The 72,089-nt window shown below is 35.4% G+C and overlaps 1 protein-coding gene across 2 annotated transcripts; it reads right to left on the minus strand.

Moving 5' to 3' along the window:
* Positions 1–2,179: 2,179 nt before the first annotated feature.
* Positions 2,180–47,142, minus strand: LOC149533570 (Ribosomal protein L34). Of its 2 annotated transcripts, XM_089804603.1 has the most exons (4): positions 46,753–47,142; positions 46,552–46,582; positions 46,328–46,405; positions 2,180–3,601 (listed from the first exon to the last, which is right to left on the minus strand). In XM_089804603.1, the coding sequence occupies exons 1-4, from the start codon at positions 46,979–46,981 to the stop codon at positions 3,529–3,531; spliced, it is 411 nt and encodes a 136-aa protein (XP_089660729.1). In that variant the 5' UTR covers positions 46,982–47,142; the 3' UTR covers positions 2,180–3,528. The 2 variants fall into 2 exon arrangements, with proteins under 2 accessions (XP_089660729.1, XP_089660730.1); XM_089804604.1 differs by lacking the exon at positions 46,552–46,582 and having other exon boundaries at positions 46,753–47,139.
* Between the last annotated feature and the right edge of the window lie 24,947 nt (positions 47,143–72,089).

Below are 72,089 nucleotides of genomic sequence, written 5' to 3' on the forward strand. Positions count from 1 at the left end.
TCATGTGGGATAATTTTCACCTTTCCCTATACTCGACTCTAGTGAACTTCTACGTGATAGAAAGTTCTGCATTGCACTCTTCACTCGTAAATACCATAACAAAAAATAATTCAACTACAGATACTTCGAGCTCACTAATGAAGATGTTACCCTGGTCATGTGGGATGATAATTTTCACGTTTCACTATGCTCGACTCTAGTGGACTTCTACATGGTGGTTTTGCATTTCAATCTTGACCCGTAAATGCCATAACAAAGAAAACTTCAACCATGGATGAGGCTTGAGCATGACGGGTTTGAGACTCAAATGACCGTAAGAATATAGATTAACAAGTACCGGTCGAAAGCAGTTTGTAGTATCCTCTGATTGAATTTATGTCCTCTAAAAGCAATTTAACTTGAATGAATCACACGGGAACCAGCGGTGACTTCTAGAGAAAAATGAAATATGCACTAACCCAACCGCAAGAGGCTTTGATCCAAGGCCTACAAGTTATTGATATTGCTTCTATCAAGAACTCTCTAAACTGGGATGTGTTTGTAAATGAAACACAGAACATCATAAGTTTCACGGCAGCCTCTATGCAGCCGACCGAATCCGCTTGAATAAATCTTTTTTAACGATTTAATAATTAGTAAAAAATATTTTGTAAAATTTAATAATTAGTAAAAAATATTTTGTAAAAGGTTTATTATTTTTTATTTATTAAACATATTATAATAAAGGTAAATCTGTCGTCTAGTTAGCCACTGGCTAAGTTTCACTCGGATAAGATAAGATAAAATAAATTTATTAATGTCCAACAAAAGACCACAACGTGGGTCTATGGGACTGGAAGTTTACAACGAGGAAAAAGCAGACAAACGGTGTCCAAAAAAAAAAAGAACAAGCACAACAAAAGAAGAAGAAAGCAGGAAACATCACGGAAAAGATCCAATGGCATATGATGCTTTGAGATCAACCAATCAGCTAAGACACATAAGCCTCTTATACAAAGGTGAGAAGACATTTTTGGTTGGTGTACATGAAGCACATGACAATGGAGAGGCTAGAAATCCTCCGAGAGAAAGCAAATGCATATCATTTTTGTTTTACGTGACATTTAGAATTACAAGAGTATGGCAAATGGGTGGTATTCAATATTGAAGGGATCAAAGCAAAGAGCTTTTTCAACTAATAGCAGAAGGAACAAGTGGAAAAACAAAGCAGAAGGGTAAAAATGTAAATTCAAAATGAAAATTATGTGTTAAAGGTATGTCGTTCTAGTTTCTTTGAATTACAGGTAGTATTCAATATTGAAGGGATAAAAGCAAATAGCGTTTTCAACTAATAGCAAAAGAAGAAAGTGGACAAACAAACCAGAATTGTTTAAAAGGTAATTAAAAATGAAATTTATGTGTTAGGGGGTGGTGTTGTAGTGTCTTTGAATTACATTCATTAGACGATGTTGAAGGCAAACATAGCCATAAAGAAAGATGTGAATGCACTCATAAAAACAAATGTGGCAGTTGCACACAGGAAGTTAATTGGCCTATGGAGTTGAAATTTCCGTCTACATTTTATTCACCTTGTGTTGAGAAAAGATAAAACATTGAGCCCATTACAAAATAAAACGAGCGGAATCTAACTACGTTCTCAAGAGTAGATTAATGACTATTCTTAAGTATCTTTTCCCAAATACATCTAGAAACTACAAACACAAATTGAACTGTACGAAACAATCAACTATTATTATTAATAAATCTCAAATATCAATGGAAATAAGTGCAAAGCGCTCTTGAAAGCTAAAAGGCCTCAAACTACTAACCCAAAAACATCTTAATCAAGTTTTTACAAAGGAGCACAGATCACAACAAACTTAGAACACTTGCAAAATACAAGATATTCGAATCAAGAATATTGCTCAGGAGTAAATTAGAGTGACTATTCTTCAGGCATCTTTTGGCAAATACAGCTAGAAATTGCGAGTGTGAATCAACAGTAAAAAATAATTATCAACAGACAAAAATAAATGTCCAACAGTAGAAATTAGACCTTGTTGAAAAGGTTTACTTTCTACACATAATAATCCTTCTCGAAAAGGGCACAGAGTCCTCTAGTCAAAATATGTAAAACAGCTCTTGAAAGACTAGAGAACTCAAAACTGCAACAGCAAGAAATGAAGCATTACTTCAATGCTGATCCGAAATGCCCGGTGGATCCAAATTATATTATCACAGATGTGCATCAATCAAAAATAATAACTTAACTTGCAGGTTAATATGTTTATAGTTGTTTATAAGTTCAAATTCTGTCATCAGAACTCGGACAGAATTTCAAGCAAATTTGAATCCCAGTGGCAGAACCCAGGCCAACTTTGGGTTAAAATGACTTATTCAAATTCAAAGAAAAATTGTCTAATATAATTTGTTCCAGCCTCCAACCCTAAAATACTCCACTAGAAAGGTCAAAATGGATGTTTTATATTTCATTTGTGCGTTTTGTGAATGAAAAAGGAAAACTTCCAGCCTCCATTGCTGATGATGATACTGAGGCTGCTCCTGAGGGTGACATTGCTACCGATGACAGTGACACTACTTGTGCTTCCAATTGCCACAGCTAGATGATGATGATTTCATTAGTGATAACTAATTGTTAATGCTGACATTATTGTTTTCAAACTGAAATATTGATATGGTGGTGTATTTTGCTATGTTGCTATACTATTAGCAAAGCATAGTGGTGTAATTTGAACGAACTTTGAACCCAAATCTGAACTGGCAACTAAGTGTCCATATATAAAAATGGATTACCAAGCCTGAGGAGCAAAGATGCCTGTTGGATTTGAAAATATCACAAATCACAATTCATGAATCCTGCTAAGCGAAAGGTACTCACAACCAGATTGGGCTTTCAACTGTCTGCCTGCCTGATAAAAAGTACAGACAAAGCAGACCATATAGCTTCAGAACAAAATCTTGAACTTTACATCTGCAAGAGCAGTAAATGCCAAAGTTTCCTCCTTTTGAGCAGTATGTGTGTATCAATTCTCTGTGCAACTTGATTATCATTAAAACCTTGGATATCAGTTACCATTATCAAGTAGCTCAGTAGAAACTGCCAGAAAAGTAGACCATAAAGATGGACAGATCATATGGGCACGGAACCATTATATCTACTTTAAAAGAATTTTATTCTCATATTCTGAGTACCCATACTCAACCTTGTGTAGATAACTACACAAATAAACAACAGTTAGTGAAGATCTATCCAGCAAAAGTTACATTTTTCTATAATCTTCCTTTAAAACAAAGGTTCAGACTCCAGGTTGAATGCTTGTTGGTGAAACACGGCATCAAAGATAAACTAAAGCTAAAAACACTGCATGTTTGAAAGGCTTAGTAAGGTGTGAAAAGACATGGCATAATTGTCAAGCATATTTGATTAAACACAAACAAATTTTGATTCCCTTTCCAAGGGGTTGTAAGGACCAAATACACAAAAATTGCAGCAAATTTGCAATACTCGAATCACTGAAATAGTTTTTGTCAAGCTGTGATTCTTGCTCTTCCCTTTTTTAGCCTGCGTGCAATAACTCTTCGCCCCCCACTAGTTGCCTTTCTGCAAAAGAAAAAAAATTGTAGAATTATGTTACTTTTGATCTAGGTAAAGACATAATTTAGACAGGTATCAAGCTTATTTATTTAATTGATACATAGATAAAGTATCTTAATATTGCACAACAACTACAGCAGCACCCAAATATCTGTTTTTTGAAAACAACAGTTTTGATCTTTGAAAAAACAAAGATTTTAATACTTGGGAGAAAAAACAAAATAACTTGATCTACAGTCTATATGGTGTGAAAAAACTGCTAACCAAAATTAAGGTGTTATTTAGTATCTCTAATTTTATCAAACATAAAATAGATGGACGCATATTTGCGAAGTTGACAAAGAATTTCAATATTTTATGCCACTGTACGGCATGCTGAATTAAAGATTAATTGGAGCAGTGTAACCTTTAAGAAGAAATTGTCATGTCCCAATTTTAAGATAGAATTTTTAAAATAATTAAACAATAGAATATTATCAGAATAAATAATGATAATAAAATCACATATTAAAACATAAAAAATAAGAAATAATAATAAAATAATATTATTCTAATATAACTAAAACATATGATATAATCTATTATCAATAAAAAATTAAAAATATTTAAATAAGTTTTTAAAATAAATAGCTATTAAACTCTAATAAAATTACTATGAATAAATAAATAAAATTAACTACAAGAAATAATATCGTCAAAAGTGTGTTTATCTTTCTAAATAGGATTTAATGATAAATGATAATAAACTTAAGACAAAAAGTAAATGTCAGGAGATGCTTAATAAAGAGTTCCGACTCTTTCAAGAAAAGATATGAAAGAGAGGAGAGCTCATTTGAAAGAGGGGAGAGGAGAAGAGAGGAGTTTAAGAGATCTGGAATAAAAGGAAGGGGAAAGGAATGAGAAGAAAATAAGAGGGGGACTTTTTCAAAAGGTTGCAATGATCAAAAGATGTGACTGTTTGAAAGGATTGTAATTATGAATTGTTGGGACGTTTTGAAAATGTTGTAATTATGAAGGGGTGTAACTTTTTGAAAGGATTGTGATTATAAAGGGTTGTGACTTTTTGGAGGAACATAGATGACAAATAAAAAACAAGTTTTATGAATCAACATTGAATAAGAACAACAGGAGAATGGTATAAAAATTGAGAAAATACAAAAAGATAACAAAAGAGATATAATTGCATACCTCTTGGCATATATTTAATGTGAGAAGGCAGGCAGCTCTAAAAGGTAGTAAAGGCATCATAAAGGTATGTTATATATTGAAAGTTTTTTTATATTATTATTGTTAATTTCTTAAATCCGGTATTGAGGTAACTATCTAGATTTACACTAATAGATTTATTTGACGAAATAAAGCAGTGGAAAACTTAGAAAAGCAAAACACATTCATACATAGTTCATATGCTCTTCAATCAGTTCATCATTCAAAATAACTTCAGAACTTACAAGAGTTCCATTACATGGGAAAAATGGCTCTGAAACAAGTTACATGCAAAACAGCAAACCTGGCATATGCTTGCTATCACTACCTTCTCCTTTGCTGTTAACTGTTGTAAACTTTCGTCTTTCTTCCCTGCTGAAAATCAGATATCTCTTCTCTGATTTTTTCTCTCTCTCAATGTCATTCTTGAGAAAGATTATTGAATTCTATTTTAACCCTTAGCTTCCTTTTATAACAGCAGTTGGGAAAAGTTGAGTCTACTTGAAGTATACTTCCATAAATTACAGTCCTTGAGATGAACTCAACTTCTAACTTACCTTTATGAGCCTAAATTATCAAGACACCCTCTTAGCAAGGAAGGTTTTCACCACCACTCCAAGCTTGTCTCAAAAGAAAACAAACTTCCTTTTACCAAGGGAGGCTTGTCTCAAAAGAAAACAAGCTTCCCCTTTACCAAGGGTTTGGGGAGTATGTCTGCAACTTGTTCATCCATCGAAATATATTGAAGCTTAATTGCTCCTTTCAAGACCTTGTCTCTGATGAAATGACATCTGATCTCAATGTGTTTTGACCTATCATGAAACATTGGATCCTCTGAGAATTTTATGCACCTTTGATTGTCACAATTAATCACAATAGGCTCCAAATCCTGATCAAATAAACTAGTAAGCAACTTACGAAGTCAAATTGCTTCACAACTTGCCAAACTAGCTGCCATGCACTTAGCTTCAGCTGAACTGAGTGCTACTAAAGTTTGCTTCCAGCTGAACTAGGAAATCATGGTCGACCCTAAACTGAAACAACACCCTGAAGTACTCTTCCGATCTGTATCACTCCCTGCCCAATCTAAATCAGAATAGCCTTGCAACTTTACCCCATCTTCACATAAGTATTGCAAACCATACTCCACTATGCCATGCAAATATCTGAGCACATGCTTTGTTGCGATCCAATGAACCTACCTTGGCTCTACCACAATGCTAACTCAAGGTGTTTATAGCAAAACAAATGTTTGGTCGAGTGTTGATGTGAGATACATCAATGAGCCAATTAATTGCCTGTATTGTCTAGAATCTACCAATTCTGACTTTGAAGAATCAATCTTCTTCAAGTCGGTTACCATTGGAGTAGCAATTGATCTACTATACTCCATCTTGAATCTCTTAAGGATTTGCAATGTATACTTCCCTTGTCCAAGAAAGATCTCTCTCGATCTTTGTCAAACCTCAAGTCCCGAAAAGTAAAAGATCAACCCAATGTCCTTCATCTCAAATTTTGTTACCAAATCTGACTTGCACTCAGCGATCAACTTCACTGACCCTGTAAGAATTAAGTCATCCACATAAAGCACCAAGATGAGGATCTCAAATCCAACTAGTATGAAGAATAGGTTGGAATTTGCTTCGCTTTTGGTGAAGCCCATGCTGTACAAATAGCTGTTGATCCTGGAGTACCATGCCCTTGGAGCTTGTTTGAGTCTATAAAAGGCTTTCTTAAGTCTACATACATGTAACTCTCTATCATGTACCTCAAATCCCTATGGCTGCTCTATATATACTTCTTTTGAAATGTTGTCTTCACATCCATCTGGTGAATCCTCCACCCTAACTCTGAAGCAATGGATATAACAGCTTGGATAGAAGAATATTTAGCAACAGGAGAAAAAGTCTACTCGTAGTCTTCTCCCTCTTTCTAAGAGAATCTTCTACCTACAAATCTTGCTTTATACTTCTCCACACTACCATCTGCTGCATGTTTGATTTTAAACAACCATCTAGAAGTCACTACTAACTTCCCCGATAAGTCTTTGCACACATTCCCGAACATCATTCTTCATGATGGAGTTATGCTACTCCACCATGGCATCTCTCCACGCATGTTGACTAGATGCTTCCTTAAAGTTGAAAGGCTACGAGTCTATGATGTTGGTCATCAAGGCCATATGCATCAGAAACTTTTGTGGAGGCTTACTCTCCCTTAGTGTGGTTCTAGGAGCCTCAACATGTTCTCGTGCATCTCTCAAGGTCTACTCAAACCATCTGGGCTTCCTAACTAATTTAGAAGGGGTTAATTGTCCCTCTCTTGAGGTTTGGCCCTTTGTACTAGAAGTTTGCAAACTCTTCTCACCTTTTGAATCCTTCTAAAAAAAAAATTCTCTGCTACTATGGGTGGATCATGAGATTTCTTTGAGGCCAAGTTCTCTTCAAACTTGACATCCCTGCTCACAATTGTCCTCCGTTGTGTTGGTATAAAGACCCTGTAGGCTTTTGAGTCTACATTGTATCCCACAAGAATGCCTTTCTCACCTAAGGGCTCCAACTTTGTCCTCTTCTCTATAGGCACATGAATATAGACTGGACAACCAAAAATCCTAAGATGTCCTTTCTCCGGTTTGATCCCTGTGAATGCCTCCTCTGGGGTCTTGTCCACTGAAACCTTGTGAGGACTCCTGTTTTGTAAATATACAACTGTCTTGCATGCTTCTTCCCATAGAAATAATGATGAACTCTGATCATGGATCATAGCCTTTACAAAGCTGATGATAGATCTGTTCTTCCTCTTTGCAACCCCATTTTGTTGTGAATTGTAGGCAATTGTCTTTTCCCTCTTGATTCCTATGACCTTGTAGAAATCTTTGAACTCATTTGAGTTATACTCACTCCTATTGTCTGACTCTTAGTTAAGCAGGTTCGCTGATTTGCCCTCAAGACCACGTCTAGGTTCGGACCAATTCGGGGTTCTAGTTCAATTCGACCAAAATTTGGTCAAGGTTCCATTTTGCAGGGGGTGATTTGAACCCACAGGTATGAAATTCAAACCCAAGCAAATTTGATGAGCCTGGTTCAAATTTCACCAAACCCAGGCGAATTTCCAGCAACGGGAAGCTCTTAAGTGTTTTTTTCAAACATATTTGATATTTTTTTGAGTTTTGCAACCTTGAAAAGTGACTGCAAATAGGTTATGTTGGCCTTAGCTCTATTGCTGAGTCAACTAATGCAAAAGGACTAGAAGGAGAAGGAGAAGAAGGTGATAAAGAAAAAGAAAATGAATATGATGAATATTATTATTTGATACATTATGATTAGTTGAAACTTGAACTTGAAACAATGATACTTGAACTTGTTGTTAGGATTCATGGATCATAATTTAGTTTTAATGTTTTGAATCTTTGATGTTGAACTCGAAAATTGAGATATATGATGGTATGAGCTTGATTCATGATGTTATGATTACAACTTACATGTTTAAAGTTTATGCCTATGGTGTTTTTGTTGTTTAAATGATTAAATCATATGATTTTATGATACTCCATGCTTCTAGGCTCCATAAATATGCATATATATAATTTCTTATAATTTTCACATGTTTTTGTATGAACAAACCCAAACAAACCCAAAACCCTTTCCAAAATTTTGCCGTACAAGTGAACTAGTTGTTCAAACTAATATTTTGAATCGAACTCGAACCAGTAACTAAGTCTGATCTCAACACCTTGTTCTTCTTCCCTACCAAATTCTCCACTTGAGCTTTGAACTCCTTGAATAGACTAAAGGACTCATCTTTGGTCTTGATGAAGTAGATGCAAGTCTTCCTGGAGAAATCAACAATGAAGGTGAGACAAAAGGATGCACCATTCATTAATGACACCAACATAGGCCCACAAACATCAGAATGTATTAGATCCAAAATCTCTTTGGATCGAGTTTCACCATTGGGAAATGAAGCTTTGACATTTTTGCAAAGAGCACAACCTTTACATACCCCTTCTTGCTCCAAACTAAACTTTGGATGTCCAGTGACCATCTCTCCCAATATAGGTAGTGCTTTGTGATGCAAGTGCCCCATCCTCTTGTGCCACAACTCACACAAGCTCTCATTGTGCTCCAATGCTTGAATGGAGTTACCTTGTAGCCTATATAAGTTGCCTTCCCTAACTCCAATCCTCATAGATGTGTCTAGATTGGCTCCCTTTTAGCATATAAACAGTTGCCCTTTCTAGAAGGTAATCGTGTACTTTTTGTCCTCCATAACTGAGATGGAGAAGTTCTTCAAACCAGGTACATACAACACTACTCGAGCATCAATTGATCATCCTAATTCAAGTTGTAACTGTGTGATTCCTTGTCCCTTAACCGCATACAACATATCATTTCCAAGCTCCATAGTGATCCTTGATTCATACTCAGAAAGTTGACTAAACAACTCTCGCGCTTCAGTCATGTGATGAGAAGCACCATTGTCCAAGTACCAAGCACTTCTAACTATAGTAGAAAGGCTCGCTACAAGGGAAAAATCATTCTTAAACTTTATTGTAAATTCACTCAATTGATTCTCTATTGTTGTTGTTGTTGCTACTTGTTGTGTCTTCCATGTGCCTTTCTTCTTCTCTGGATATTGAGAAGCATTGATGTAGCGAGAATCTGAGGGTACCCTTGCTAGAGGTAATCTGGATCCCTGCAAATAACCACATAGCGAAAACACAACACAAATGCAAAATTTGATACCAAATCATAGTACTTGACTCATAAAACAACTGTTTACATGCAATATGACCAGCTATAAGGCCTTCCGGGTTACGGCCAAATACAAAAAAAGCAATTACAAAACAATTCTTAAAGATTCCTTAAGATCCAAATCACACTAATACCTGCTAGTGCAAATCCACACTCTTGCAAACAATCTCAAGGAAATCTCAACTTGTTCTCGCATGCCCACCAAGCAATCTCCTGGTTTACCAAGCCTCAGCTACTAGCCCTTCTCAAAATTCGCTCCTACACTTCATCCTCTTCTCCAAGCTAGATGATCTACCCTCTACCTTAAGACTCCACAAAATAACCCTACTTATACCCAACTATGCCACGGATGGACCTAGCCCATTACAAATTAAAATAAACCCTTACATAAATGCTTGCATAAGCCACAAGTCGATTGCAACACAAATTAAATACCCATACATAAATTAAACGCCAAAATTTGGCTCACTGACAACTCGAGCACCACAAGAACCAAGACCAAACCGAGTGTCAAAGAAAACCATGCCAAGTGTCAGCATAACCGAATTCCTTCACTAACCGAGCACCAGTATGTGTCAAGTCCTTCACTAATCAAGCTGCTCAAGCAACACTACTGCCGAGCTCCTAGTGCAAACCGAGCTCCTAGTATCTACCAAGTGCTCCAAGCATCACCGAACATCTTCATTAACCAAGTCACTCGGTTAACACAGCAACCAAACCAACTCAATATCGACCGAGTCCCCTTCATTCTTTGACCAAGTCCTCCAACTCCAAGGTAAAACCACACCAATATGTAGGATTGCTAGCCAACCAAAGATGAAATGCATCAAACACCCCATGTTCAAAAAGATGTTCTCAGTTGCTGGAAGAACATCTTCTGGGATTCAGCACATAAATCCTAAATTGGTTCTTCACATACATATCATCCAAGTCCTCAACTTGTACACTCTTTCCCTTGACCTTCTTCTACTTCTTCACATCCATCCTCGGTGTGCTACAAGTATGCCTTCCATGCATATCTCTAACCCTCTTAGAATCCTTTAACTCAACTCGGCTGTCAATACTCAGATTCCTCCTACCAAGCTCTTCATTTTGCAAAGGAATCAGGGAATGCTTCCTGCCACCTTTCACAATTGAAAACACATTCTTGACACAATCATACTGCCAAGGTCTACCAAGCAATACATGACAACTACTCATGTCCACAATATCACACAACACTTGATCCTTATACTGCCCAATCTGGAAATCAACAAGTCATTGCTCCCTCACTTTCAAAGCATGCTCACCTTGCAACCAGCCAATCCTATAAGGATAAGGATGTCTCATTCTCTTCAAACCAAATTTCTCAACCATCTCCTCAACAACAAGGTTGTCAGTGCTACCACCATCCACAATCACATTGTAGACTTTACCACCAAACTTGCAACGAGTCCTAAACAAATTAGTCCTCTGACAAGATTCCATTGTCCTCTGACCAATCAGCACTCGCCGAGCCAATAAATTCTCTCCTTGCTCAGGTTGGTTGTCTTGGACTCCAACCTCATTCACAACAATAGCTCTTTTGTCACTAGCCTTAGGACATTCATAAAATCTGTCCTATTTCTCCACATTTGTAGCAAGTACCCTTAAATTCACCTATACCTGTCCCTTTCTTCTGATCGACAAGTTTTGGTCCATCTTCATCACTCGATTTAGCTTTTCCCGACCTATCCTACTTCTCCTTCCCTCCGGAATTACCTTGACTTTTCCTCTTCAACTTATCTTCTACCTTCAGGGCATACTAATAAGCATCCTCAACCGAATCAATCTTCAACATACCAACCTCATCTTGGATATTGAATCTCAAACCATTAATGTACTGAGCTATCTTCTCCTTTGACAATTATCTATGCCCAAACTGAATAGTCAACTTGTAGAACTCCTTGGTATAATCTTTCACAGTCATATCTTTCTATTTCAAATTTTACATCGTCTTGAACAACTCAAGTTCATAATCAGCAGGAATGAACTTAACCTTCAACTTAGTTACCATCAATCTCCATCTAGTGATCTTCATTTCACCTTCCTCCTCTTTGTCTCTTTGCAGTGCTTTCCACCAAAGAGCAGCATGTCCTTTCAACTTTGTTTGTGCCAAATTTTCTCTAAGTGGATCCTCAATATCCTCGAACTCAAAGTAGTCTTCCAATTCACCAATCCAATCAGCCAGGTCTTCAAGAGTCAAAGTACCTGAGAAATTAGAAACCTCCATCTTTTGCTTCAACCTCAACTGAGATCCAGACCTAACAAACTGACCAGCCCTATTTCCAATAGGTCTCTCCACACGATCAATTTTGTCCTCACCACTCAATCCAACAACTTCAAAGTCTTCAGCAACCTCCTCGTAACCATCTTCAGTACCCACATAGCTGGGTGCACCACCTAAAGCACTCACAATTTCAACAATCATGTCACTCTTCATCAATGTCATCTCAGATCTGAAACTAGCTTTAACCTCCTCCATTTCAAATCTAAAATCAGTTTTAACCTTCTCCGAGGTCCTTTCTTTCACAGGGGTCCAATCTTCTTGGAGGTATCTTCCAAGATTTTCGCAAACTCTCTACAACAAATCCACAAATCCAGAAGATCAATCAACTCCACAAGATCAACCTTCACACTTCCAGTGATCACCCAAGTCCTGGTGCAAATTGCCTCAACTTTAACGCTCTGGTCTACACACTCAAGGACAACTGAGCTCTGATACCACCTAATGCAGCGAGAATTAACACAAATTAAATACCCATACATAAATTAAATGCCCAAAGTCAGCTCACTGACAACTCGAACACCACAGGAACCAAGACCAAACCAAGAGTCAAAGAAAACCATGCCGAGTGTCAGCATAACCGAGTTCCTTCACTAATTGAGCACCAGTATGTGTCAAGTCCTTCACTGACCGAGTTGCTCGAGCAACGCTATTGACAAGCTCCCAGTGCAAACCGAGCTCCCAGTTTTTACCGAGTGCTCCGAGCATTGCCGAACATCTTCATTAACCAAGTCACTCAATTAACACATCAACCAAACCTACTCAGCATCTACCTAGTCCCTTTCATTCTTTGACCGAGTCCTCCAACTCCAAGGTCAAACCACACCAACATGCAGGATTGCTAGCCAACCAAGGATGCTCCTACATCAAGCATACTGTCCTTTCTTATGGCAAATAAAGCACTTGATCTTGCTTAAGTCTTTCTTCTTTTTAGGATGATGTCCTTCATAATTGTTACCGTTTTTGGTGAAATCTTTCCCTTTTCTTTTCCTAATCTTAGCGATGAGGGTCAAGTTTTTATCACCACCCCTTGCTTGTTGGATTTGAACTCCTCTCGAGTCTCCTCTTGAATACAATCATCCCATAGCCTCTGCCAATCTAGAATGTTTTCTTGAGCACAAATTCCCTTCACAGATGGTTCCCATGGCTTGGTGAAACCATTTAGAGCTACGTTCACTAGCTCTTCGCCTAAGATCTTTTCTCCAACTGCTACAAGTTGATCATGGATTTGTGTGATCCTCATAAGGCAATTGATAACATTATCGAATTTGGTCATTTGATACTCTTGGAGCTTGTTCTTCTAAACCATCTTCTGATTCATATTATCACTTTGAAAGAGATCAACTAAGGCATCAGACATGTCCTTGGCTTTCGTCTTTTTTGTTGTATGAAGAATCAAGTTATCCTTTACAGTATCTAGAATGACCCTTTGTCCTTTAGTGTCCTTAACTTGTGCAAGATTTGTTTGTAGTGGAAGAACCTTTTCTACATTCTCCAACAAGTCTTGCCCTTTGAGAAGTAGTATGACTTTTGCCTTCAATGGCAAGAACTTTGAAACCCCATCTAGCGTATTCTCAAACCTGAGACTGTTGGCTGCCATATTTGTCCTATGCTTTTCTTTTAGAGCTTAAAGCTTTGATACCATGTTAATTTCTTAAATCCAATATCTAGGTAAACAGATCAGATCTAGATTTACGAAGTAGCGGAAAACTTAGAAAAGCAAAACACATTCATACATAATTCATATGTTCTTCAATCAATTCATCGTTCAAAATAACTTCAGAACTTACAAGAGCTCCCAGTACATGGGAAAATGGCTCTAGAACAAGTTACGAACAAAATACCAAACCTGGAATATGCTTGGTATTGCTACCTTCTTGTAAAGTTTACTTACAGATTTCCTTTTCGCTGCTGAATTATGTCTATTTCCTGCAGGTACAGTCAACGCCAATAAAGTATACAAGTGTTGTACAATATATATATAAGCTCAATGCAAAATGATGATAAATATTATTCAAGATCGGCATCTGAGATGCCTTCGATCTGCACACATTAATCAAAATTACTATGTTGCAATATCGAGCATCATATACATTATATATGATGTCGACGGGTACATGGGTGAATGGGTATGTCTCCATTTGGAGACATGTCCATTCACCAATGTGCCTGATCAGTAGAATGGTCACACCCAATGATTAGTCATAACAAGAACTAATTCCATTGAAGACTTTAACTAAGTCTATTTGCAATTCATAACAATCAGTATAAATACGATTGTTTCCAAAATTCAAATCTGAGATATTACTTCAATAATAACATGCATTGGCAGTTCTGAATGCTGTGATCTTCATTAAAATATTCAGGCGATATTCATGTACATATACATATTGATATTTTGCATATCGACATGTATATATACATGAGTATGGTCTCATAAGATCAATGCAATTTTTTGAACCAAAGCTATTTGCCTCAACACTCCCTCTTAGCTAGGGAAGACAAAATGCATATGAATATTTTCATTATAAGAAGTAATATCCGCAAGATATATATAAGAAAATCAAATCTCATGATATTCTTATCAGTTATGGTGAGAATAAATATATCAAGTCACATGATATACATCATACCAATTCATGGTATATCTATAGATATTAAGTCACATAATATCCACCATGAATTTGAACACATTGATCTTCAACAGATATCAAGTCACATGATATCCATCAACATGCTCTTTTAACTAACATGATCTTTCCTCAAATATCAAGTCGCATGATATTCATCATGATAGTAATCTAATAATAATAAAGTTGTCACCTTGTATTATCAAAACCAATATTCCATTATAAAAGATTATCTTCTTAAATAATGAACACAAGTCACATCCATCAACATGCTCTTTTAACTAACATGATCTTTCCTCGAATATCAAGTCGCATGATATTCATCATGATAGTAATCTAATAATAATAAAGTCGTCACCTTGTATTATCAGAACCAATATTCCATTATAAAAGATTATCTCCTTAAATAATGAACATAGGGTAGGCCCATGAGTCATAGAGTCACACATATGACGAAAGAGTTTACACTTTAAACATCTTTGATTAATTAAACAAATTTTACAAGGTTGAGACTCAATCTCATAAGAGTCACACATATGACGAAAGAGTTTACACTTTAAACATCTTTGATTAATTAAACAAATTTTACAAGGTTGAGACTCAATCTCATAAACTTACATTTCAATCAAGCCAAGTTTCTTTCTGAAATGATCAACTTTCACTTTAGGGAAAGCCTTGGTGAGAATGTCAGCAGTTTGATCACCTATATTAATATGTTCTAATTGAATAGCTCTTCTTTCCACCATGTCTCTCACGTAGTGGTAAGGAATCCCTATATGCTTGGATCTATCATGAAATACCGGATTCACACATAACTTAATCCAACTTTGATTATCACAATAAATCGTAGTAGGTTTCAAAGGTTCACCAAACAAGTTTGAAAGCAACTTCCAAAGCCACACTGCTTCTCGAGCTCCCATCACTGCTGCAATATACTCTGCCTCAGTAGAACTTTGAGAAACAGAAGCTTGCTTTCTGCATATCCAAAAGATCGTGGCTGATCCTAAACTGAAGCAACATCTTGATGTGTTTTTCCAATCTTTTACACTTCCGGCCCAATCAAAATCAGTATATCCATGTAATTCCACGATGGCATTCTCATATCCAAGTTCATATCCAATAGTACTTTGAAGATACCTCAATACGTGCTTCGAAGCTACAAGATGAATCTCACGAGGTTCACACATGAACTAACTTAATGCATTCACTACATAGCAGATATCAGCTTGAGTATTTAAAAGATACATCAAGGACCCAATTATTTATCTGTATAAGGTGGGATCAACTAGTCTGGATTCAGCACTTGCATTCTTTAGCTTGTGAAGATTGGTTTTTATAGGTGTAGACATGGGTCGACAGTCCCACATTCCAAATCTTTTCAAAATGTCAATAGTGTACTTCTTTTGATGTAGAAAAATATTACCAGACTTCTTACGTACTTCCAAACCAAGAAAGTAATCCTTCATTTCGAATTCAGAAGCCAAATCTTTCTTACATTGATCAATAAAGTGTTCTTCCCCTGTAATCAAAAGATCATCAATATAAAGAATTAGAATTAACATATTGCCTTTAGTTACTTTGAAGTAGAGATTTGGATCAACCATGTTCTTGGTGAATCCAAGACTTAAGAGGTATTTGTCAATCCTTTCATACCAAGCTCGAGAAGCCTACTTAAGTCCATATAGAGCCTTCTTCAATTTACACAAATAAGAAGCAACATCATGAGTTACAAATCCTTCTGGCTGTTCCAAGTACACTTCTTCCTCTATCTTTCCATTAAGAAAAGCAGTTTTTACATCCATTTGATGGATTTTCCAACCTTTGGTTGCTACAATGACTATTACAACTCTAACAGAAGTGTACCTGGCAACTGGTGCAAAAGTCTCTTCAAAATCAATTTGTTCCTTTTGAGAAAACCCTCTAGCCACAAAGCAAGCTTTATGTTTTTCAATGCTGCCATCTGCAGCATACTTGGCGTTGAAGAGCCATTTTGAAGACAACTGATTTTTCCTTAGGTCTCGGAACTATGTCCCAAACATCATTTTTCAATATAGACAGGTATTCCTCCACCATGGCGTCTTTCCAAGCTTGATGTTTAAGTGCTTCAGAAGTGCTATAAGGTTCAAGATTCAAGCTCTCACATACGAAAGCATTATATGTCAATTTTCTAGGTCTCTTGCTTTCTCGGAAGGTTCCTGAAGGGGCTGCAAATCCATCTCCTTCCTGTATTATTTTCCTTGCCCAAAGTGGCCTTTAGAGTGATCAAGACTCTCTTCTAGAGTCTCAGGAAGGATTTCAGTTTCAGTTGTAGTCTCTTCAAGAAACTCTCTCTGAATCTCGAGAGCAGAGTCTCTTCTGGAGATACATTAAATGTATCTAGTTCATCGGTGGTTTTGGCTCTTCTGAAAGCAAATGTCTTCCTCAAAAATGACATCTCTGCTTAGTTCTATTTGTTTCTGTCCAGGAATGTAGACTTTGTATCCTTTTATTGTTTCACTAAAACCAATGAGAATACCCTTTCTTCCAGAAGGTTCTAACTTAATCTTTTTCTCCTTAGGTACATGCACATTATACAGGACATCCAAATATCCTAAGGTGATTGACGTCAGGTTTCTTTCCAGAAAATGCTTCTTCAGGAGTCTTATTGTCCAAATGTGAGTGAGGACATCTATTCTAAATATAGATTGTTATGTTGGATGCTTCAGCCCAGAAAGACATACTCAAGTTTTGATCAAAAATCATGGCCCTAGCAACTTCTACAATAGTTTTGTTCTTTATTTCAGCAACCTCATTTTGTTGAGGATTGTAAGGGACTATGAACTCCCTCTTAATCCCAGTTAGTTTGCAAAACTCTTTAGATATTTCAGAAGTATACTCCTTTCCATTATCTATTCTCAGGATTTTAATGTTCTTACCGGAGTTCTCAGTGATAAGTTCTGAATTCTTTAAATTTAGAGAGAATTTCTTCAGATTCTTTGCATTTAAGGAAGTATATCCATGACTTCCTTGAGAAATCATCAACAAATATCAAATAGTACAAGTATCCTCCTATAGATGGTATAGACATAGGCTCACATAGAGCAAAATGTACTAGTTACAACACTTCTTTAGTTTTGCTCAAACTATGGGGAAATGGCTTTTTAGTGTTTTTCCCTAAGGCACAACCTTTACATGATTCATTGTGAATATGTTTTAACTTGGGCATTCCAGTTACTATCTTCTCCATTAATGTTAAGGCACGGAAGTTAATATGACCTAGTCTTTGGTGCCATATTCATTTGAATCAGAAGTGTCATGTACAAGTGCAAGGTTTGTCTTAGCACATAGCTCATATAGGAGCCCTTGTCGTACTCCTATTGTTCGAGCCCTTTTAATGGTTGAATTTTTAGGCCATGCTAGTACTTTCCCTTCCATGAAAGCAATTTTACAACCATCATCTTCAAGAGCGGATATGGATATTAAATTCCTCTTAATACCTAGCACATAGAGAACACCAGAAAGTTGAATAGAATTTCCAGATTTCAATTTTATGGTACAGGTCCCAATTCCTTTTATTGAGCGTGTAGAGTCATCACCAATTGTAACTTCTTCATCTATTTCTATTTTCATGCTTTCTAAGTTATCCTGATATCCAGTGATGTGTCTGGAAGACCCGCTGTCAACCATCCACGTATTCCTTTTAGTTGATATTTGGTTGGATAATGTAGAATAGAAAGCATATTTCTCATGTTCATTTCCTTCATTTGACTACTCAGATTTTGCAAAAGATGCTTGAGGTTTAGATCTATTGGGACAATTTATTGCATAACGTCCATATAGATCACATCTGAAGCATTGGATTTTGGACAAATCTTTTTTCTGTTTGGATTGTCCTTTTCCATGAAAATTTCTTTTCCTTTTGTTGTTTTTCTTCTTTCCTTTCTTATGAGCATTTGTATTAAGAACTTGAACATCTTCACCTATGGTTTTGTGTTTTCCCTTAATCAATAATCTCGATTCTTCTTGAAGACAATCTGATCTTAAACAATCCATTTTAGGGATTTTAGACCTAGCACTTATGCCTTGTACAAAGGATTCCCATGAGTTTGGAAGTCCTCCTAATGCTATTAAGGATAACTCTTCATTTTCAATCTCATAACCAAGTGCAGATAACTGATCTCTTAAGTCCATGATTCTCACAAAGAAAGCATTTATAGTTTCTCCTTTATTCATGCTTATACTATTTCATCTGCCTTTTAAGAGCAAGTTTTATGCCAATATTATTCATTGTAAATGCATTTTCAAGAGCTCAAAACATACAATAAGCTGTGGTATGTTTTGCCACAATAGGTACTATGTGGTCTTGAATAGTATCAACAATTATCTTCATTGCCTTCTCACTCTCCTCAATCCATTCTGATTTTTCAAGATCATCTTTAGGTTCCTCTTTGTCCTCCTTTATAAATGATTTCAGTTTGTTTTCGTTTAACATCATAACTCGAAGTTTCCTGGATTAGAAGTTATCAACACTTCCAAGGTGATGTTTGAATCTCATTATGTTTGTCATTTTGAAGGGAGAGAGAATTGTTTGTCTCAAAGTAAAAATCTGATTCAATAAACTTAGTGTGATCTTTTCTTAGCCAAGCTCTAATACCATGTAAAGTTTACTTGCAGATTTTCTTTTCACTGCTGAATTATGTCTATTTTCTGCAGGTACAATTAATGCCAATGAAGTATACAAGTGTTGTACAATATATATAAAAATTCAATGCAAAATGATGATAAATATTATTCAAGATCAACATTTGAGATGCCTTTGATCTACACATTAATCAATTACTATGTTGCAATATCGGGCGGCATATACATTATATATGATGTGGACAGGTACATGGGTGAATGGGCATGTCTCCATTTGGAGACATGTCCATTCACTGATGTGCTTGATTGGTGGAATGGTCACACCCAATGATTAGTCATAACAAGAACTAATTCCATTTAAGACTTTAACTAAGTCTATTTGCAATTGATAACAATCAGTATAAATACGATTGTTTCCAAAATTCAAATTTGAGATATTACTTCAATAATAACATGCATCGGCAGTTCTGAATGCTGCGATCTTCATTAAAATATTCAAATGATATTCATGTACATATACATATCGATATTTTGCATATTGACATGTATATATACATGAGTATGGTCTCATGAGATCAGTGCAATTTTTTGAACCAAAGCTATTTGCCTCAACACTTCTCCTTTGTTGTTAACTATTGTAAGCTTTCTTCTTTCTACCCTACTGAAAATCAGAAATCTCTTCTCTAATTTTTTATCTCTCTCAATGTCCTTGAGAATAATTATTGAATTCCATTTTCACCCTTAGCTTCCTTTTATAACAGCAGTTAGGAAAAGTAGAGTCCTACTTGAAATATACTTCTATAAAGTAGAGTGCTTGAAGTCTACTTCTATAAAGAAGAGTCCTACTTAAAGTCTACTTCCAAAAAGTAGAGTCCTACTTGAACTATTCTTTTTAGGTGACTACTTTAATTAGTTAGGTGGATAAAGTAGAGTCCTACTTGAACTCTACTTCCTCGAAGTAGATTTCTACTTCCTCGAAGTAGATTTCTACTTAAACTTAACTTCTAACTTACCTTCATGAGCTACAATTTTCAACAACTATGACATTTCAATAAATACATGTTAGAAATGGAAAAAGAAATCTGTAAATAAACAATGCCAGGAAAGAATCTAAGTGAGTAAATGCATGAAAAGATATTACCATAAAATAGGAGAGAGAAAGCTTCAAGCTCCAACACCATGAGACAAGATATTTGGAAAGGGGAAAGCAAAGAAAACCCCTTGTGACATTATGAATGAGGCATGAAAAGCCTAAGAAGGAAGAGAGAGAGAGCAAGAGAGCAATGCTCATACAATAATTGAGAAGAGGAAGAAACCTCATTGTTAAATGAGAGAGGAGGGTCATCTTAAATAGAGATGAGAGAGAGGAGTTGGAATGTAACTCCCATGTCTATGAATGCCACCATTCATATGTGTGTGAGGCCAAGTGTGAGATTCCTCTTAAGGAGGAATAATCTAAAATTAGAAATTACAATATATATTTGTCCTCACATATTCCACTAGATGACAAAATAAGATGTGGAAAAAGGACAAAAAAGAAATATATTAGGATACCTTGGCTTATATCCTAATATATTATAATAATAAATAAAGGAGGTCTAACCTTGATTTATAAATACACCAAGAAAAGATTACAACTTCTAACACCCCCCTTTAATCTTTACTTGGGGTAATTATATCAAGGGGTATTAAACTCATAATTTTTACAAAAATCTGCAACTTAATCTTCAATATGAAGTAATTTGATTGTCTTCAAGCCATTTGGTACATTTGCAGATCCAAGAGAAGTACATGAGTCCTTTGAATGTGATCAAGTGGAAGCATAGGCAAATCTTCATATGTGGAAAACGAAGAAGGTTCCTTGATGGATCACCTGAAAAAAACAACAAGACAACTATCCACAAGTAGAATGCCATCATATATGCAAATTTAAAATCCTTTTGAATAAGGATAATAAGGCTCTCATAGAAAAACAATGAGTAAAACATGTTACCACAAAACAATGGAGATAACCTGATATCAAGATAAAGTATATGCTCAAAAAATTGTCAACAAGGACAAATTGAGTAAAAAGCTTGATCAATGCTCTCATGAAAAGTATATTATACTAATGCACAAATGACCACAGACAAAGCCAACTAATGATACTTGCATCAATCTTGCATCAATCACATGGATATAGACAGTCCACTTAATGAATCATCCCACTGCAAGCTAATGGGGGCGTCCCTCCATAACATGCATGACTCATGATCTAAGCAATAATGTATGCAGATCATTATCACATTAATATATGAAAATAACATAAAGGAGAGACATGCTGATCAAAGTAGAATTATCATGATTTGTTAGGATAATCAAAAGAATGGATTATGAGGATATAACAACATATTGCCTTCAAATTGGATCAAATTATCTGAATTTGGAGGGGAAACTCCAATAATAACATCCTCTTCATTGAGGAACAACATGGAGGGAAACTCCATAAAAATATTATCCTATCAAAATGGAACAGATAGGATCAAATGGAGGGAAACTCCATATAAAATGAGTGCATACCAATATAGGATGGAGGGATACTCCATGGGCCAGATAAGGAAACTATGTATCAGTTATACTGAGGGGACCTATATAGTTATCCTTGAAAAAATTGGCTCCCTATGCAACTCAAAACAAATATCATATAAATCATGTATATCAATGGTATAAAACCATAAAGTGCCAACATGGGCATAGAATAATGCTATAAAAGCATAAAAGTGCAGCTATGGGCACATCAAAATATCAAAATGAAGGCAAATGTGTAAGATTACTCATAATCCAATTAAGTAAAATGTTTTAAAGAAGATCAACTAAATATAGATATGAGGTATAAAACTCCATTGAGGGTAAACATGAGTATTTAATTCATTTTGCAAAGGTATATATTAATTTCTGAATCATTATAGTCATAAATTATATATTTATCTGGGCATATATGTGGGCACCCATATATACTTGAATAAATATACGAAAAGAGATTGGTTAAAGAAAATAATCACCTTTCCATACTTAATATTTTGGAAAGTCACAATTTATAAAAAGTCACAATATTTACCGTGGTTCAAAAATATAATCTCAAAGTAATAAAAACATAAAGTCACGGGGCTAGAAAAGATCTCCCCATATTCCTCATACTATGCCTTCACGATGGAAAGTGATTCAAAAAGAATTTTTATGAAATAAAATATTAAGAAAGATATAACTAAAAAAAACTTAGTAATTAATGATAGAGGTCAGATCTGGCAGATAAGAATATACTAAAAAAAGTTTGAATAAAAGCTTGACAATGAATGATTACCTGCCAAAAAATAGGTTGACAAGAGGCAATGAGAAAAGCAAAAGATGCCTCTGTCAGAGCTCAAAAAGGAAAAAAGAATCTTGCATGCTAAAACAAGGTTTTGACATGCTAAAAAAAAAGGTTTTGACAGCCCATGCAAAGATTCGTGACGGACGAGATTAATCGCAACATGGAAGGAAGTGGCGAGATTAGTCGAACATCTTCATGCAAATACTAGAAACAAACAAAGACTCTATGGCCCTGTGGACAAAGGCATCCACAAGCAAACTCCAAACCCCTTGACAAAGATAAACTTGCTCTGCCATGAGGCCGGCAGCGAGTTTGGAACCTGTGACCTCCATGCACAAACCCTGGAACCACTCGAGAACCTGGATTAACGGCAGTCAACTCCGTTGCGCTTCTTGTACCTCCAAGGCGCTGACTACCAGTCAGAAGACGAAGCCAAGCCTCAGAAAACCTGAAAAATGACAGAAAGCTTCTTCGCCATGATTAAAGCCGCAACTCGCACCTCAGAATGCGAAAAGGGGCTCAAAATTTGTCAAATTTCATCGGGATTCGAACCAAAAACTTCCTCAGATGCCTAACAAACATTAATCTGCACGCAGAGCGAGCTAGATCTCTGATGGATTCCTCGGTAACGCTCGAGCTCGGGTCTTGTAGCCGTCACCTGCAGTGGAGCTCGGGTAACACGCGAGCCATTCACCTGCAGTGGGACAATTAATATCTGCTTGAGAAAGAGCGCCACATCCCTTAAGCTCCAATATTGTCATTTGACTGGCTCTAATCTCAAGCTTACTCAAGTAGGGGCATATCCCAAGGTTAAGAGACAGAAGACCGACAGGAAAGAATGAAGCTTGCTGCAGATGATCACATCCATCTAGACAAACTTTCTGGAGCAGTGGGAATGCTAGTTGAACGCTAGTCACTCCACGACAACCAGTAAGAGAAAGAGTATGTAAGGATGTGCTAGTCAGCCTCACATTTGAAAGAGACTCACAACTATCAAGAATAAGGGTGCCAAGCATTGGACAGCCATCACCCACACTGAAGACTTCGAATATTGAATTTGTCAATGACTCACACTCACTCAAGTCAACCTCAATAATAGGTTGTAAATTTCTCAAAAAAAAGTATACGACAAATCCAGCAAAGTCAAGTTTTTGAGTCTCTCTAAAGCCAAAAGCCCCTCTGGTCCAATTGACCCTCAGCAGATTCAGGAGATGGAATCACTTTTCAAAGAGTGCCATCATCTAGATGAGAAGCAAAGGCAGCTTTTGAGTAAGCAAATGGGTCTTGCCCCCTGCTAGATTAAGTTCTGATTCTAGAATCAGAGAACCTAGATGAAATCTCAGCACGAGCGACATGAAAACTCTCTACTCATGCAGGATAACGAAATGCTTCGGTTGGAGAACATGGCAATCTAAGAAGCCATGAGAATTTTAAAAAAAAAATTGCAATGACAAATGCCATCCTCATATAAAAAAGAAGGGAGGATAGGCAAGACAGATATTAAAAGAGCAGAGTTGCTAATAAGGAAAACCCTTTGGCGGCAAGCCTTCCAAAGGGGGTTAGATGAAAACTAATATAAAATAAGAAGTAACCTGCACAAATTAGAGCACACAAAAGTTAATCGGGTTTGGCGGTAAACCAACCAAACTCAAAAAAATTCAATTTCTTCCATCTTAAGAAGATTAAAGAAGAAATTAGTAAAATCTCTCTCAAGAGTCTCCTTCGAATCGTACCTTCATGCAAACACTCAAAACAAAGATTAAACTGCTCTGATACCATGTTAGAAATGGAAAAAGAAATCTGTAAATAAACAATACCAGGAAAGAATCTAAGTGAGTAAATGCATGAAAAGATATTACCATAAAATAGGAGAGAGAAAGCTTCAAGCTCCAACACCATGAGACAAGATATTTGGAAAGGGGAAAGCAAAGAAAACCCCTTGTGACATTATGAATGAGGCATGAAAAGCCTAAGAAGGAAGAGAGAGAGAGCAAGAGAGCAATGCTCATACAATAATTGAGAAGAGGAAGAAACCTCATTGTTAAATGAGAGAGGAGGGTCATCTTAAATAGAGATGAGAGAGAGGAGTTGGAATGTAACTCCCATGTCTATGAATGCCACCATTCATATGTGTGTGAGGCCAAGTGTGAGATTCCTCTTAAGGAGTAATAATCTAAAATTAGAAATTACAATATATATTTGTCCTCACATATTCCACTAGATGACAAAATAAGATGTAGTGGAAAAAAGACAAAAAAGAAATATATTAGGATACCTTGGCTTATATCCTAATATATTATAATAATAAATAAAGGAGGTCTAACCTTGGTTTATAAATACACCAAGGAAAGATTACAACTTCTAACAATACAAGATTTGCTATATATATCAAAGAACCAAAATTTGGAATCAGATCAGAATCGGCAAGGCCTACTCAAAACATGAATTACCTATAAATTGGCTGCAAATCGGCAAGGTGAAAAACCCTTGAGATTCAAAGATTTTAACGATTTAAAACTTATTTCATGCACCCTTTATTGAATATAACTTTTAAACACACTATAACATCATCAAATAGAAGCTAAAGCCTAACATACATAAACAAGGAACATAAACAATAAATCCATCACATACATTAAAAAATTGGTGATTTTTGGTGATTTTTTATCAACTTGATGATTTTCGGGGCCGATTTAGGCGATTTTTGCCTCAAATCGGTGATCCGATTTGATGATTTAGAAAAAATCGCCCAACCTTCCTTGGATAGCAAAATTGCCAAAATCACCCGAATTGCAATGATTCTCATTACTCTGATATATATATATATATATATATATATATATATATAAATGAAATTTCAAATGAATATTATAGAGATGATATTATTGTTTATTAAAATATTTAATATTTCATGAAAATATCAAGAGAGTCCCTTATGAAGGGAAGAGAGTGATCTCAAACATCGTTAGTGTCGATATTAGAGACAAGCGTAACTCCCTATTTAGCCGACGCCACCTAGATGGATGTAAGCTCTATATTGCCTGTATGTGAGAATTGTCTCCATCTGATCAATGTGACCTAGATTGATGTAATTTCTATAATACCACTATTTGAGATTGATGATCTTCATCTGACCAACATGCCTGAGATTGAGGATTCTCTATAATGTAAGTATGCAAGGTTGATGATCTCCATATGACCGACATGCCTAAAGATTTGTATGAACTATTTCTGGATTTGATTGTGTATGTTTTTTAGCATCGATGTTTTGGATCACTCTCCATGATCCATCATCAAGATGAGAGAATGTAAGAATACATATTATTATGCAAAACAAGCCACAATCAAGAGGCATAAAAGGAGGGATAAGGGAGGCCCAAAGAATGAAAAAATCAAAAAATAATAAAAAGCAATCTGATTTAATAAAAAGAATGAATAATAAAACAAAAATAAGTAATAAATAGTCAAAATATAGATGACCATTTAAGTCCAACAAATAAATATCAAATGAAATAAGGACGAAAACCACCAAGTCTGTAACTTTATACAAATGTGAAAAAAGAAACAAAAACCTAGACGAGAATGAAGGGCACAAACCAAAGATGAAAAAAATTAAGCACAACAAAAATACAACAAAAAACATTGAAAAAACTAATGAGTAATTCAATAAAAGATTGAAAAACTCATAACAAAAACCTCTAAAGCTAACACATAACCTATAAGAAAAAGTTAATAAGCAAGACCTTATTTTTGTTTTTTATATTCATTCTTTTTATTAAATCATATTGCTTTTTATTATTTTTGTATTTTTTCGTTCTTTGGGCCTCCCTTCTCCCTCCTTTTAAGCCTCCTAAGTGTGGCATGGTCTACATAATAATTTGTTTTCTCATTCTCTCATCCTGATGATGGATCACGGAGTGTAATCCAAAACGTCGATGTTAAAAAACATACACAATCAAATCCAAAAATAATTCATACGTTTCAATGGATTGTTGAAATCTAATAATGTTGATGACCAAGATTGATGAATCTCTATAAAGTCAATATGTGAGATTGATAATCTCCATTTGATTGACATGCCAAAGATCAACATAATGTTGAAATGTTGGTATGAGAGAATGATCTCCATCCAACCAACATCACCATGATTAATATAATCTCCTTGTGCCCAAATATTCTAATGAGTCAACATATGCATATGTAATAAGGCCTTGGATAGGGTATGTCTCTTCCAAGAAGAAACCTTAAGGGTTGCATTACAAAGAAGACTGTGGAATAACCAAAGGTTAGGAAACCTGATTTGGAGGTCCTTAAGGTTTGGGTTAAATTTGGGGTAGAATGTTATATTTAAACCTATTATTGTTTTGATTCTGACATTTTTTTGCAAGTTTTACTCATCTCAAGTTAACCCTAGTAGAAGGGGTATTACAGAAATAAAGACATGGCATGTATGTAAGGTATAAGAATCTAAACAAATTGAACCAGCACAATACCCTCTCCAAAGATAAGATGGGGCCTGAAGGAAGATAATTTTACAAGAGCTTGGGACTAGTACTCAATGTTTCCACAGATACATAAGCTCTTGAATAAGCTTGCTCAAGATCATGGAATTGCAATGTCTCCAAGTATAAGAGCATAACTATCACCAAAATGTATCACCTCTGGACCTATTAACTGGCCTTTGGGTAAATCCAAATGTGAGAGCAAACATGGTTGTAGATTGGTTAAAGTTGGATAAATGTGGTTGTGTTCTACAACACGTGCCCATTGCAAATGGGGATCCCCTCTTTTTGCTTTGACAGTTAGTAGTTAGTGTAAATTTTAGTTTTACTCTGGCAACATTTCAAGGTCTTAAAGGTTGATAATGTAGAAATTCTGGACAAGTTTGAGATGTAAGTTAGTTATAAGTACAATTCAATGAGAGCAAACATGGTTGTAGATTGGTTAAAGTTGGATAAATGTGGTTGTGTTCTACAACACGTGCCCATTGCAAATGGGGATCCCCTCTTTTTGCTTTGACAGTTAGTAGTTAGTGTAAATTTCAGTTTTACTCTGGCAGCATTTCAAGGTCTTAAAGGTTGATAATGTAGAAATTTTGGACAAGTTTGAGATGTAAGTCAGTTATAAGTACAATTCAAGATCCACGATTGAGATTCAATATCCTTTTTTAGGAAAAACTTGGGCAAACATTGGGAATTAGATAGAGTGTTGATGAAAATTAAAGAAAACAAGGACTAATTCCTTAGTCGCCCTGGTTTGGCTATATGCCCTCTAGACCAAGTTAGGGTTCGAACCAGTACCTAGTTTAGGTACAATTTGAACATTGCTTTGACCAAGGTTTAATTTTTTGCCCCCAAGTTCGAACTAGTCCCAATAATTATCAAACTTAAGTGAACTTGCATTGCCACAAATCAAACTTCCTGTGAACTGCATAGAATTGAGCCCTGTAGAAAGTGGAAAAGTGGATCTTTTTTGGCATATTTTATAATATTTTGGGTTGCTTAACCCTAAAAAGTGAATGTAAAAGGCTTATATTGGCTTCTAACACTCATTTGTGGTGTGCAGGTAGGTTATTTTGTCTTAAGCAAGAGAAAATAGGTGATTGAGCAAGAGTTTGTGCAAGGAGTTGAAAGATTGGTTTGTGAGCAATCTTTAAGTGCTTGTGCCTTATTCATACACCTTGCAAGCTTAGAATGGCAAGAAGAGGTAAGTCTTTGTTTCGTTTTCTTTTTGTTTTGTTTAAGTTTTTTATTTTTTTCATTTATCTTTTATTGCTAATAGGATCTAACCATTGTTTTCCCTAAAATTTCATTGTCAATATGTATAAAATTTCTTGCCATAGGAAAAGGAACTTCGATAGGATCTACCTCTTCATCAATAGGCAATGATGATACCCAACAAAGAATAGAACCCCATTGTGATTCTCCTTTGTGTTAGTATGTGGATATTGTACGTGCTCTTCTAGTAGGTGGTGCTTTCTGTTGGAAATGTCGGGGTTGTGATGTAGAAAGAAATCGTTTATATTTTTGTGTGGTGGGCCATTTGTGTGGATACTTTGGAAGAGGAGTAAAGAAATGTCCAAGAGAAAATGCACATGTGCCAAATTCATTACTATTAAAATACAATCAAGAGCATGAAGAAGCAAAAGAGAGAGAAGAACATAGGAAAAATATCATTGAAAAGAGCAAAGGGAATGAAATCCACTACAGATGTTGCGATAGAAGATCACCCCTTCTATAATACCTCAGTTGCCCCTAATTCTCAATATGAAGCACCCCTTACACACAAAAGAAAGGGACATCTAGAAACTGCATTTCAAGATCAAAGTAGGGAAATTGTTGACATTGATGCGACAAGATACTTGTATACAAATGGATTGTCTTTTAATCTTATTCCCTCTCCATATTTCAAGAGGATGTCAAGAAGTGCTAATGAAGCTCTTGCAAGGTTCAAACTGGTGCCGATTTTGAGAGAGTATGAACCACCTTGTTGGATCAAGTGGTCAAGTTGAGTGATGAGCAACTGAAGCCCATAAAGGATTCATGGATTGAGATAAGGGTAACAATTATTTCAGATAGGTGGAAAGATGCTAGAAATCGTCCATTTATCAATGTTTTGGTGGTATCCCTTAAAGGGGCAATATTTTTGAAAGCAATGGATTGTGAGAAGCAAGTAAAAGATGGGAAATTTATAGCTAATATTCTCGTCTGTCATTGAAGAAGTGGGAGCTAGAAGCGTTGTCCAAGTTATAACAGACAACGCAAAGAATTGTAGAACTGTTGGTTTGTTGGTTGAAGAGAGATACCATCATATTTTTTGGACACCTTGTGTTGTCCATCCACTCAATCTTATGCTACAAAAGATTGGGAAGAGTATCGAGTGGATCAAGGAGGTGTATGCAGAAGTTGACGACATCCATATGGTCATCGCAAACCACCACATCTCAAGGAATATTCACAATGTTCTCATGTTTCGAGTTGCTGAAGGCAAGTGAACTCAAACTCAAGTTAGTAATTTATTTTTTTGTAATATCCCTTGCCCAAACTGACTGATTTTAGCTCAAGGAATATTGTCAGACACTTGCATGTTGCCTTTCTCTTTTCTGATTTTTTTGTGTTTTAGATTGTTTGATATAGTTTGAATGATACTAAGAAATTTAGAATGTTCACAAATGATATTACAATGCCTCTTGCAATGAAATAATATGCAAGTGCAGTTCTTTTTGATATTTTTTAATGCATATACATGGAAACTAGATATGGAATGCATACCTACAGCCAACTAACATTTTTACAAACAATTAGCATACAACTATTATGTTGATCATATATGCTATTAAATGGCATTTCGTCAAACAAATGGTATGCAACATATCTCCTTTATTGAATTCATTCCCATGTACAATGTTGCTATGAGTTTGCCAAGACAAATGGACTTACAATAATGACTACAGCAATGCCAAATATGATTCTGAATTATCATTTACAACAGCAAAATTATATGCCTAAAATTACAATGCTAACTGCTAATAGTTGCAAGAGGAACCTGATAATAGTGATGCCGAAGGATGGAGATGAAAGTTGCTATCGGAATCAAGCATAAATACTATAGCACAGGTACTGTAGCACGGCCTGTAGCAGCCAACAATAAATGTATTCTCCAATTTAAGCACAAATAGAACTCCAAAATGAAGCTCTCCTAAATGCCAAATTCAGTAGATATTTCACCACCTCAAATGGTTGCAACACTGAAGAATTGACGCTCTTTAATGGCTAACTGAAATCAGAAAACCTTAGTTTCTTCTCCCAAGTTTATATCAAATGCAAGTGACAATAATCGGATGCCTAGCAATGAAGCTTTTGCCTCTATTTATTCTTTTCCCTCACCCTTCTAGAAGGAAATAAAATATTATTTAATTGCACTCTCTAGAAGCTTCCCCCTTTCCAAAACAATAATTAGTTGTACTTCTAGAAAATGCATTCTCTAAAAGCTTCCCCTTTTCCAATACAATAATTAGTTGTGCTTCTGGAAAATTAAATTAATTAAATATAAAATCACCTTTTAGTTTTAATTTATTTAATGACTTTAATAGAAATTAATTTAATCAATTTCTCCTTATTTCTTTACTCCACCTTCGGAGAATGTAAAGGCTATGAACTCCACTGAGATGCTAAAAAGATGAGAACATTACAATCTGTCCCTCTTGAAATTGCTTGTCCCCAAACAATCTTAACTCTGGATGCTGCAAAATTTCTTCACTCTCCCAAGTGGCATCCTCTATTGGCAGGTCCTTCCACTTCACCAAGTACTCCCTGATAGTACGTCTTCTCAAATTCCTCTCCCTGAACTCAACGATAGCCTCTGGTACTAAAACCAATTTCCCCTCATCATCCAAGGGGGGAAGCACTATAGAAGGAACAATCTGGTGTCCTAATGCCTTTTTGAGACTTGACACATGAAAAATATTATGGACTCTGCTCTGCTGGAAAATCCAACTCGTAAGCTACCTCTCCAACTCTCCCAATCACCCTAAAAGGCCCACAATAACGTAGCTTAAGTTTTTCGGCACCACTCTTCTTGAGAGTGGACTAGCAGTAAGGCTGCAGCATCAAATACACCATATCACCTACCTCAAAAGTTCACTCAGTCCTCCTTTGATCAACATATTGCTTCTGTTGATTCTGTGCCTTAGTGATATTATCCTTAAGATCCTTCACAATGTCCTGGCTCTCCTGTAATAAGTCTCGAGCACTAGGCACTCTACTATCTAATAGCAACAAATCCATGAAACTAGGTGCCTCATATTCATATAATGCCATGAATGGTGACATCTGGATAGACATGTGATAAGTGGAATTATAACAATATTCACATAGATATATCCACTTAACCCAAGCCTTATATTGCCCTGCTATGTAATTCCTGAGGTATCCCTCCACCCATTTATTCACTATCTCAGTCTAACCATCTGTCTGGGGGTGGTAGCTAGTACTCGGAGTGAGTTATGTCTTGCACAATCTGAACAACTCCTGTCAGAAGTGACTCATAACCCTGTTATCCCTGACAATGCTCCAAGGTAAACCATGCAACCTAAATACCTCTCTGAAGAATAAATCTGCCACCTATGTAGCAGTGTATGTAGTGTTGATTGGAAAGAAGTGGACAAACTTTGTAAGCCGATCGACAACATATATACAGTCTCTACCCTAGGCTCTCGGCAGTCCTGTGATGAAGTTCATGGATAAACACTCTCACTTCCTGTGAGGAATCGGAAGTGGCTTAAGTAAGCCGGCTGGATAAGAGTGCTCTTGTTTATTTTGTTGGCAAGTAGGACACTCTCTAAAATATTGCAACAGCTCATCTTTGAGCCCTTTCCAAGAAAAACGCTCACAAATTTGTCGATAGGTTTTGTAAAAACCTAGATGTCCTGCCATAGGTGAGTCATGATAAACTCTCAACACCATCCTCATCACCTTTGACGCTGGCACCAAATAAATGCGCCCTTTGTAAAAGATGATCTCATTCACAAGGGTGAAATCACTATTCTGGATCAATCCATCTATGAATCCCAATGCCCATGTATCCTTTGCATACTCTACAAAGATCAAATGTCTCCAATCCTCTAATATATCGATCATCAAGCTCAAGTGGGATCTTCGTGACAAGACATCTACTACTACATTCTGTGTCCCCTTGAAATAGGTAATATCAAATTCATATGCCTGTAATTAACTTACCCAATTCTGTTGACTGTCATTAAGATCTCGTTGCCCTAGGAAATGTTTCAAGCTATTATGGTTGGTTTTTATGTTGAATTTGCTACCCACTAAATACTGTCTGATTTTAGCCAAAGCATGCATTATGGCCAACATTTCCTTATCATAAATGTTGAAGCTCCTCTCAGGCCCCCTGAGCTTCCTACTCTCATAAGCGATTGGGGTGTTTGCCATGCATAAGCATTGCTCAAACACCTTCGCCAAATGCATCAAAGTGCAACTCAAAAGGTTTACAAAAATCTGGTAATGCTAGCACTGGACAAGAAGTCATCAACTCCTTGAATTTATCAAAACACTCTTGTGCCTCAAGAGCCCATAAAAAAGCCCCCTTTCTCATCAAGTTCGTCAAGCGTACTGTATGCTTGGAATATCCACTAGCAAACCTCCTGTAGAACCCACACAACCCCAAAAATCCTCTCAACTGTGTCAGGTTCACTGGAGTAGGCCACTCAATAATAACATGAATCTTTTTAGGATCCATGCGTACTCCCTGAGCATTGATAATGTGACCCAAATATAATAACTCTAATAATCCCAAATCACATTTGAACTCCTTTTCATACAAGGACTCCCTGCTCAGAATGCTCACAGTGTCTAAGTGTCGCACATGTTCATCCCATGTCCTACTATACACCAAGATATCATCAAAAAAGACGAACACAAATTTCCTCAACTGATGCTGAAAAACCCCATTCATTGTGGATTGAAAAGTAGCTGGAGCATTAGTTAGCCCAAATGGCATAACTACAAACTCAAAATGGCCACAATGACATCTAAATGTCGTCTTCTCTACATCCTGTTCTCTGACTTGGATCTGATGATAGCCTAATCTCAAATCAATTTTGGAGAAGAAACATACTCCATGAAACTCATCTAATAACTCTTCAATCCGTGGGATGGGGCACCCATTTTTTATAGTCTTCTTCTTCAACACCCTGTAATCTATGCACATCCTAAGAGTTTCATCCTTCTTCTTCACCAAAACCACAGAAGAAGCGAAAGGTGACTTACTTGGCCTAATGTGCCCCATAGCAAGTAGTTCTTTGATGATTTTCTCGATCTCATCCTTCAATCTCTTTGGATGCCTGTAGGATGTGATCATGATGGGTTTAGCACCCTGCTTTAACTCAATAATATGCTCAATACCTCTATCTAGAGGTCTACCTAGTGTTATTTCGTTGAAAACCTTGTAGTGCTTAATTCTCAATTTCTGTATGTCTAAGTTTCTATATGTCTAGGTGATATTCTGATTTTTGCTACCCCTGTGATGGCATTAAAGTGCAATGGGCTGCCCACTCAACCTGGTCATGTCTCAACAAGCTCTCCATGCGTCTGCAACACATCTTCCTAAACCCACTATCACGAATGGCCTTAAGTATATAGGTTTTCCCCTCTGACTGAAACTTCATCTCCATATCTCTCAAATTGAGACTGAACTCTCCTATGTCATGTAACCAAGTCATACCCAAGACCAAATCTGTATCACCTATGTTAACAACATAAAAATCTGCTTTGAAATCAAAATTGTTGATCTTTACGGGCAAACCTATAATCTTCCTCTCACATTTGAGGATGTAGCCATTAGTTACCCTCACTCTTAGACCCTCAAATTGCTCTGTCTGTACCCCACGCCTCTCAATCAATCTGGAATCAATAAAATTGTGAATAGCACCTATATCAAGCAAAGTAATAACTCGTTGGCCAGCCAATACCTCTCTCATCCTGAATGATCCCTCTTGTTGTACACTAGTGAGATGGACCTCCTTAAGTCTACCCTCAGTCTTCTTCTCATCACCTATATCATTTGTGCCTTCCTTTTCTTCAATTGATTCCTCATTTTCAAATTGTTGGTCTCAATTTTCAGAATCAAAATACTCATAATAAGCCCACATAACCCTATTTGCTTTCCCCTTTGGCCTCAAAGGATAGTCATGGTTCATGTCATAAGATCCTTTACAATAAAAACAAAGTTTTTTCTTCCTTAAACCATTCAATGTCTCTCTATCCAAAGGAGCAAATGATTTATCTTTATTTTCAGCCTGTGTTTCATTCCTCTTAGGTTTCTTGAAGAATGGTTTGTCTTTGATAGATGATGCACCCTTTGACTGAAATTTATTTACTGGGGCTACTTGTTCCATACTTCTAGCCTTCTTAATCGCTTCTTACAAATTGAATGGATCAAAGGCTTCTGCCCAACCCTTCAGCGGTTCAGATAATCCCTCTGTGAACAAAACAACCAATCTACTATTTGATATATCTGGCACCATAACGGATAGCCTCTAAAAGTCACCAATGAAATACTCTAATCCACTTGTCTGTTTCAACCGTGCCAACTCCTTGAAGTAGACTTCTGGATCCTTCTTATCAAAACTCTCTACCAACCTGTCTACGAAGTCCTGATATGAAGTCACTTGGTTATGCTGAAGGGTAACCATCCCATGGTACTACCAATCATGTGGAGCACCCTCTAAATGTAGCGTGGCATATTTTATTGCCTCCACTTCTGTCATAGGTCTCAGTGCTAAGAATGTATCAAGTTTGTGAATCCAAGCTTTCACTATCATTCTGCTACTCCCATCAAATGTAGTCAAGGAAAGCTTCCCTGTACCCCGCTCTAATTCATTATCCTCGCCACAAGGTCTCCTATTCTGTCTGACTGCACGGTAGTGTTCTCTTCTTTGGTTCACAAACCTCTCAAAAGTCATTCTCTGTCGTACCTACGGTGCCAATAATTCCCATTCATCATTAGCATCCATAAAGAAACAGGATAGCCAATCGCCAATCTAACTCCAAGCGAAGTGAAAGCCCATAGTTTACTTTACTTCCAAGCAATGTCTATAGTCCATAAGGCCATACTAGCCAAGACTAGCTGGGACCATTCGGCTATAAGCAAATTATTCTAGATCGCCTATCGAGCAGCGCGCCATGCCCGCCCGGACCATATTACGTATAGAATCACCCAGACAGATCCTAACCACCTAGGGTGCCACATGTGAGTGATCCCAGGAACCCCATATGCAATACAATATCACAGGCCTGGCCTATTATTATAGGGAGGCCCTCCAAGGCAATAACATTCCAACCCCCGGTAAGATATCTGCAAATGTCCCTTCCTCTGTTGGCTCCTCTATTGGTTCCTCTTTAACAAAGGTAGAACGTGTGGGCTTGTTTGTTGTTCTAGAAAGAGTTCTATGAGCTTTAGGTGATCCCACTACACTCCAGTTATCCCCTTGTTCCTAATTTCGTCTGTCTTGTGGGTTCATGCGCCCAACCATGGTGGTGAATGCCTGCAAAGACTGAGCCATCCGCTCTTGTCCTGTAACCATTGCTCTGAAAAATTCACTTGTAACCTGATCCTCATTCCTATTGTCTCTTGGTGGGCTATGCTCTTGCCTGTCACCCATGGTGTCTGGCTACCTGTCAAAATCTTGTTCCTTGTCAAACAAAGCTTGCCTGCAAGCGTAGAATCTATGAGAGCCAACCCCAGGTGGTTGCATGTGATTGCTAAGCCCTCAAGATGGCAGGATTTAGCTTTGATACCAATGAAATATCCCTTACCCAAACTGACTAATTTTAGCACAAGGAATATTGTCAACACTTGTATGTTGCCTTTCTCTTTTCTAATTTTTTTGTGTTTTAGATTGTTTGGTATAGTTTGAATGATACTAAGAAATTTAGAATGTTCACAAATGATATTACAATGCCTCTTATAATGAACTAATATGCAAGTGCAATTCTTTTTGGTATTTTTAATGCATATACATGGAAACTGGATATGCAATGCATACCTACAGCCAACTAAAATTTTTACAAACAATTGGCATACAACTATTATGCTAATCATATATGCTATTAGATGGCCATTTCGTCAAACAAATGGTATGCAACATATATCTCCTTTATTGAATTCATTCCCATGTACAATGTTGCTATGAGTTTGCCAAGACAAATGGGCTTACAATAATGACTACAGCAATGCCAAATCTGATTTTGAATTATCACTTACAACAGCAAAATTATATGCCTAAAATTACAATGCTAACTGCTAATAGTTGCAAGAGGAACTTGATAATAGTGATGCCCCAGGATGGAGATGATTGTTGCAATTGGAATCAAGCATAAATACTATAGCGCGGGTACTGTAGCGTGGCCTGTAGCAGCCAACAATAAATGTATTCTCCAATTTAAGCACAAATTGAACTCCAGAATGAAGCTCTCCTAAATGCCAAATTCAGTGGATATTTCACCACCTCAAATGGTTGCAACACTGAAGAATTGACGCTCTCCAATGGCTAACTGAAATCAGAAACCCTTAGTTTCTTCTCCCAAGTTTATATCAAATGCAATTTACAACAATTGGATGCCTAGCAATGAAGCTTTCACCTCTATTTATTCTTTTCCCTCACCCTTCTAGAAAAAAATAAAATATGTTGTTTTTCTAGAAATGCACTCTCTAAAAGCTTCCCCCTTTACAATAATTAATTGTTCTTCTAAAAAATTAAATTAATTAAATATAAAGTCACCTTTTAATTTTAATTTATTTAATGACTTATAAGAAATTAATGTAATCAATTTCTCCTTATTTCTCCACTTAACCTTCGGAGAATGTAAAGGTTAAGAACTCCACTGAGATGCTAAAAAGATGGAGACGTTACATTTTTTTTAAATAGTATCTTACAATTTCTATTTTTTGATTGTGTAATGTCCATTATTTTTTAAACTCTGTACCTAATAGTTTTATTTTTCTTTGCTATATTTTCTATTACAAGTTGTTTAGACACATTTTGCATCAAATGTAATCATCTTCAGACGACTTATGGAAGTGAAAGAGGCATTTTCCAATATAGTAATCAGCAACAATTGGGCTATAAGGAGGCAAAGCAACAGTGAGAGGGCATCCAAACTAAAGCTTAGGACATTGGATGACTTATGGTGGAAATGTGTGGAATATCTCATTAAACTCACTGAGCCTATTATAATCATGCCTAGGTACGCCGACATGGATAGGCCTTGACTTGGAGAGATCTATGATGGCAAAGACTCAATGCTTGAGAAGATCAAGCAAATTGTAAATGACAAAGAGCAAGATCCTCAAGAGACCTCCTTCAAACAATTGCAAGCAATTGTTGTAGAACGATGGAACAAAATGAACTCTCCTCTACATCTGTTTGCCTATGCATTGATGCCCAAATACTATAGCACCTAATATATTTATCTACCAGGAAGGCTATCACCCTATAGAGATTTAGAAATGTTTGATGGATACAAGACAGCATTTGAAACTCTTTCTTGATGATGATATGTGAGATTTGATTACGGATGAGTTCATACAGTTTGTGGATGCAAAAAATTAAGTAATGATGCTCTTCGTCATCAGTTTAGTAAGGAAGCTCATAGCTGGTGGTACCTCCATGGCCAAAGATTCCAAATGTTGCAGCCCCTTGAATCAAAGTGATGTCACAAGTAAGTTTAATTTTTTTTAAATTACTATTAGTTTAGTCTTCATAAATTGTTGGAAATTCTAAGATTCAAGATACATAATTTAGACTTTATTTTAATTGTTTACTTGGTCATGTCTTTTAAGCTGCTAGTTCATCTGAATCAGAAAGAAATTGGAGCACATATTCTTTCATCCACTCAGTGAAGTGCAATACGTTGCAATCAAAAAGAGTGGAGAGCTTGGTATTTGTGTTGTACACCTTGCATCTCCTCTCGCACAAGACTAATGAATACAAAGAAGGGGAGACGAAGAGGTAGGGTGTAAATGCAGAGTTGGTGGACTTGGATTCTTCTACATCTCGGCTTTCAATTGAAGATTTCGAAGATTTTGATGTCAATACTATTATTGCTGCTGCTGATCCCATTGGCCTAGCTCTGTTGCTGAATCAACTAATGTCGAAGAACCACGAAGGGGAGGAGGGAGGAGGAGCGGAGGAAGAAGAAGAAGAAGAAGAAGATTAAAGAAGATCAATATTAATAAATTTTAATCCATTAGTTGAACTTGAAACAATGATACTTGAACTTTCTATTATGAATCATGATTTAATTTTAATGTTTTGAACCTTTGATGTTGAACTTAAAACATATGATGATACAATCACGATTCATGATGCTATGATTACAAGTTTAATGTTTATGCCTATGGTGTTTGTTGTTTAAATGTTTAAATCATATGATTTTATGATACCATGTGACATTCTAATTTTAACTTATGCTTTTAGGCTTCATAAATATGTGTATATATATATATATATATATATATATATATATATATATATATATATATATATATATATATATATATATATATATATATATATATATATATATTTTTTTTTTTTTTTTTTTAAAAATTATTACATGGTTTTGTAGGAACAAACACAAAGCCCTTTGCAAAAATTTCCTTGAACTTGAACTTCAAATCGAACTCGAACCTGTAACTAAGATTAATTATGATTTCTACATGTTAAATGTCCAACACTCCATCAAATTTTCAAAATTAGTCTTAGGGAAGTAGCCCACGAGAGGCCAAATTTCCTACCTCTTCTTGGGGCTTAGAGCCCAAGCACACCCTGATTTCCACCCTAAAATTGGGGCTCTCAAACTCATTACAAAAGTGAAATTCAATCTGCAAATCAGTAAAATTGCTTAATGGTAAGAGGGAATCAGGTGAAGCCATGATAAAAATCCAACCTCCAACCAGCCCTTATGCAAATTTAAAACAATGTGAAATGTGGGCGAAATGTGGGCGATGCACAAGGATTCTTCAACATTTAGTGGAATTTTGGAATTGAAGTCATAGTTGGAGCCCAAGCCAGGTTTGATTTCCAACCTTCTTGGAGCTCCAAGCCCAACAGCACCCTGATTTCCAGCCGACATTTTGGGGCTCCAAACTTTGCAAACCAAGACCTCATGGATTCAAATTGTAATTGTTTGTAGCAATTGAATTCAACTAAGAAATCTGATGTGGGAATTCCGACAGTAAAGGCCAAGAGCAAGTCATAACTTTGATGCTAGATTTTCAATGTTTTCTTAGAGATCAATCCTGGCATGGAGCTCAAGCAAGGTCCGATTCCTGACCTCCTTGCAGCTTCAAGCCCAAGCAAGATCGGATGGGCTCCAAGCCCAAAACTATGTCAAATTCTGCTGAACATTTTGGGGCAAAGTCTAAGATACAAACCAAAGTTCAACTTGTTCAAGGTTAAATCAGAACAATGAATTGACAGCATTTAAATTGCCATGGCAAAATCAGAACAGGGTGAGAAGATTGATCCTTTCATCGTGTGTCTCCAGCACATAGGAAAATTTTGCAATCAATTGTTAATGCTGAGCCCAAGAATGGTCTGAATTCCACTCAAAATTTGGCTCCAAGCTCAAAGATATCAAGAATTTTGCCCAGGATTCTGAGCTCCAACTCCAAGCAATGTCAAAATTCCACCCAACTACTTCAGCTCTATTTTAAGGGCTTTCAAGAAATTCAATGGCCTCAAATAAAAAAATTTAAACCTCAATGTCAGGTAGGCCTTGTGAGAAGATTAACAAGTTGGAAACAAAAAAAAATTCAAATCTAATTGCCCAGCATTATGAAAGAAAATTTGAATTGCATTATGAGGTCGATCAAGGAAAGGGGATTGACGAATTGCAAAACTAGTTTGATTTGAAATCAAGTCAGCCAATGTAAAGTTTACAATAGACGTGCTTCTTAAAAGTGAAGCCTATAAAGGAAAAGTCAAATAATTCATTTCAAACCACTAATGCAATTCAAACACTGACTACAAAAGCAGAGAAAACATTATAAGGTGCAAAAATCAGAAAGGAAATTTGAGATTAAACAATCTTTGGCATCTAATTGAGAATCAAACTCACTGTAGATAGAAGGATTAAAGAAGAAAATGAAGGAGATCTCCTAGCTACAACCTGGAGGGTATAAATTATTGCAAACTTCAGCCATTAAACAGCCCAGGTTTTCCAGAATATCAATCAGGTTGGAGTTTGAAGCAAATAAGGCCATGATAAAATTCCAAATGGATTTTAAATGAGAATTAGAAATTGTTCAATGTTAATCCATTAAGTTGAGATTATGAATTCCTTCATCCAAATGCAACCCCAATGCTAGATTGAAATCATATTATTAGGAAAGAACATTTTAGAATACTTGCTCATATTCATTGTCATGAACTTAAGGTTTTTATCTTGTTTGGCAAGGTAACAAGCAGAAGAATGTTCCAGGCCAGGCCTCTTCATGTGCAAGGATCATTGCAACTCAAAGATAACATCGAGAAAAGAAGGCATCATGACTTCAAGACTTCAAGCGAGATGAGGACAAAAGAAGAATTGGAATTGCAAAGTTTGAGCTACAACTAAACGAATTCCGTAATTAACACAAGGGAGATCCAATGCCAACATGAAATCTCAAGTGGTGTGACAAGCAAAAGAAAAGGTTTTAGATTGAAAATCAAAATGAAATTGGAAATGCAAGTGCAAAATCAATAACCCCAAGGGCTTGAAGGAAAAATTGTGGCAATCACAAAAACAACAGGAAAGAAGGAGGCATCATCAATGTGATGATCAATGTTGTATATCCAAATTTGTTGGAAAACTCAACCAAGGGTGATGGTTGGACTGCATATATATTTGTCTCATGGAATAAGGAAAGCTAGGATGCAGGTCAAGGCCAAGGCATCAACACAGGAAATATTTCAAGTACAAGTTCAGGAACATGTCAATGGGAAGATTTCCAAGAGTTGAAGGATAGAAGAAGTGGAGTTGAAACAAAGATTGCAAGAGAATGCTGAGAAGGTATCCACTCATCTTCAACCAATCAGAGGTTTCTATATCACATGTCCAAGATCATTCAATCAAGTTATTCCAGTGGAATGTGCAGTACATTAATATTTTGCAAATTTAAATGTTCTCATTAGTTCATCCTCAAATCAATATGCCTTCAAAAGAAATGTAATTTTCTCATTAGTCAGCATTTAATACTTGTACATGGTAGTTAGGGTAAACCCTAATTAGGTTTATGTTGTTTAATTCGGATCACTGAACTTGAATCAATCTGAGTCATCCATTGTACTTGTGGCCCATACATAATGCTTGCTCATTCCATTTGTGATGGGGGAAGATTCGGTGAAATTGTTCCTAAAATGTCGCCAAAGTAGTTGCAAATTCATAGTTGAATGCACAGTGAATTTCTTGTGTTATTTTGAGTGTTCATGGTTTCCTTTTTCTCGTGTAGAATAGGATTTGCTAATGTTAAGTAGAAGTTATTCAGGTTTAGTACATGAATGGAATGGAAGAAGTTATTGTTGATTTATGGTGAAACCTTAAGTTCATATCTTTTGGTACTTGTTGATTGCAAATAATGGTGCAAGGTTAGTTTGAACTCATTGCAAGCACTTAAGTTTGGTTGGGAGTGCACCAAAATTGGGTATTTGAATGAATGTTAGAAATTTCAAATCATCTATGCACCTTTAGAAGATTGTACCTTCTCTTGTGTAGTTGTTTAAGTTGAAAAAGCAAGGGTTGCTTTAGTTTCACCACATCAATAATAATATCTTGCATCCATAGAGTTAGAGATAGAAATGGCTTAGATTCCTAAACCCAATCCTTTTCGCACTTTGTATTGTTAGGATTAGTTGAAGTTGAAGAGCTGAAATTGCCAAATCATTGGCATTTAGAAAGTTGATATCTCATTGAATGAATAGCATAATCCCCGCATGGTTACAGTAAATCACATCACATTCACTTAATTATAATTTATATCCAACACAAAGTCACTAGTTTGCATTGTGAACCTTGGAATCGCCTTGTTTGATCACACAATTGCCATGTTATTTAGCATATGAGATTTCCTTGTTCAAAAGAGGGATACTTGGTATTTTATTCAGCATGTTGGAGTGGTCACAAAACTAACAACAACAGGTTAGATTAAATTGAACTTTGATGGAGCATCAAAACATAATTTGGAACCATCAAGTGTAAGCTTCATGTAAAAGGAATGGACTGGTAATATAATGGCAATTGGAGGCAAAAACCTAAAAGAGAAGACATATAATGAAGGAGAAGCTCAAGCTGCTCTATTTGCTATCAAATTGGCACAAAAATTCATTTGGAGGGTGACTTGTTATTAATTATCAATGCAATAACAAAGGGTGATACTACTGCTTGGGATTTGAATGAATATATTAAAGTCATTACAAAAAAGTTGATGCTCCTTCAATTATTTGGAGGTGACCCACACTCCGTGAGTTAGCAATACAGTGGAAGACACCTTATAAAAGACTATTGTCATTAAATAGTTGGAGAATGATTTTCGAGATCTAAGGATCAATCTCATTGATGCCCTGTACGCAGTTGAAGAAAATATTAATTATGAGGTGTGAGGGTTGGAAAATGCAAAGAGAGATGGGACAGTGGTTTTATTTCATTGTCAGCACAGTTTTCAAACCATTCAGAGAACTTACGAGCAGTGCAGCCCTGAGGAAGTTGTAATTTTCCCTTTCTGATACAGGATTTAATAATACAAATAAGAATAATAAAATTAATACATAACATTTTCAAAGAATAGTACGAAATGCACCAATGCACTTTCAAGACAGCTACAATGCCGAAGTTCAGAGTGAAGGGTTCTGGTAAAAAGGCCATTCCAATATCTAAATTAGAGAAGGAACCTGAGCTGGGTACTATTGAAAATTATTTTGCTAAGACAATGATATTATACTCTATGCCAAATTTTGGGCCATGATGCAAAGGCTAGTATGTGTATCCCATTTATGTACATGACAGTTGACATTCAAAATCCAATGATCAAAACATAAATTGATCTTGCTACTTTCCTTGCAGAAACGATGCACCAGCAGTTAATGGTCATCAAAGCCCATCAAAACAAATTGGAACTTAAATGATATTATTTGCTTTGCATACATTTTTGAATTCACAAAGAGGACTTTGGGACGATAGGCTTCGAGTAAGAAAAAAGACTAGTAATGGTAATATGCTACTTGTCCAATTTGGACATACATTTGGGATCTAACTTGTGAAAGTGTTGATTAGTGAAAGAGAGTGGGATACTTCTACTCCCAAACTGAGGACTTGCCACAGGCCTTGTTTCCCGCACTAAGGAAGCAAGATAAACTAGTGTATATCTCAGGGGAACGGAGGTAGCATGACTTCTCTTGTTCAATGTTTCATCCAAAGTTTTAGACCTTGGCAATTTAAGCCTTAGCTCCAAATACAAACAAGACAAATGTGATCCAGAATCTTGACAAGTTGAAAGGGGAGGTAATGATGAGAAGAGTTTCAGACACCCCCCCAGAAGTTGCAGCTTTGGCATTCAATACTGCCCTCTTCAGTCAAGCTACTACTAACAAGCTTCAATCAAATCATGAAGCATTAAAGAAAGAATGAATAAAGCTTGAAGTAGAGGATAGGGATCTGAGAGCTCAGACAGAAAGTATTTACAAGAGCACCAATGCCCCTAGTATCTTCTCCTTCAGCTTCAGCTCATATTTCCATCTGACATAGAAACTCTAGTAGCAAGAAAAAAGGAGTTAAATAAACAAATAGTGAAGGGATGTAAAATGTAGATCATAGGTTAACCAAGATAAATGCAAAAGTTGACAATGCTTGGCAAAACATTTTTTAGATATTGAATAATCTAAAATAAGCAAGAGAATCTTACACACTAACTAAGGTTATGGCCCATGAAAGTTGAAACACTATAAATGTTTTTCTACCATATGCCTAAGTATAGTATGACTATGTTGTTATCTCAACTCCAGAATAGGTAGGTCTACATATCTTTCTATTTACTTACGAGAAACTAAAAGTTTGATTAATCTTGCATACCTACAAGTATACATACATATATATACACATATATGTACACATATATATGTGGGTGTGTGTGGGTACTTATTTCATGGTTGCGGGATTTATATTCAAACAGAATGAAAGAGATTTCCCACTTGGTAAGATAACTTTCTAATCCTAGCGCTTGCAATTGTGTTTGACAAATTTTAACTAGGTCACATTCTAGAAGGGACAATACAGTAATAATGAAGATTTGAACACGGGCCAATTGAAATCAATTTTGGTTCAGATGCATGTTTTGGAAGTGGTAGGTGATAACTATGGAAAAGAGGCCAAAGCAATACTAGATGCAAAGAATACTGAGCAGAATGAAAAGATTGCTTATATCCAAGATTTCCAATGGCTAGAAGATAAAACATATGGAGTATGGGAATAGTATGAAGAATAATGCAAACATGTGTTTCAAACAGTCATCAAAATTAACTAAGACCAACTCAGTTTTGCAGATGTTGTCTCCCTGCAAAAACATCAGTTCCTTACATTCTGGGGTGCAGAGTTTTGCTAATCTTGGAAATAGAATCAAGTCAGGTTGGCATTTTTCAGCATTTACAAGCGAACATCGCTTCTCCTTCTCCCCAGTCAAGTTTCCATTTCATTGGCTGAAGAATCTGACATTTGACTTTAAGCTTGTTTGCTCCCTTGTAGAAAGATACAGTCTTAATTTTTTGCATGTTTGTAATAGCAAATTTTGAATCAGAATACAGAAAAGCTTCATAATTTTCTGTTACAATTATCTCCATAATATTGAATCTAAAACCTATTGAAATAAAATGGACAAATTTCATGTGTTTCAAATCTATGGTATTTCCATCATGTATGTTCAGTTTGTTGCATCTCTTTAAGGAAAAGATTAGATTGCTTTAAATTGAGCATAAGGGTCTTGGGTGGTGTGGTGTTAGAGATCTCAGAAAGAATTGTATCAGAATCTATAACAGGGGAAATTGATGGAATCCATCAAATTCATGTAGGTATACAGGTGTAGCCGGTAGGGGAGTTTGATACCTATTTGAATTGTATACCTAAAAGTTTGCTAAAAGGTGTAACTTTCTTGTTATTCTGTGACTCTATAGCCCTAATAAGGCACTGGTCTGAAAATTTTGAATATTTTTTTCAGAGATCAATCAAAATCAAAAACAAAAATTCTGTCTGATAAGTTAACGTTATATTCTCAGAACAAGAAGAGCATTTAACCCAAGATTAAAGCAGAGAATATAATGCACCATTTTACATTTTCTTGGTTTAGCAAGTAAGGACATTTTTGTTTCACAATAGCTGGCTGAAAATCGGAAGTAATAACCTTGGTTTTGCAAAATCAGAAGTGCTGAAGGATCTAGCCCTAGGGTTGATCATTGTTCATTGGCAACTGATTTAAGGCCTTTAAACATGAGAAGTGGCTAACCTTTAGAAGGTTTTAGAGAAATCGGTTGGAAAATCCAACATCTTCAGTGGAAGATTTGGTATGTGATATACAAGACTGCAACTGCATCAACAAGTCCAAAACCATCAGGTCAAATCAATCAACGCCAAGTGGTACATAAAGATGAAGCAGTGATTGCTCAACTGCCAGGGTAGTTTTGGAATCGAAACACCGAATCCAACTATAGAAAGTAGTAGTCCCAATACCCACATCAAAGTAACAGAAGAAGTGAACAATCCCAACTTTTGATGTTTCAACTTCACATAAGAAGGTTCCACTGCAGAAGAGGATCTTTCCAAAAGCATAGAAGAGCGTTAGAAAGCCTATAGACAGGTTCCAGGAAGTTGGAAATGTTTGTACCCTATAAAGTTGGACATGTTTGTACCTAGAAGATGTTTTTCTTGCATCCAAGAAACCAAGAAAAATTGAAAATTCAGTTTAAGAAGACTTGACAGGAAGCGTAGAGCAGCATTGAAGTTATCACTCTTTCTACTTGTCTTTCTAGTCAATATAGGTGACGGACATGTAATTGGAATCTTACCACCCGGTTTTTCCTACATTAAAGGACATTTGATAGGGTATTAAGAATCTGAGCATGATATTCTGGGTGATGCCGAGTCCGTTTTTGTAAGTGTATGTGCCTTTTAACTAAATTTCAAGACCAATTAGATGGTTCAAACTAGAGCAGCATGTAGTTTGGATGATTTGTAGGTTCCTAGATAACTATTTGAAGAAATTAAACGTCACTGGAATACACATCAAAATCCTCTACCTGTTCTCAAATGTGGATATTAGTATTACCTTGCAAGGAAACCGTGATTTCTCTTCCGTCTAATGTTACTGGGTTGGTATGTCCTCTTTGGAAAAAGCTGCATTGGCCTGTTGAAAGTAAGAAATATGCAATGAAATCTCACAATTTAATCATAAATAGTTCGGATATATGCTATAAAATTTCACATTTCAGCCATAAATAAATCTAACTAGTTAAAATTAAAAAGAAAAAAGAAAACAGTAAGCAGTATTACGTTACGCAGTCGGGCGCTCCAGGTAGCAATGCTAGTCACAACACAGCAACAACGACAAAGATTTCTCAAAACTCTATGTAAAGAGAACTAGAAAGTATCACTGACTCGTGATGATTTAGTGGAATCAACCTGAAAGATTTATCAAAGTTCCGTACTTGAATCCTAATAAATCATGATAAAATGACGATAAATAACTCTTACCATCTTGTTGTTGCAAGAGAAATAGAAGTGAAGGACAGAGGCCATTGTTAGCGCCAAAAAATGCTTTAGGAAACATTTCTTTCGAAATTTTTGTTTGCAAGTTGTGCCAGAGCAGGTGTGAGGGTGCGCTGTTGAAGTTGTTGAGACATGCTTGGGAAGAAGATGAATAGGAGTGTGTGTAAGAAAGGAGGGGTCTTGAGCAACGGGAAAGGAATGTTTTGAGCGCCATGACTGTGCCTCAATTCTTAGCTCCGCTGCTGATCGCATCAATTAGCTGACAAGATATCCCCTTAGGTTTTTCAATCTGTTCTGAAACCCTCGGCTTCGCAACATAACATCAAGCGATTTGTTATTTTTATTTGCTAGCTTTTTCAATTTAAAAACATCGGGGATTGAATGACTGAATGTATGATTTTTAATACGTCCACAAGGCTATAAGTCTAAAGGACCCACATAAAACTCCTATTCAATTTGATGTGATTTCTCTAGCGTGTCTCTTTTGTTTCTGAATCTGCATAAGTAAAATGGTCCTCTTGAGGAGTCTTGGTCCTTCGAAAAGATTTTTTATGTTGTTTACTTTTAACGTTTCTTTGTGTTGGTTGTGAATGGCTTTGTATGTTGTACAATCCTTCAAATAGTGCCACTCTATTTCCACCACACACTCATTGCAAAATCTACAAATATTGTCCTCCCACTCTTCTTTAGGGACCTTCCATCTACCAGTTTCACATCTCAAACGGTGGGAACCAGATCTCAATTGAGCGATTAAGGTTTTTGTTTTTCCTTTGATCTTGGCTCCTAAATATTTTTTGTCATCATGTTCGCGTATGGAATTAAATTCTTTGACATAATAGGCTTTTTTTCTACCTAACTGGTCTGCCCACATGACAGATATGACTTTTTTGCCACTTATTGAACCATTTATCATTTTGTTTCTTCCATGTCTTCTTTTGACAAGCCAGTCATTTAACGGTCACTGGCTTGCATGGGGAGTAGGCCTAGAATTTGATGGTCACCAGCTTGCGTGGGGAGTAGGATTGGAGTGGGGAGTAGGCCTGGAATTTGATGGTCACCAGCTTGTGTGGGAAGATTTTATGATGGTTTGGTTATTCCAATGTTTTTATTTGATGTTACATGAAAAAGATTAAGTGTTACAATGGTGTAATGATTTGGTTAAAGACTTATTGCTTATATATAATTAGGCTACAGCCAAATTGTTAAGTATTGATAAATAAATTGTCAAATTAAACGATTAAGTTGTCAACATAATATTAATTATGAATCTATTGGTCCATAGACGATACTAGATGTAGAATTTCTAGAAGAAATTAAAAGAATTCAAAGATTTGAAAATAGTTTTTATTCTTAATTTGTTGGTAATCTTCATTCATGGAAATATGAATTATATTTATAATTTATTTTTTTATGGAGGTTCAGACTTACGAAGTACCCTGGCGAAGGGACAAAGCCTATGAGCTACCAACCAGTGAAGGTCACCACATTAACGATTTAAGAACCTGATACGGGCTCACTCGTGTCTGAAACCTCTTCGGCTTAGAGCCAAGGACTGAGGGGCATCCGCGCCATCAAAATCACCTAAAGCACGATCTCAGCCTCATCCCTTGTGATATTAGAGCCTTGCACTTAGTAAGACTTGATCCTTGGTGGGCTCTTTGTGAGTCATTCAACTTCACCAGTAGACCAAGGGTCCATTGACTTATATGTATAATTTGAAGTTTAAAATGTTTGAAAAAAATGAATTCAACAAAATAGTATAAATTTAAGAACATTCACTTGAATATGTTAAAATAAATATATTTTTAACTTTATTATAGAATTACTAAAATACTATAGAACCAGAAATAATAATTTCAATGATAAGTTCTAGATTGTAGGTTGTTATAAGATTAGTAAATCTAATTGATGACCTTCATTCATTGGGCATTGATCTTCAAAAAATAATATAATTCATATAGCCTATAAATATTGAAAAAATATCCCACTATCTAAGCTACAAGCATTTATGAGGACAAAATTGTATTTGCTTTCAATGATTGATGCAACTATGGTTTGACAATTGTGTCATTCTTGTAAACCTACAAATATAGATAATGCCAAAGTTCATAATAAATAACAAAAGTCATAAAGTCAAGCTCATGATTGTAGCACACTTCCAAAATTATAGATAAATATTTATAGTTAAATGAGAAAATTACACTGACCAAAACAAAAAATGAGAAAATTACAATATCTATTTAAACTATATAGAATAAAAAGTTTTTGAAATAAATAATATTGTGATTGGATAATTAAACTGAAAAGTTATTTTTCATAAATGCAATAGTACCCTGCCCACATGGTGCAAGAGCATCATGGGTTCCTTGTAATCCTACCTTCATTTTTGTTCATTCTAGTCATTTTCACTGAGTTTATGTGTTAACTTGTAGTGTTAATTGAGTTATAGTTTTAACCTACAATGTTAACTGAGTTGCAGTATTAACTTGCAACATTAATCAAGTTGTAGTGTTAACCGAGTTCCTATGTTAATTGAGTGCTCCTTCATGTGTCGAGTGAACCTAATAGTTGTTGATACTCATAAGTGGTTGTTGATGCTCGATCATGTCTTGGTTTTGGCTTTGCCCAAGTTGTCTGTGTTCAGTTTCTAGTGTGAGTCGACCTTGGCATTTTAACTTGGTTGTATGTATTTAATTTTTTGTTGTAAGCCGACTTAGGGCATTAAATGTGCATTTAATGCATGGGTTTATTTAATTTGTAGCATACTAGGACGACTTGTGCCTTAGTTGGGTATAAGTAGGGGGACTTGTATAGTCTTAAGTAAGATCATCCAGCGTGGAGAAGAGGATGTGGTAGAGGAGCGAACTTTGAGAAGAGCTAGTAGCTCAAGCTTGGGAAACAAGGAGATTGCTTGGTGGGCTTGTGAGCACAAGTTTAGATCTTCCTTGGATGTTTCTATTAGAGTGTGGTTTTGGACTAGCTAAGTTTGGGTTTGAGTTTGGATCTTGCAGAACTATTTTTATAATTGCTTTTGTATTTGGCCATAACCCCAAAGGCCTTATAGTCAGGCACATTGCATGTAATAGTTATTTTATAAATAAAGAGTTACATTTGGTATCAGATTTTGTATCTTGTGTTGTGTTTCCATTGTGTGGTTATTTGTTGAGGGCTATGATATCTCCTTTAGGGACTCTCATGCCTTGTACTACATCAAATGGTATCAGAGTGAAGGTTTTTCTGAGCATGTAGACAAATCATTGAAGGTAAGGTAATTTGCACCAGGACCTTGGATTGGGAGAAGTAGATCTAAGAAGATCTTGATCTGATGGTGATTGTATTGAGGATTGTTTACTTCAAGAGTCTTGGTTTGTGCTTCTTAGTGTGGGGTGGTGGATTGTGATCTAACCTCCACTTGCATATGGATCAATGGTTGCAAAGATGGAAGGTTGGTCTTATTGGAGCATGATCCCAAAGAGTTTGTGTGATGTATGTTGCAGATCTGTGTTCCTGGACTTGTGAATTTTGTCCTAGTTGTTTGTGCAAGGTGACAAGTTGCGATCTGATTTGTAAACAATTTGGGTTGTCACAAGGTGCATGGGAAAGATTTTTTATAGAGGATTTACAATGATCTTGGAAGATGTTTTCGCAAAGATTGGACCTTGGGTTGATTGTGAATATCTGTAATATAGTGGAGACAAGAGTTAGTGAGACGATTACTCAGGTGGACACGGTTGTGGATGCTGCTTTTTCTGAAAGAGTTGAGAAATAGAGGAAGGAAAGAGAGTTGTTGGCTAGTTAGAATACTTGTTTGAGAATGAAGACAACATGACAAGGTCGAGGAAGAGGTTAGTTTTGTTGATATGGTTGTGGAGTCTGATGTGAAACCTATAGAGAAACTTGTGGTTGTTGTTGAAGAGGTTCCTAACCTTGTTAGTGTTGGATGGAGATCTATTTTCATGATCAATTGGATGGATCTGACATGGACTTTGCAAAGCTCTTGGTCAAGGATAATCAGGTTGTTTTGGGTGATGATTTACATGTTGCAGAGCATCTTGTTTTGAGCAATGAGATTGTTGGTGTTGAGAGTTTGGCATGTGTTGGAGAGGGCTTTCATATTGCTATTGATTTGGATTTGGTTTTGGATCTTCCTATTGGTGTTGCGGATGTGGAGTTTGATGCTCTTATTGTTGAGATGGATCATGGTGATCAATTTCATACAATTTGGTTAGTGGTCATACAAACAATTATAGTGTTTGGATGGATGTTGTAGGTGTGGATGATTTGCAGATTTGTTCTTTTGTCTATATGGATTGGCAAGCCTTGGATGAAGATGAATTGGGATTCTAGTTCTCATGAAGGAACAAAGTATGGGACACACTTTTCTTTGTACCCCAGGAGTCTGATGTAGGAGCATCTTGGGTTGCCTTGTAATCTTGCCTTCATTTTTGCCTTCATTTTTGTTCAATCTGGTAGTTTTCACCAAGTTTTTGTGTTAACCAAGTTGCAGTGTTAACTTGTAGTATTAACAAAGCTACAGTGTTAATTGAGCTGCAATATTAACCTGCAATGTTAACCAAGTTGCAGTGTTAACCAAGCAACATTAACCAAGTTTTCAATATTATCCAAATTCCAATGTCAATCAAGTTCCTGTGTTAACCAAGTTCTAGTTTTCACTAAGTGTTCCAACGTGTGTCGAGTGAACCTGATAGTTGCTAATACTTGGAAGTGGTTTTCTAATGCACAGTCATGTCTTGGTTCTGGCTTTGACCAAGTTGTCTATGTTCAGTTGCTAGTGTAAGCCGACCTTGGCATTTTAATTTGGTTGTATGTATTTAATTTCTATTGTAAGTCAACTTGTGGCTTAAATGTGCATTTAATGAAAGGATTTATTTAATTTTTAACATACTAGGGCGACATATGCCTTAGTTGGGTATAAGTAGGGGGTCTTGTGGAGTCTTAAGTAAGATCATCCAGCTTGGAGAAGAGAATGTGGTAGAGGAACGAACTTTGAGAAGAGCTAGCAGATGAGGCTTGGGAAACAAGGAGATTTCTTGGTGGGCTTGCAACCACAAGTTTAGATCTTCCTTGGAGGTTTATACCAGAGTGTGGTTCTAGACTAGCTAGGTTTGGGTTTGAATTTGGATCTTGAGGGATCTTGCAGAATTGTTATTGTAATTGCTATTGTATTTCACCATAATGTGGAAGGCCTTATAGCTGGGCACGTTGCATGTAATAGTTATTTTATAAATAAAGAGTTGAATGTGGTATTAAGTCGTGTATCTTGTGTTGTGTTTCTGCCTTCTAGTTATTTGTTGGGGGCTAGGACATCTCCTTTGAGGACTCTCCTGCGTTGTATCACATCACTAGGGAACCAAAAATAAGTTATACTATAGATATTATATTAAAGTATAGAGGAACTAATAATAAGTTATATTATAGATAACATATTAGAGTATAGAGCAACATTCAAGTGTGAATAGTGTGAATTTCTATGAACATATAGAGGCATAGTTTACATGTTGCAAGGAATTGTTGTTGTAGTGTCTGAAATATAATTAATGTAAAAAACAAATTGAAACATTATCATATGATTCAAACATCATAGTAATAGAGTTATAGTAAATCAATGCATTTCCCCTATACCAACAAGTTGATGAACTAAAGCAACAACCTACAACAAAATGGTAAGTTGTGAGTCTTTCATCTAAGAGGTCTTTAGTTTAAGTTTATTCAAGCATACTATTAAAAAAATAACTTGTCTAATATACTTTGTCAATTGTCCATACGGTACAATCTTCTCTTATAGGGGAAAGGACCTAGTACTTGAACACCTTCTAATGATTGTGTTAGGAGTTATTCATTTTATACCCACACTTATTGATTTAATGTCCATACTTATTATTTTACTATCCATATTTTATTACAATAATGCATCAATAATTGTGACTTTAAAGTTGTTACTACAATAACGATACTCATAATTGAATGAAATGTACCATTAGTTGTAAAAAGAAACCAATTATGTGATGCCACATCAATTGTGCTAATATGGATACCCTTTTTGCATGACCATTGGTTGACGCAAGGAGGAATGGAAAAGCTAGGCAAGTGTCACAACTAACTACCAATCACGTTACTAAGTAAAGACAAGGGAAGAAAACAACATAGAGAAAAAAACCAAGGAGAGAGAGAGAGAACAATAGATTACTTTATTGATTAATCCAATTGTCAGCATACATTCCCAGTTGTGAGGCCTTTTGGGTTATAATCAACAAGATCTACAAAATTTTAGACTTAGAATATTCACATGTCCTTAAATTTGGACTTCTGGCTCTTTGACTTCGCTCTCTCATTCGAACTCTCTAAGTGATCTCTTAACCTAAGCCTAAACACCCATATTTATAATTTTGAAGATGGCTTATAGAAGATTCTAGATCTTTACTGAATATAAGGTTGACCTTAAAATAGTCTACACACATCCCAAGACAAAATCCATACATTAAATGCATGATCCAAATTAAATACATAACTCGGCTCAAACTAAGAACTAATCATAGAAAAAACTTGGTCAAAGAAGGAATTGAGCATCAATAAACAATAGGTTCACTCAACGCATAAAGGGATGCTTGACCAACACTAGATAGCTTGACACATATAAAAATGCTAGCCAACACTAAATAGCTCAGCACATAGAGGGACTCGACAATGACTACAACTCGACAACCACTGGAACTCAACATTAACTAACAGAATAAATAAAATGAGCAAGATTACAATGCAACCCATGATGCTCCTATATTAGACAACTAAGATTGAAACAAATGATTCTCCTGAATAATGCAAGTGTCACAACCTGATTTGAATCCAACTCAGATTGAGAAATACATGTAGCATCTTCAACTGGTAAGTTCTTCCACTTCACCAAATATTCATAGTAATCCTTTCCTCTTGTTCATTTACCAACTTTTTGGTTTGATATCTATTTAACCTCTTCAATTTGCTTCTTAGGATAATCATCTAATACAACAAATTCGTCATCTAACTCATGATACTTATGTAAATCAATGACATTGAATATAGGATATATACTCATGTCATTAGGTAGCTCAACTTCACAAGCATTTCCACTATCAAACTCCCTCAAAACCCTACAAGGACCAAACTTCTTCATTTTTAGCTTACTGTGTGTTCCAACAGGAAATTTCCCTTTCTTCAAATGAACCATCACCAACTTCAAAAGAATGATGTCTCCTAAACTTATTTGCATTATCCTTATCCTCCTAATTACTTTGTTCCAACTTCAACTTCACTTCCTCATGTAAAGACTTCATAAAATAAGTAAATTCTTCCCCTCCAACACTTCTCTTCTCTTCACTAACAACATCCCTCAAATTTGATATACCTCTAGGCTACAATCTAGTAACAATCTCAAAAGGTCTTTTTCCCTGTACTCATATTCACTGAATTACTATATGCAAACTCAAATTATGCCAATACGATATCCCAATTACTCGATTTATCTCCAACTAAACATCTCAACAAATTATCCAAGCTTCTATTCACAATATTTATCTATAAATCTATATGTGGATGGAATGTAGAACTAAACTTCAACTCAGTATCCATCTTCTTCCACAAAGTCCTCCAAAAATAATCAACAAACTTGTTGTCTTTGTAAAAAATAACACTTTTTGGTAATCCATGCAATCTAACAATCTCTGTGATGAAAATACTAGCAATACATGCACAATATTTGATGTCTCCTTACATGGTATGAAATGTGTCATCTTAGAAAATTTATCCACAACAACAAATATGGAATCATACCCTCTTGTTATCTTGGGTAATCCAAGAACAAAATCCATGCCACTCCAAGGCTTCTCGAGAACAAAAATAGGTGTATACAATCCAATATTATGATTTACTCCTTTTCCAAATTGAAAAATTCTAAAACTCCTCGCAAACTTATGAACATCCTTATACATTTGTGGCCACTGATACTTATCTTTAAGCAAACTTAATGTCTTATCAATGCCAAAATGTCTAACCAATCCACCACTATATTTTTCCTTAATCAAATTAACCCTAATAGGAATTTTTGGTATATACAACTCAGTTTCTTTGAACAACATACCTTCTTGAATGAAATACTCATCATACTTATTCATTTGATATGATAGATTTGGTGCTCTGTACTCTTTCCATGCCTTAGAAAAATCAGAGTCAGTATCATACAACTCTTTCATCTCATCTAAACCGAACTTCAACCTTCATCTCAGATAACAAAGAACATCTTTTGCTTAATACATCTGTAGCTTGGTTAGTCACTCCACTCTTATGCTTTATCACAAATGTGAAACTCTACAAGTACTCAACCCACTTCATGTGTCTCTTATTCAACTTATGTTGACTTCCCAAATACTGTAAAGCTTCATGATTACTATACAACACAAACTCCTTAGGAATCAAATAATGTCTCCACTTCTTCAAGGCTTGAACAATAGCATAAAACTCTTGATCATACACATAATTCATTTTAGCATCATTCAACTTTTCACTAGAGAAAGTAGTAGGTTTACCCTCTTGACTTAACATAGCTCCTATTGCACTGCCACTTGCATCACACTCAACTTGAAATAGCTTATTGAAATCAGGCAAAGCCAATATAGGTAATTCAACAACCCTTTGTTCCAACATCTCAAAACTCTTGTCAGCTCCATGTCCACTTGAAATCCTTTTTATGTCCTCTCGTAAACTCATTCATAGCATTACAAATAGTACTAAAATTCTTTATAAAATTTATGTAGAAACTAACCAAACCAAAAAATGATCTTACCTCACCCACATTCTCAGGTGTAGCCCACTCCAAAATTGTTTTAACCTTCTCAAAATTCAATCTCAACCATTAGTTGAAATCATTAATCCCAAATACACAATCTCCTCTTGCATAAAGGAACATTTCTTCAAATTAATCATCAACTTCTCCTCTTTCAATCTCTGTAATACTTGCCTAACATACTCAAGATGTTCTTCCTTAGTCTTACTAAATATCAAAATATCATCCAAGTAAACAATCACAAACTCATCAACCTCATAAAAGTACTAGGTGCATTAGTTAAACCAAAAGGCATGACCAACCATTCATACAAACCATATTTTGTTTGGAAAGCAGTCTTCCATTCATCACCTTCTTTGATTATGATCTGATGATAACCACTCTTCAAATCAATCTAGGTAAAATACTTTGCTCCACTTAAACAATCCATTATGTCATCAATCCTTGGAATAGGAAATCTATATTTTTTTGTTATCTTGTTAATTGCTCTAGAATTAATACACATTCTCTATTCCTCATTCTTCTTAGGTGCTAGTATAGCAGGTACAACACATGGACTCAAGATTTCTCTAATCAAACCTTTATGCAACAACTCTTGCACTTGTTTGTTAAGTTCTTCATTCTTAGTAGGTGTCAATCTATATGGTGTTATATTAGAAAACTAGCTCTAGGAATCATATCCATACAATGACTTATGCTTCTGATTGGTGGTAAACCATCACGTATATCCTCAACAATACTCTCCTTGTACTCATTCAAAAACCTTACATTTTTTGTTGATACTTGACCTACATTATCTCCTTCTACTGGCACTCAGCCTCTACCATTTTCTATTATTTGACCTCTATCTATCATTCAGTCATCACTATATTATGTCGCTTGACCATCACTACCACAACTTGGCCCTCTAGGAATTATAGCAAAACAAACTTGGTTCTTTTTCATATCCTTTTCATTTTTTTTTCCATTAACCATGCAAACTCTAACATTAATACAATTTACTTCATTAGGAGCTTCATTTGAAGGCAACACTATTTTATTTGCCCCATTCACCCAAAGTGTATATTGACTTAATCTACCATCATGCACAACATGTCTATCATATTGCCAAGGTCTATCCAATAGAATATGGAAACAATCCATAGGCATGATATCACACAAAACTTCATCAAAATAGTTTGCAATCTTGATTTTAACAATACATTTCTTACTTACCAATAATTTATGCTCCTCCTTGACCCATGGAATGATGAAATGTGATAGGGTTTAGGATGCTTCAATCTATATAACTACAACTTTGTAACTAACTCCTTTGATGCTAGATTCACTGAACTTCAACTATCAATGATCACTTTGCAGTATTTTCCTATCATCTTACATTTGGTCTTAAAAAGACTTCTCCTAAGGACAGGTTCTTCATCAACTATCTTATCACACAAAGTTCTCCTTACCATAAGGTTTTCTCTAGCCTCAAGTCCACAAGGTGAACCCTCAAGATCTCCTCAAATCATAGAATTTCTATTATCTTGTTCCTTTTCACCTGAGTACCTACACTCAAAAGATATACACCTTTCCTTGCCACATCTAGAACAATTACCATGGAAACCTCCTCTAGAATAAGAATTACCTATTCCTTGGTACGAACTAGTACCCCCTTAGTAAGAATTATGACCTTTCTACTTAGTCTTGCCTTTATCGTCATTTTTTGATTCAAATTTACCCTTAGCTTGTGTAGAATTGTCAAATTTGCCACCTTCTCCATAAGATCTACCTTTTCTTCTATGGAATCCACCACCTCTACCTCTTTGTCTTTGTTCATGTTTCTTTGTCAATTTCAAGGCATATTGACATGCTTCTTCCACACTTTCGAATTTCGCAAAAATTATTTCATCTTGAATTTTAGATCTCAATCCATTCAGGTTCCTTGAAAATGTCTCAACCTCATCATCCACATGTCTAGATCTAATGTCCAATCTATAGAATTCCTCAGTATACTCCTTCACAGTCATGTCCTTTTGTCTCAAATATTGCATCTTCCTTCGCAAGCTAACTTGGTAATCAACATGATGGAATTTCTTTTTCACTTTGTTCACCATTTTCAGCTAGGTCCTAATCTTCTCCTTTCCTCTTCTTTGTCTATCGATTTGCAAATGCTCCCACCATAGTGAGGCATGACCTTTCAACATAGTGACTACAATTCTCACCTTCCTATTACCAGGAGTGCCTTCAAACTCAAAGAACTTCTCCATAGTAGATATACAATCCTACACAACACTGGTATCCAACTTTCCATCATAAAGAACAACTTCCACAACAGGCTTTGAATGTGCCCTAGACATCACTCTCAATAATCTTTCTTTGTCTTGATCTTCCTCAAGTTTTGGATTAGGATTTGGTGACATTGATTCATCATCACTCACATCATCTAGATGTGCTCCTCTCCTCTGGGCTATCTCCATAACATCTAATCTAGTTGCAATCTATGTCAACATATCCATTATAATAGTGTCAACATTTCCTCTACCTCTAACCATCTTAACAAACAAGCTCTTGCAAGATAGTAACCATATGCATGTTATAGGTTAAATCCATATACCTACCACCCTACAACCAAATCCAACTTAGGGTTCTACATGATCCAATCTCCTTTTGGATGAACCTCAATCTTTGATACCACCTGATGTAAGGAGGGATGGAAAAGCTAGGCAAGTGTCACAACTAACTATCCAATCACCTTGTCGAGTAAACATAAGAAAACAACACAAAGAACATAACCAAGGGGGGAGAGAGAGAGAGAGAGAGAGAGAGAGAGAGAGAGAGAGAGAGAGAGAGAGAGAGAGAGAGAGAGAGAGAGAGAGAGTATTGAATTACTTTATTGATTCATCCAATTTTTAGTGTACATGCCTGGCTATGAGGCCTTATAGGTTACAACCAACAAGATCTATAGAATTCTAGACTTAGAATATTCACAGGTCCTTAAATTTGGACTTCTAGCTCTTTAACTTTGCTCTCCCATCCAGACTCTCTAAATGATCTCTTAACCTAAGCCTAAATACCTCTATTTATACTTGCCAAAATGATTTACAGAAGATTCTAGATCTTTACATAATAAAAGGTCAACCTTAAAATGATATGGACACATCCCAAGACACAATCCTTACATTAAATTCATGATCCATATTAAACATATAACTCAGCTCAAACTGAGAACCAATCATAAACAAACTTGATCAAAGAAGGAACTGAGCATTAACAAACATTAGGTTCACTCGGTGCATGAAGGGGTGCTCAACCAATAGTACATAGCTCGACACATACAAAAATGTTCGGCCAACACTAAAAAACTCTGCACATACAGGAATTGGACAATTACTATAATTCGACAACCACTGGAACTCGATAATTACTATAATTCAACAATCACTCAAACTCAACCTTGACTAGTAAAATGAACAAAATGAGCAGGATTACAATAAAACCAAGGATGCTCCTACATCATTGGTCTCACTTTTTATTTGAGTTGTTTTGGACAACTTGGCAAAAAATATATTGATTTTGCATTATAATTGATTATGTGGGCTTGAAACCTTGATTATAAGCAAATGAATTACCAAGCACGTTGTAATAAAAAATTGAGATTTTTTTGAAGTTTTCACATAGAATTTTGATAAGCATGAAGTTAGTGTGCTCAAGTCTTGAGTCCTCTCCCCTACCTTTCTTCTTTGTGTTCATTTTTTTATTCTTCTCTTTATGATTTGTTTTTTCCTTCCCTTCCCTCAACTCTTTTTATTTTCTTTCCCCTCACCTCTTATGCTTAATAGAGTATATTTTACCAACTTCTTTCTTGACCATAATTGTTTTTCCTCTCTTCCTCCTCTTGTTTCTTCTTTCCCTTCCCTTTTTTAATTTTTCTTCTTCCTCTTCATATATACTATTTTTTGAATGACTTATTTCTTGACCATAATTTACATTACTTATAAATTCGTATTTAGCTAAATAAATGTATTAGATCTAGATGGGATGTTCTAAACCTCAAAAAAGCCCCTATCACCATAAAAATTCAATATTGTCCTAAAAGATAATTTTTATTAAATTGATTTGTTTATAAAATTTAAAATATAATTATATTTATAAAATTTAAAATATAATTATAAATTGAATAATATATTTAAAATATCAAATATCAAATTAAGAAGAAAAAAATAAGTTAACATGGGCATGACTGCAAATTTAGCGAACTCATGCAAACCTACTGATATTAGCAATAATAAATCATACATCTTATTCACAAATAAGTAATGGGACAATCAAGAAAAACCTAATGTGTAAGAGTATACAATAGTAAGGCACCCTCTAATCCCTACACTGGCAAAAAGGTTCTAGAAACAAAAAAAATTAAATCAGGTATTTTAATAGTTTTGAGATCCTATCAGAACTTCATAATACAAGAAATAAAACCTTAGCCTAGACCTATGTAAACTAGAATGTAAAATAAAAAATCTACATAATGATGTTGGCAAAGAAGATGGGATGAAACTTCCCTTGGAAGTTGTGAAAGAGGGACCCTCAAAAAGACAATGGTAGAAAAAGGAAAATAGGGTATCAAAGGATGGGTGGACGTCGGCCCAAGGATGATGAAATAAGGAGATTTTCCCTACATCAATGCAAAGCTCAAAGAAGGTGGATAGAAAATCCATAACCAGAAAGAGGAAAGCTATAGCTTCAGGCATAAACATTATCCATCTAGTCAAACCCAACATGGTTTCAAAGAAGGGGAACAAAACGCAAGATTATCTAGGATAGAACCTCGAAAGGGCTAATTCTCATAATCACATTACCTTTTTTGGCATAAAATCCACTAGCTAATCAATGTCAACTCAAGGGAAAAAAGAATAAGAGCAAATAAGGGTTTCCCCCGATATGGACACATCAATCGAGAGCACCCCAACAAGGTTTTTACCAAAGAAGATTGACTTTCAATAAGAAAGTGGAAATCACGGGGGAAAACACCTATTCATCTCACAATCAAATAGTAGCCTCAAATAAGCTACATGGGAATGAGATTATCATGACAATTTTGAGTGACATACATGAAATCATGATAACACTAGTGTCAAAGATGAGGATTGTTCACCTACTAGTGTGGCCCCCCGATTGCCCTAACCAAAATAGTTTATGGTTGCATGAATATTTTTAAATCCTCATAAGTATAACTATACTCTTAGCTAATTTATTATATCTAGAATGTAAGGATAGAACACTTAGGAACTCTTTATTAAATGGTCCATTATGTTTCTTTGAGGGATATTACATTGAATGTTTTAAATGGAAATTAAGTTTCTCCAAAAAGTATTTAGAGTCAGAATTTGTACCAACTTGGATGGGCATTAAAGATTTCCCAGTAGAATTCTTACATAATAAGATAATCAAACAGATTGGAAAATTGATGGGAGAAATGTTAGGCACTGAAACAAGATTTATAGTGTCAGAGGAAGTTAAAATTTTCATTTATTTAAGACTTGATACACAGAAAATAAAACCTCTAAAAATCATCAATAATCAATCTTTATATAACCTAACTCCTATAATATTTAAGGATATTTACATAACATAGCAATCTTTAGACAAGAATCTAACAATAACATTGAATTTTTACAATCTAGCTCCATGAACATCAAACCTAAAAATATATTCGTACAAAGCGAAGACAAATTTTAATTAAGATGAAGGTTTAATCATCAAGGAGGGAAGTATACTTGGAACAAATTCTAGTCAAAACAATGATGATAAAGAATATACCAGCATAGACCAATCCATAGATAAAGGTGAGGACCCCCCCCCATCGATAGAGGTATAGAATAAGGAGAGATTGTAGAAACATAGTATATGCAAAATATTTGTGAAGAGAAAGTCAACATAAATCAAGAAACAAGAAGGCCAAATGTACAACACACATTAGTATCCAGTGATAAAACAACGACCATCTTAGCCTCATAGATGGGATCACCATTAGCATAAAGGGATGAAGATAAATACATATAAAAAACCTCCTAATAGTTATTACAAAAAATAGTGAATCTTACCAATTTTTCTAGATAACTTGTGGGGGGGGGGGGGGGGGGGGGGGGGGGGGTGGTTGGATCAATCATATCTAGTTATGCCATAGGTCTTAAAACACTTTAGTACCAATTCATACATCATAAAATTTGAAGTCAATGACTTGGTAACCACATCAAACATCTCAAATCAAACATTTAAATATTTTTCATCAAATTGTTATTTCAATGTTCCTTATTATACCAAATATCTGAGAAATCACTTTGCACATGTTGAGTTGCATCATTATGTAATTAACAAGAAAATATACTTGCAAGGCAATAGCATTCACACATTTGACATAGATATTTAACATGGAAACCTTGTAGAGGGAAAAACCAATTGGGAACTGACAATCCAAATAATTTCACTATTCTAAAGTGAGCTCTATTAGGAGCCAACCTCGATAAAGGTTACATGCACATTTTTAGTGTGACCTTGTTAGAGGGTTTTCAACAAAGATCATATAGACTTTATCACTCCTTGACATTTGTAAAGAGTGACCTACTCTAAAGGACTTACAAAACATCACTATTGTATTCTACCATATACGATTTCAAAGACTTGTTAGGTCCACTTGGTTAAGAGATCTTATCTGCTACAATAGTAAGAAAGTAATAGTTAAATTTTTGTTATGTTTTACCACTACTTTTCTTGTTAATATCTCTAATTTTCTCTTTCTCTTCCTTATGATCTCTTACTAGTTGATTCACACACTTTCTTTTTGCTTTTCAACTTCCTCTTGTTTGATCTTCTCAATTCTATTATGCTAACTTCACCTTTTATCTTCTTCAATCTGCATCAACAACAATTCTCCAATTATCAACACATAATCAATAAGAATCACCAACAAAAACAATCTTATTATCCTCTTAAATAGCTAGCTTATGCTTTTCCAAAATCTTTCAAATTTTGCCACTTAATTACAACTGTAGATCTCAAATTCAATGCATTTAGTCACTTGAAGAATAGACTTCCTCATTCCATTTCAAATTTGTTAAATCTTTACCATTAGATCTTCCTTCGAAATTATCCATTCATTGATCTCATAACAAAATTCTTCCTTATATTTTAAACTTCTTAAACATTCTTGATTTTCATCAAATATTGGCCTCAGATTAAATATTTTCTTAACTTGTTTTTAGTGTTCAAGCTCAATGAACACTATAAGTTTACTTGAGTAATACATCACTTGTTTAACACTAAAAGGACTTAGTTAATAATAAAATTTACCTCTTCTTTGCCAGAAGCCCAGATTTCAATCACCCTGTAGTAGCTTGGTTTATACTCTATTCCTTCATTTACTATGTAGTTTAGTCGATGTAACTTGAACATACATGATCTTCAATACTTTCTCACACATTGCATGATTATAAACCAATCGAGCCAACATTACACTATCAAGATCTAACTCATTCAAGTGCCTATTGAATGCCATACTTATCATCATACTTTCTTCAAATCCACTTCATAAATCAAATGATATGGCACCTCTACTGTTGGATTTCTTTAGAATAATTGAGAGGGGGGGTGAATTAGTTATCCAAGGTCTAGATGTACAAATAAAACTTTTCAATGTTTAGTAGATCCATATCCATAAAAAAAAATTATGCATGCATCCATTAGATCATACAATGCTTAAACTTCGTAGGTTATTGTCCTAGGTCAAAACAACTTTGCAAAAAATGTAAACATGAAACATAACAGATTCAATTACACATTTGACACAAGGATTTTACGTGTAAACCAAATTTGGGAAAAACCACTAGTAACATGCTACTAATTCTCACTCTTTTGAAGTGATGCCTTGTGAAAGACCAACCCTGTTAAAGGTTACAATACACACTATTAAATGTGACCTAGTTAGAAAATTTTAGTCACCCTGTTAGGAGTGAGCCTTGTTAGAGGACTTTAAACTATTTACTTGGAATGTCACCTAGTTAAAGGATTTACAAATGACTGATAGGTCAACCTTAATCCAAAGGATTTACCCTAGACTGGTACAATGATTAGAAAGTAATAGTAAGGCTTGATCTGATAAAAAATTATAACTCACTTGCAGATTATAGATCTTTGTTTTAGTCCTCCATTCTGCTTGACTTTCACACACTTCAACCCTAAGAGCTTGTTCACCCTTCAAGCATTCATACTCTTAAGCCTTCTTGCTTTTCTTGCCAATAGAAGTCTCTTTTGTTTAGCCACCACATGAAGCAATACACTAGACTCCTTGTCTTCCTTAGGTTCTCACACATGACAACCTTTTCTTCTGACCAACTCTCTCTATAAGTAGAGATTTAAGATCTTTTGTCATTTAACCATAATCATTCATTTTAGGGTTAGGTAGGATTAGGTAGGATACAATGAATCTACCCACTTTTCCATTTGGTTCCTCTAAAAACTTATTCTTCAATCATCCTTGAATTTGCCACAAAATAGTTTACCTTGAATTCTGTGCCACCAGCTCATCATAGTTATCTTCCACATGCTGCACATAATTCAAGAAAACAAAATAGTTGATTTAGATTCGTCAAATCTATGATTTAACATGAATACAGGTACTCAACATCAATATGTTGTCACTTGGCTTCCATATTGTTCTTCCACTTGTCTTCAACTAGTTAACTCAGAGAACACTAAAGTTTACTAATTCTCAACATCAACTAAACTTTACTCGGCTTACGCTATATTCACTTGGCATACACTAAATCTTCACTTTGCTTGGCTCTAACTAATTTTTTTCTGGGCTTGCACTAACTTATCTCGACACCTATTGTGCACTTGGTCAAGCTTGGAAGACTCAATTCTTCTTACTTGTTCTTCTAGACCTAATCAGTGTATTCAACCTTTATAGCCTTAAGTAGATAAACAATACACTATATCATCACTATCTTAACTGATCTTTATACTCCTTTTTTCATATCATAACTCAACCTTTCCTCTAGGTGCTTATCTCATTTGATCAAAACCTCTTCATCAATCAAACAAATGATAATACTCAAATCAACTAACTAGTTGTCTTACCAACAAGTAGTAGGTTTGACATCATTGACAAAAAAATGATTGTTCCATTACAAATTCTCCACTTCAAAAAAATCTCATATCAATAATCTCCCTCTTTGACATTAATGGCAAACCAATATCATCAACAATACCAAAAAGAAAACAATTCCTTGTATTGAAATCTCTCCCTCTATCAGCAGCTTTCATCTTCTGTATAGGCTACAAATTCTATTATGATCAACATACAATCAATGCAATGCTTCTTTATGACTCCCTTCATCTGTCATCTTGCAGGGCTCTGATCACTTCCTCTTTCTGATATTCAGGTATCTCTACTCTATTCTTATATCTCCCTTAGTATATTCTCCCTCTTACTAGTAGATGTATATGTATCTCCCTCTCTAGTAAACATCATGTACATTATCTCCCTCTAAGTAGATATTTCATATTTCTTTTTCCTTCTAAAGTATTTCTATTCTCCCTCTTTGACAACAATGCCAAAGGCTTGTCATCTCAACATGTAGATGTTAACAATTTCAATTTCTCCCTCTGTCACCTAACTTGTGAATGTAGATCAGCTAATTCAACTCCATCATTACTTTAGGTAGCTCCTAAAGTAATATCCATTGCATCAAGTTGTAAGATACAACATTCAACTTGGTTGATGTAGGGCACTACTTATGCTTCTTAAGTAGCTTTGGATAGGGGTATCACCCCTAGTTTACCTCTTAGATACTCATAAGGATCCTTAGGTAATGCTTTTGTGAAGATATCATCTATATGCTCTTTTGTATTCACATATTCCATCTTCACTTTTTTGTCTTGAACTAACTCTCTCAAGTAATGTTACTTGATTGCAATGTGCTTAGTCTTTGTGTGCATCACAAGGTTCTTTGATATATTTATAATGCCTGTATTATCACAATAAAGTATCATAGGTTCAGTGATTTCTTCCTTCAAACCTTTGAGTAGTTATTTGATCCATACAATGTTTGTACAATTTAGTGCAGCAACCACATATTCAGCTTCAATAGTAGATTGAGATATGCAATTTTGTTTCTTGTTGGTCTAGGTGACCAACCTCTTTTCTAAGACAAATTCTCCTCCACTAGTGCTCTTTCTATCATCAATGTTTCCAACCCAATCAATGTCAGTGTAGGCTCTCAGATCAAACTTCTCATTTTTCTTGTAGTATAGACCATAGTCTTGTGCTCCTTTCAGATATCTCATTATTCTCTTAACAACCATGAAATGATTCTCCTTAGGATTAGTAGATAATCTTGTAACAATCCCAACAAATAATGCAATGTTAGGTCTCTTATGTACTATAAATTGTAATTTTCCAATCATAGACCTGTACAATGTTTGATTCACATCACCTGAATCATCATTCTGTGACACCTTGTGTCCTGTCACCATAGGTGTAACTAGTTTTGAATCTTTCAATCCAAAAAAATTCAATATTTTCTTCACATACTTAAACTAAGTGTTGTATATACCATATTTCATCTAATATACTTTCAAACTGAAAAATAACTTGATCTCTCCAAACATAGACATTTCAAAATATTTCTTCATTTCATTTGCAAATGCCTTACACATTCCATCTTGACCTCCAAATATGATATCATCAAAAAAAAAAATCAGCTAGTAAAATACCTTTATCTCCTTTTGTCTTCAAGTACAGATTGTTGTTATCATTATCCCTCTCAAATCCAATCTTCACAAGATAATTATGAAGCCTTTCGTACCATGCTCTTGGGGCTTGCTTTAAACCATATAAAGCTTTATGTAGTCTACATACCATGTTCTTGTTGTTAGCATCAACAAATCCTTTTGGTTGTTCTATATAGACCTCTTCATCTAATATATCATTCATAAATTCAAATTCAGCATTTGTCAGGTTTGAAATTATCAAAATTAGAGACCTCAAAGGTAGTGACCCTACCTACCAAACCTTAAAGAGTCAGAGTAGAACATGGTATAAATCTTAATTCTTATATGGCAGAAACTCTAATAGCGTAGATGGGCAATAATGTTCTCAGCAGTTTTCTTAATATAGTATCATCATCTATCTTACTAGTAGCTCCTCTTATGACATTAATAACATCTTTTATTCTAGAGCAATATTGAGCAACATTCTCACCTTCTTCTATTCTCATGTCATCAAACTTAGCTCTAAGACTTTTTGATTTGGCTCTTAGAACATTTGTGTCTCCTCCATAAATGTTGTGAAGAGCATCCCACATCTTCTTTGTAGAATCACAACCCTTGATGTCATCAAACTCGTGATAACTTAGGGCAAAGGCAATCTCCAACATTTCTTGATTATGTTCTTTCTTCTTTTTCAGATCATTAGCAGTTAGGGCACCAACAAGATTGACACGCTTAGTGATAATGGTAGATTGTGCATGATCTCCAAGACCTCTTAGGTGTAGCTTCATCATACTTTTCCATGCAAGGAATTTGTCCTCATTAAGCTTGGGTACCTCTCTTTTTGACATCTTGATCTTTTGCTTCTAGTACCTTCAAACTACTCCTCTTAAGCAGATGGCTTTGATACCAATTGTTGGAATTCTTTAGAATAACTTGGGGGAGGGGAGGGGGGGGGGCGTGAATTAGTTATCCAAGGTCTGAATGTACAAATACAACTTTTCAATGCTTAGTAGATCCATATCCATAAAATTTTGTTATGCATGCATCCATTAGATCATACAATGCTTAAACTTTGTAGGTTATTGTCCCAGGTCAAAATTTTTTTGCTGAAATGTAAACACGAAACATAACAAATTCAATAACACGTTTGACACAAGGATTTTACATGGAAACCCAACTTGGGAAAATCCACCAGTAACATGCTACTAATGATCACTCTTCCAAAGTGATGCCTTATGAAAGGCCAACCCTATTAAAGGTTACAATACACACTATTAAATGTGACCTGATTAGAGGATTTCAATCACCCTGTTAGGAGTGAGCCTTGTTAGAGGACTTTATACCATTCACTTGGAATGTCACCCAATTAAAGGATTTAAAAATGATTGTTAGGTCAACCTTAATCCAAAGGATTTACCCTAGATTGATACAATGATTAGAAAGTAATAGTAAGGCTTGATTTGATAACAAATTACAACTCACTTGCATATTATAGATCTTTTTTTCAATCCTCCATTATGCTTGGCTTTCACACACTTCAACTCTGATAGCTTGTTCACCCTTTAAGCATTCATACTCTTAGGCCTTTTTTCTTTGCTTGGTAATAGTAGTCTCTTTTGTTCGACCACTAAATGAAGCAATACCCTAGAATCCTTGTCTTCCTTTAGTTCTTGCACAACCTTTGCTTCTAACTAGCTCTCTCTATGAATAGATATTTAAGATCTTTTGTCATTTAGCCATAATCATCCATTTTAGGGTTAGGTAGGATTAGGTAGGATACAATGAATCTATCCACTTTTCCATTTGGTTCCTCTAGAAACTTCTTCTTCAACCCTCCTTGAATTCACCACAAAATGGTTTACCTTGAATTTTGTGCCACCAGCTCATCATAGTTATTTTCCACACGCTTCACACAATTCAAGAAAACAAAATAGTCAATTTAGATTTGTCAAATCTACAATTTAACATGAATAATGGCACTCGACATCAATATGTTGTTACTTAGCTTCCATATTGTTCTTCCACTCATCTTCAACTAGTTAACTTGGTTGCTCAACATCAACTAAACTTTACTCAACTTACACTATATTCACTCAACATACACTGAAATCTTCACTTTGCTCAGCTCCAACTAATTTTCTACTCGTATTGCACTAACTTTTCTTGGCACCTACTATGCACTCAGTCAAGCTTGGAAAATTCAATTCTTCTTACGTGTTCTTCTAGACTTAATTAGTATATCCAATCTTTACAACCTTGAGTAGATAAATAATACACTATATCATCACTATCTTAATTGATCTTTATACTCCCTTTTCATATCATAACTCAACCTTTCCTCTAGGTGCTCTTGTTGTCTCATTTGATCAAAACCTCTTTATCAATCAAACAAATGATAGTACTCAAATCAACTAAGCAGTTATCTTACCAGCAAGTAGCAAGTTTGACATCAGTGACAAAACATTGATTGTTCCATTATAGATTCTTCACTTCAAAACAATCTCATATCAACACTCTATTAAATTAGCATAATGTCTTAACAACTAAGGCTTGAAATCAATGACAATATAACAACTGATATGAATTTTTCATATACATAAACAAAATTATCAATTGGGGCTAACAATCTCCCCCTTTGTCATTGATGACAATACACAAGTATAATATTTTACATTACAAAACACTACAACACAATATGATAAAATATATGCATTGATAATAATACAAATCATTCAACTCTTTGATTTCATTCAGGTTCTCTACAATAGTTTCAAGAGATTCATGTGGCCTAACTTCAACATCTTCATCTTAACAAATTCTTCCCCTTTGGGTGTACTTTACTCAACAACATCTTTTCACTTACTCATCTCCCTTATTGACTCTCTTTATTGGTTCTCTCCCCCTTTGACAACAATTTCAAAGGTAAATATAAGTTCCAATGTGAAACTTATAAAACCTTGTAGCAATATCGTGTACCTTGCATGTACAATTTACATCAATTTTATTACAACTACTTTCACAACTTTTCCAGGCAAATGCTGGCACATCAGCCGAGTCCCTAAGGAATGAACTCTTACATCAACTATAGAAAGATATATTTGATCATCTATGAATTGATGCAACATGCATCCTTGATTAGTTAATCTTGGATAGGGGAAGGACCCCTAAATTACCTCTTAGATACTAAAAAGCATCACTTTCTTTTCATGTACTTGCTCCCTCGAGTAATGATACTTGATAGATATATGCTTGGTTTTTGTATGCATCATTGGATTCTTGGATATATTTATGGCACTAGTATTATCACAATAGATATTGGCAAGCTTAATAACTTCTTGCATTCCTTCCAACAATTGTTTGATCCAAACAATATTTGATCAACTACTAGTTGTAGCAACATACTCAAATATAACAGTAGATTGGGATATGTAGCTCTATTTCATGCTTAACCATGTAATCATTCTTTCTCCTAAAATGAAAATGTCACCACTTGTACTTTTCTTGTCATCAATATTTCTAGCCCAATCAACATCAGAGTAGACTTTGAGTTTAAAATCACCGTTTTGTTTGTACCATAATCCAAAGTTTTCCATTCCTTTCAAAAAATTAAAAACTCTTTTAATAATAGTTGTGTGTTTCCTTAGGATTAGAGGAAAACCTTACAACAATACTAACTGCATGAGCAATATCAAGTCTACTATGCACAACATGTTGCAACTTTCCAATCATTGATTTATATTGTGTCTCATTGACTTCAATAGTAGTATCATCCATAGATAGTTTGCATCCAATCATGACTAGCCTTGACTCATCCATATAAAATGTCTTCAAGATCTCCTTAATGTACTTAGATTGAGTAACACATATACCATATTTTGCTTGATGAACTTGTAATCTAATAAAAAACTTGATCTCACCAAACATAAACATTTAAAATTCCTTACTCATATGATCAACAAATGATTTGCACAACAAACCATTCCCACTAAATATAATATCATCCAAAAATATTTCAGCAATCAATACCATGTTTTCAAATATCTTCAAATATAAATTATTATTCTAACAAACCCAATCTAAATCAAATATGAATGCAACCTTTCAAACCATGCTCTCGGTGCTTTCTTCAATCCATACAATGCTCTATTTAACTTTCAAAGTAGGTGCTTCTGATTTGGCTCAACAAATCCTTCTGATTGTTTAATGTATACCTTTTCTTCAAGTATTCCATTAAAAAATGTTGACTTAACATCCATTTGATACACCTTGAATTTCTTGTAAGTTGCATGTACCAACAATTTTTTGGCTCCTTCTAATCTTTCTACAGGTTTAAAGGTCTCACCATAGGCAATTCCTTCTTCTTGGGCATAACCTTTACAAACTAGTTTGGTCTAGTTCCTTACAATCTCACCATTCTCATTTAGTTTGTCTATGAAATCCACTTTTTTCCAATAGCATTCTTTTCAGAAGGTCTAGGCATTAGTATCCATGTGTTTTTTTTCTCAATTTGATCAATCTCTTCATTCATAACATTTATTTAATCTTCATTGTCGAGTACAATTTTCCCAATTATTGGTTCAAACTTAGTAATTAAACAATTATTGTCCTTCAACTTACTTCTTGTCATGATTCCAACACTTTTATCTCCAATTTTTTGTTTAGGTGAATGATTTCTTCTCACATACTTTGGTAGGACAGGTTTTTTTCTTTGACTTCCAACTTTATCTTCACTCGGTTAGGGCTCATCATCCTGCTTGGGTAATGCAAGTTGTTGCTCAGTAGCTCTCTATTGTTGCTTAGACCTTACTCCAATAGAATTTTCTTATACATAAACAATTTTTTTGTAATCATTAGGTTCCTTTTTGCTTTCCTCATCGTTCTTATTTGCAAACTTACCAATTCTCACATTTGCACTTTCAATCATTTTGTCAGCTACTTTGTTCAAACATTTGTAAACCTTACTCTTAGTATAATCGACAAGGAAAATATCTTCATCACCCTTAGAATCAAATTTTCCATTCCTTGCATCTTTATTAATGTAACATCTACTCCTAAATATCTTGAAATAACTCACATTAGGTGTATAACTGTATCAAAGTTCATAAGGTGTTTTATTTATTCCTTTCTTTAGTTTAACTCGGTTGAGAGAGTAAACTACAATCTTCTCTCCAAAATATTTAAGAAATTCCCCTTTCAATTAGTAGTCCTTTCACAGTCCACAATTGACCTGCCCCTTCTCTCAACAATCCCATTCTATTGTGGTGTCCTCAGTGTTGATAATCATCTCTTGATTCCATGCTCAACATAAATGTTAGTGAAAATTCAACAAACAAAAACTCAGTACCTCTATCAGATTTCAAACATTTTAACAATTTATTAGTTTATTTTCCAAATCTAGCTTTATATAATTTGAATATATCAAAAACATGTGACTTTAATTGCATAAACATGGAAGTCATCGTCCTAGAATAATCATTAACAAACAATATGAAATATATGTCACCATTATAACTTTCTACTCTAATTGGTCCACATAAATCTGTATGCACTAATTCCATACTATCATTAGAGTATGTGACTTTCTTTAAAAACTTGACTTGGTCACCTTACCGAGCTGACATTGTTTGCACATAACATTCTTAGGTTTATGCAAATTTGGTAAGCCTCTCACTCTTTTCTTTCTACTAACTTTGACCATATTATCAAAATTGACATGCCATAGATACATACCTTC

This window comes from Cupressus sempervirens, chromosome 10, assembly GCF_028749045.1.
Source record: "Cupressus sempervirens isolate cs-2001-9-10 chromosome 10, ASM2874904v1, whole genome shotgun sequence".
Classification (NCBI taxonomy): Eukaryota; Viridiplantae; Streptophyta; class Pinopsida; order Cupressales; family Cupressaceae; genus Cupressus; species Cupressus sempervirens.

Excerpts from the sequence above, each read along its gene's own strand:
- LOC149533570 (XM_089804603.1), bottom strand. The coding sequence starts at position 46,981 with ATGGCGCTCAAAACATTCCTTTCCCGTTGCTCAAGACCCCTCCTTTCT. Across the intron at positions 46,406-46,551 it reads GGAGCGCCCGACTGCGTAAC|GCCAATGCAGCTTTTTCCAA; the intron begins GTAATACTGCTT and ends TACTTTCAACAG. Across the intron at positions 3,602-46,327 it reads AATCACGGTTTCCTTGCAAG|AAAGGCAACTAGTGGGGGGC; the intron begins GTAATACTAATA and ends TTTCTTTTGCAG.